Source organism: Malaya genurostris, chromosome 1 (genome assembly GCF_030247185.1).
Source record: "Malaya genurostris strain Urasoe2022 chromosome 1, Malgen_1.1, whole genome shotgun sequence".
NCBI classification, from domain to species: domain Eukaryota; kingdom Metazoa; phylum Arthropoda; class Insecta; order Diptera; family Culicidae; genus Malaya; species Malaya genurostris.
In genome coordinates this window covers 115,758,188-115,823,537 of record NC_080570.1, presented here as the reverse complement: position 1 = coordinate 115,823,537, position 65,350 = coordinate 115,758,188, and the positions used below count along the sequence as shown (strand labels likewise).

General features: G+C 44.3%; 6 protein-coding genes across 6 annotated transcripts; 3 read left to right on the top strand and 3 right to left on the bottom strand.

Annotated features, from left to right (window-relative positions):
- The first annotated feature begins 13,638 nt into the window (after positions 1–13,638).
- Positions 13,639–14,313, top strand: LOC131427774 (histone H1B-like). The gene has a single exon (XM_058591272.1). It carries the CDS (start codon positions 13,639–13,641, stop codon positions 14,311–14,313), a length of 675 nt encoding a protein of 224 aa, XP_058447255.1.
- A 7,099-nt stretch (positions 14,314–21,412) lies between these two features.
- Positions 21,413–21,724, bottom strand: LOC131427773 (histone H4). Its single transcript, XM_058591256.1, has one exon. The coding sequence runs from the start codon at positions 21,722–21,724 to the stop codon at positions 21,413–21,415; it is 312 nt and encodes a 103-aa protein (XP_058447239.1).
- Positions 21,725–34,888: 13,164 nt separating this feature from the next.
- Positions 34,889–35,563, top strand: LOC131427769 (histone H1B-like). Its single transcript, XM_058591241.1, has one exon. It carries the CDS (start codon positions 34,889–34,891, stop codon positions 35,561–35,563), a length of 675 nt encoding a protein of 224 aa, XP_058447224.1.
- Positions 35,564–42,470: 6,907 nt separating this feature from the next.
- LOC131427761 (histone H4) lies at positions 42,471–42,782 on the bottom strand. The gene has a single exon (XM_058591227.1). The coding sequence runs from the start codon at positions 42,780–42,782 to the stop codon at positions 42,471–42,473; it is 312 nt and encodes a 103-aa protein (XP_058447210.1).
- A 13,156-nt stretch (positions 42,783–55,938) lies between these two features.
- On the top strand, positions 55,939–56,613 carry LOC131427752 (histone H1B-like). The gene has a single exon (XM_058591217.1). The coding sequence runs from the start codon at positions 55,939–55,941 to the stop codon at positions 56,611–56,613; it is 675 nt and encodes a 224-aa protein (XP_058447200.1).
- Positions 56,614–63,522: 6,909 nt separating this feature from the next.
- On the bottom strand, positions 63,523–63,834 carry LOC131427745 (histone H4). Its single transcript, XM_058591205.1, has one exon. It carries the CDS (start codon positions 63,832–63,834, stop codon positions 63,523–63,525), a length of 312 nt encoding a protein of 103 aa, XP_058447188.1.
- Between the last annotated feature and the right edge of the window lie 1,516 nt (positions 63,835–65,350).

Below are 65,350 nucleotides of genomic sequence, written 5' to 3'. Positions count from 1 at the left end.
AGTTCATTACAAAAAATAGTAACCAAAATGCTTTCAGAACAACCGACACGCCCGGGCGTTGGCGACGTTGGCCAGCATTATTCGTTGGCAGTGCCATCGTGTTCCAGATTTCGGAAGGCATGTTCGGAAATATTATGCTCACGTAACATATCTGTTAGTCAAATTGTTTAAAAATTGTATTTTCCAAATGCAGAACACGGAAAAATTGAAAAGCTTAGTCACCGGTTCGTACTGCGTTTTGGTCGTTTGATCGATTTGCGCCAGACAGCAGGTTCAAGTTTGACCGATTCAATCTCGTGCGCGTCGCAACCGTCATCGAACGGGTTGTGTTAGTTGTCAAGAGAAAATATTTCTCTTCCCAATGAACCATGTTTCGTTGGAGTCCGCATTGTTTAAATGGTACTGTTTTACTATTTTTGACAATTCGAAATAAGCATGTACCGTTTGTCCGATATTGAATGCATATTTCGCTATCATCACTGCCCGTCCGGCTGTTCGCGAATGGTGGAGCAGAAAGTTCAAACATCGTAGCAAACATAAAACCACTCTTTGGCGATACTTCCGCTGCTGTCGATTCATTGTTTACAATTTAAAAAACAATAGTCCAGAAAAATTACCTACACCTACCTAGCACCGAATGGTAACCGTCATGTGCGTATTCCCTAACAGGGCCGACGGATTCGGTGCCCGAACGTATCGCACGATTCTACTGCATTCACACACTCGTTTGTATTCGCTTAGTCGTTCGCTCGTTCTACCTGCTTTAGAAAAGTGCACATTAGAAAAAATGGCTGAAACCGCTGTTGACGTATCGGCCGCAGCTCCGGTTGCTGCTTCACCGGCCAAGGCACCGAAGAAAGCCAAAGCCGCCAAGGGAGAAGCCAAAAAACCGAAGAAGCCATCGACACATCCACCAGTCAATGACATGGTAGTGGCTGCCATCAAGACGCTGAAGGAACGCAACGGATCTTCGCTGCAGGCCATCAAGAAGTACATCGCCGCCAACTACAAGTGCGACGTCGCCAAGCTGGCCCCGTTCATCAAGAAGGCCCTGAAATCTGGCGTCGAGAAGGGAAAGCTCACCCAGACCAAGGGTTCCGGTGCATCCGGCTCGTTCAAAATCAAAGCCGGTGCCAAGCAACCGGCTGGCGAGAAGAAGCCGAAGAAGGCTGCTGCCAAAAAACCGAAGAAGGCTGCCGGAGAGAAGAAAAAGGTTGCCAAGAAACCCGCTGGCGAGAAGAAACCGAAGGCCAAAAAGCCTGCAGGTGAGAAAAAGCCGAAAGCCGCCGCTGCAAAGAAGGCTAAGGCAGCACCAGCCAAGGCCGCCAAGAAGGCTGCTGCACCGAAGCAGAAGGCCACCAAGCCATCGAAAGCCGCTGCCAACAAGCCCAAGACCCCGAAGCCAAAGAAGGCCGCGCCAGCCAAAAAAGCTGCCCCGAAGAAGGTGGCTGCCAAGAAGTAAATTGACCCATCGTCAGTCAGTCATCATCATCATGTCGAATTCTACCGTTCTTATTTCGACGGTGTTCAACAAAACAGTCCTTTTCAGGACTACCAAAAAATCCATGCAAAGAATTAATCGATATTTCCTACTTCGCTCGCTTTTGGGTAGTCCGCTTCAACAAAACTGCACAGTAAGAAAAAAAAAAAAAGTATGCTTTTATCCATCACAGCAGCACTACTTTCTGAGCGTGTGCTTCACCGACACGCTATAGTGGATAAATTGGTGCGCAGCCATAGAGCCGACCCCGCTGCTACGCGCATGCTTCTCTTGTAGTACAATCAAATATGTTCGTTCGCTCAGTCGGTAAGCAGCGACGAAAGGATCGGTAGGTGATCAAATGAAAATGCGGACGGATTATGCACGATGATTGATGAAGTCCGTTCGTAAAAATCTAGCTTGCGAAAATTCATCAATAAAAATGGTTGATGTTTTTGTTCCCAATTATATTTGTATTTTAAAACTATCCCAGTTTTCCTTTTCTTGGAAAATGAATGCCGTTATAGTTTCCATTTAGTGTAGAGCCAGTTCGGACACGGTATCGCTCTGTACGCGGTTTTTCGTATAATCATATTTAATTTAGTAGCTTGACTCTCCAGACGATTGTCGTTTTCATTCAACCAACCTTGCTTGATCGGTAAAAAAAAAATAAATCTATTCTCCAGCGCAATCGACCACCGACCATCGACTTTTCACTTGTAATGTGGGAAATTATCCTAGAAGCTATGGAAAAAAAAACAAGTCTTATGGCGCTTGCATGAGTAAATATGATTGATCGATAGTAAAATAGTAAATTTCTATAAGTTCTTTATCAGAAAATTGTGGTCGTCCTGAAAAGGACGTTTTTTCGATTGGTTTCAGTGCGAATCAAGTGCAATTTAGGCCTTCTTTTCGGTTTTCTTCGGGAGCAACACTGCCTGGATGTTTGGCAGTACACCGCCCTGTGCGATGGTAACTCCGGAGAGCAGTTTGTTCAACTCCTCGTCGTTACGGATGGCCAGCTGCAGATGACGAGGGATGATTCTCGTTTTCTTGTTGTCACGGGCAGCGTTACCGGCCAATTCCAGCACTTCGGCGGCCAGGTATTCCATCACTGCCGCCAGATAGACCGGTGCACCGGCACCGACACGTTCGGCGTAGTTTCCTTTCCGAAGCAGACGGTGGATTCTGCCTACTGGGAACTGCAGACCAGCACGGTTCGAGCGGGACTTTGCCTTTCCCTTAACTTTTCCTCCTTTGCCACGGCCAGACATTTTCTTTTATGTGTTTTGTTTTCGTAAAAAATCCACGAAACGATGCTAACAGCTAGGATGCTAACTCGGTAATACTGGCTGCCGCAGTACTAACCCTCTGTTTTATACCATCTCGCTGTTTCTCGTTCTGCGAATAGGCAGAGCATAAAGCGCAAAAGAGGATCAAATTTTGACAAAGGGGCTGTCCCTACTGCGTTGCCTGTAGCAGGTATAAAACGGGGTTTCTTGGGCGAGCTAGCGTCATTTACGTGAAAACAGCTACTCTGAACGCACGTCAACGTTAGAACGATGGCACCGAAAACTAGTGGAAAGGCGGCCAAAAAATCCGGCAAGGCCCAGAAGAACATCGCCAAGGGTGATAAGAAGAAGAAGAAGATCCGCAGGAAGGAAAGCTACGCTATCTACATCTACAAAGTGTTGAAGCAGGTCCACCCTGATACCGGAGTATCCTCGAAGGCGATGAGCATCATGAACAGTTTCGTCAATGACATCTTCGAACGCATTGCATCCGAGGCATCGCGTTTGGCTCATTACAACAAACGTTCGACGATTACCTCTCGCGAAATCCAGACTGCCGTTCGTCTGCTTTTGCCAGGAGAGTTGGCCAAGCACGCCGTTTCTGAGGGAACCAAAGCCGTCACCAAGTACACCAGCTCCAAGTAAACTGAGAACAACACCGACCCCGTGTATGCGAGAACTAACAAACGGCCCTTTTAAGGGCCACAAACAAATCTACACAAAGTGTTAAATTCGAATTCTCGTGTGTTGTTTTGCTTGCTTCTTCTTTACTCGTTTCGATTGTGATGGTGGTGGCCGTTTGTGAAAGAAAGTGCAATAGAGGGAAGGTGCTGGGCAATTGGTTTGAGTGAGTTTAGTTGTTTTGAACAATCTCATCCAATTTGTGCATTACATTATGCTGGAACTGAATTCCTTGAAACCAGCCACACACCGTTGCGGAAGCGAGAGAGAGCGAATTGTTTTAGGCACTACTTTTGTACAGGGATGACCAAAGATTTCCCGCCTTTTCCGAAGAACGGCGAAAGAAGACATTGATAAAACAAAAAACTTATCACATTCTCAGAGGGTAAATTTTGAAAAGGCGTCCCATAGTAAAGTATTCTTCTATGATGCTTTGATGGTAAGACTTCATCACGAAGACGACAAGCAAATGTAAATTTCTTTCGAACATGCACTTTTTCATTTGATTGCGCGCGTGCGTGTGTGTTTGTTTTCGTGAAAATCGCAGGTTTTCGAGAAGAATAAATCTCCTGTGCCAAAATAACGAAAATGTCTCAAAATCGGACATTATCTCTAGCAACCGAAGTTTACTGTTTGCTTGTTAGGAACAATTAGATTTGTACCTGCAGGACAGAAAACATTAGTTTGTTCGATTTTGCGAGTGGTGATTTATATTTTAATAGCGATTTGAGTTAGCATTCATCATTTATCACTCATCCATCGATTATCAATGAAAGGAGATGAATTCGGAGACAAAGAACGAAAAAGAAGATTTTCCGCTTTCCAAAAACATACACCAATACATATGTATATCAACGTCATACTGGTTTACTTCAATGTATGGGTATTGGTTTTTCCCTCAGTCATAATAAAGTTCATTCTTATGTTCTCTAACTTGCTTTTCTCTCTCTCTCGCTCTCCCAACGCACCTCTGTTTGCGATAAGTTGGAACATGTTGTTCATGGCAGTCTACACACACACACACACACACACACACAATTTGCGCAATAGTGCAACTGAGGTATGCGATTCACAAAATTGCTTGCTACTGAAAATTGCGGAAAAGAAAACACAAGACAAATTTTTTCAATTTTGTAGGCACAAGCGTTTTGAAACACGTACAATAACGGGAAGGTATCATATAAAGATTGGTTTTTACTTTTGTCGTTAAGTTTTTTTTTTCATGTACGTATTGTTTACCTCTCGGATGGTGGTAGGTAGAAACGAACAACCGTTTATACGACGCAAAGTCAAACCGATTTCCCATATCCCATCCATGAGCATGAGCAGAGGGAGAAAAAATACCGGTTAACCTGGACTACTTTTCACTTGAGAGTTTGAGAGATTTTTCACCATTTCAACCATTTTTCGTTCAGTTGCCATTTGTCATTGTTGCTAAGCTAACCTAACCATCCGAACAGCGAGAGTTCCGTTCACTGCGTTAGGATTGAGTAAGCCGCGTTCATCGTTTGATCATGTCAACGAAACTCAACAATCGATGCTAAATAAGCAACTTGCTATTGAGTAATCTTTCAGTAATTTCTTACATGGACCGTCGGAAAACAATTCGGAGTTCCTGTTTTCCAAGTAGATAGTCTTTCCAATAGGATATTCTAATGAGCAGCAGTTTTTATTTTTCCTGCTAGAATCGCACACCAATACACACTTACCAACCACTAAACTGCGGTTCGGTCTAGACAATTGGTGTACACTGTTGCCATAGTTGTTCGTCGGTTATTTTCATTCTCTCTTTCACGCCTCTCGCATTCTCGTAGTAGCCAATATTACTCTCCTTATTGTTTACGTTCGTGTCGCTATCGTATTTGTGGCATTCGTATTCGTTCGAAAATATATGTTAGTCGAATGGTCGAAACATCATCGGATTGATGAAAATATGTTCAAACAATCAAAATTATTCGCCAATCCAACAAAACTTTCATTGGCGAGAGTGTACTGTTTAATGAACTCTTCTCTCAATGTTTCAATATTCAGTTGCAATACTTAAAGCTCTAAACGTTTTCTCGAAAAATACCGACACAAGTTACCAAGCTAATTGGATTGGTGGTACTGACGATGCTTTTGGTTGTCAATAATAAACAATGCCACGTGTAGGGGCCGCTAATGTAATGTAAATGAATATACAGACACACACACACACACACACACACGCACGCGCGCGTTTATGCGACCTTGCCCTCCGGTTCTGAGACCGATGGCTGAACTTAGGTACAGCTTGATTTTCGTTTCCTCATATACACATTACATTACCATTTGTTTTTGGCCTGTGTGTGTGGCAGTGTTTATTCACCATCATGGTGGTAGCTACGATATCTTCTTCTTCTTCTTCTTTTTTTCTAGTCGGTCGTCACCATTCATGAGATGATGCCGACCAATGACACAGATACATGCGCTATATTGGATCGGTGTGTCGTCACGGATACGAACGAAAATTATTCTCTTATTTCTCGTGCGACACTTTCTCTAAGATTATATGATCAAGTTTGGATGTTTTAATGGCTGCATTTTCCGGTAAATCGATGGGAAAGATTTTCGCCATTGAACTCACATCGATCATTCTAAAATTCCGATTCGTCTGGTATGACCGATTTTGTCTTCTGTTTTCCAAACACTGAAAAAGCGGACATCATTTTCGCATCAGGTAGATACACCGATTCAGGGTAAAATTCCGAAAACGAAAATGAACAAAGGTCGCTATACTTGATTTGCGCATTATACTTTCCAGGCGTATCACAACTTTAGCAATCTTTAATTCAAAGCAATCTTAAATATTTCTTTATCACAGTGAGGTGGTCGTCCTGAAAAGGACGGGTTCTGTAAGGGGGGTAACACCAATATGTTCCGGAAATCGCAATTTAGGCCTTTTTCTCGGTTTTCTTCGGGAGCAGCACTGCCTGGATGTTTGGCAGTACACCGCCCTGTGCGATGGTAACTCCGGAGAGCAGTTTGTTCAACTCCTCGTCGTTACGGATGGCCAGCTGCAGATGGCGAGGGATGATTCTCGTTTTCTTGTTGTCACGGGCAGCGTTACCGGCCAATTCCAGCACTTCGGCGGCCAGGTATTCCATCACTGCCGCCAGATAGACCGGTGCACCGGCACCGACACGTTCGGCGTAGTTTCCCTTCCGGAGCAGACGGTGGATTCTGCCTACTGGGAACTGCAGACCAGCACGGTTTGAGCGGGACTTTGCCTTTCCCTTAACTTTTCCTCCTTTACCACGGCCAGACATTTTGTGTGTGCGTGTTTCTGCGTAAAAAATCCACGAGATGCTGTTAACGACTAGACAGCCAATTCAGTAATACTGGCTGCCGCCGTACTAACCCTCTGTTTTATATCGTCTCACTGTTTCCCGTTCTGCGAACAGGAAAAGGAATTCTAACAAAGGGGCAGTCCATGCGCCGCTCTCAATAGCAGGTATAAAACGAGCTGTCATATGGCAAATAGCGTCATTTAAGTTAAAGCAGTTACTCTGAACGTACGAGAACCGTCAAGCACGATGGCACCGAAAACCAGTGGAAAGGCAGCCAAAAAATCCGGCAAGGCCCAGAAAAACATCGCCAAGGGAGATAAGAAAAAGAAGAAGATCCGCAGGAAGGAAAGCTACGCTATCTACATCTACAAAGTGTTGAAACAGGTCCACCCTGATACCGGAGTATCCTCGAAGGCGATGAGCATCATGAACAGTTTCGTCAATGACATCTTCGAACGCATTGCATCCGAGGCATCGCGTTTGGCCCATTACAACAAACGTTCGACGATTACCTCTCGCGAAATCCAGACCGCCGTTCGTCTGCTTTTGCCAGGAGAGTTGGCCAAGCACGCCGTTTCGGAAGGAACCAAAGCCGTCACCAAGTACACTAGCTCCAAGTAAACTGAGTGAGAACAACCAAACCCCCCCGATCGTGTGTGTGCATACGAATCGCCAAGCATAATCGGCCCTTTTAAGGGCCACAAACAAATCTACACAAAGTGTTAAGTTCGCATATTTCCCTCATTCAATCACCAAACACATTTTGTTCGTTGATGATTTTACTTTCATCAGCCAACAAACACCTAACGAGAAAAACAGAACAAATTATGAACAACACAGGTACAATTGTTCTCGCGTTTCGGAGTATTCATCCATGCCATATGGACAATATATTGTTCGGAGCAAAAATATGTTGGTTTCGAAATAAAGAAAAGTATCGATTACTTTTCGGACCAATCGACAGACTTGGTCGACCAACCAAATAATAAATTGCTACACATACACATGCATGCTACTGTAAACCAACCAATGACATATCAACAGCAATCGTTTTTCTATCCTAGGCGGCTTTGAGCAAATGCTGCATGTTGTATAGTCGAAATTCGAAGCCAACAGCATTGACAGTTGACCAGAACAGTTGAATGGGAATGAATGATTTCGAAAAGATAGTTCATGTTAAACAACATAACTAATTTCATTTCTCAAATGTTACGTTTTTCAGCGGCGCGTTAAGTAGTACTCAAGTGTCAACAGCAGTTTGAAACTCACAACCGACCAGAAATAATAATGTCGTGTTTGCTTGATGCGAAACCGAAAACCAGTTTCCACCCTAACGACTGCTGGTTAAATTGTTTAGCGGCCCTTACACGAGCATTAAAAATGTCATTACTGAATTATTAATGAACGTGTAATGGTGCAGTAATGACGAGATTTCAAACAAATTTGAAATACATCATTACTTAGTTACATTAAAACTGACATTTTTAATGCTCGTGTAAGGGCCGCTTTTGTTTGAAAACCTAGTTGTTGGACTGAAAAATCTAGTCAGTTTCGAACCCGGTTGAATTCACACTACTCACTACTCTATTGCACACTTCTTACTATTCTCATATCATCACCACCACCACCATCATCATCATCATCATCATCATCATGATTATAGATTATAATGAATACCAGCAAATGCTAACTAATTCTTTGCGAAACATATTGGTGGCCCTGAAAAGGGCCTTTTATCCTTCCGTATTATGTTATGTGTGTTCTCGTTACGACGTTTAACCTCCGAAACCATACAGAGTGCGACCCTGTCGCTTCAGAGCATACACGACATCCATGGCGGTGACGGTCTTGCGCTTGGCGTGTTCAGTGTAGGTTACTGCATCTCGGATCACATTTTCCAGGAACACCTTCAGCACTCCACGAGTTTCCTCATAGATCAGACCGGAGATACGCTTGACACCACCACGACGAGCCAGACGACGGATAGCGGGCTTGGTAATTCCCTGGATGTTATCACGAAGCACTTTACGATGACGCTTGGCGCCTCCTTTTCCGAGTCCCTTTCCTCCTTTGCCGCGACCAGTCATTTTTCTCTGCTAGCTGCTTGTTCTTGCAAGTAAGACAGTACAAGTGAAACTAATGCCACTTCGCATTTATTTTTTTTTTTTTACATTAAATATTTATTGTTTCTCTTTGGTTACATTTCTGTATGATATTACATGTCAAGTGATGTAGTAATGTTACTTTTCATCTTTTGATTTACGGTAATTTACTAGTTAATAATTTTGATTCAATTTCTTTTTAACAGTTTAACTGATAGACAGTTTGATTTATAAAACTAAACTACAACTAAAACTACAACAAAACTAAAATAGTGAACTAATAAGAGGGTATTCAGAAATTGCACATTTTTCTTGGAATTTTCCATTGGCTGCAATTAGTTTCTCGTTGACGGTAGTGACGTCTGCTAGTTGATGAACTGTTGAAGTCCTGGTGAACCACGGAAGATCCAGAATCATTTTCAGGGCTCTGTTCTGCAGCACTTGGATTTTGTTCCGATGTGTAACGGCACACCTCCCCCACACAGGCAACGCGTACTGAAACACTGGAGCGATGATCTGGGTGTAAACGGCTAACTTATTCTTGCGAATAAGAGATGACCTTCTCTTGATTAATGGGTAGAGACATTTGATGAGCAAAGAGCATTTAGATTTTATCTTGTCGACATGCGAGCGGAAAAGTAGTTTACGATCAAAAGTGAGCCCCAGATAGACCACCTCATTGGACCAGTCGATTTGAAGCCCATCAACCACGATCTTGCAATCAGCTGGAGGAGTGAGTCGCTGAGATAGGCTGTATGGAAACAGGATCGCCTGAGTTTTGGAAGCGTTAATTTTTATCTTCCAGGTGTTCATGTAGCTGACAACGGAATCAAGGCAGTTTTGCAGCTTTTTGGTGAGATGTTTTGTGACCCTTCCTTTGCAAAGGATAGCTGTATCATCCGCGAAGAAGCAGAATTGGCAACCATCAGGAAGTCGAGGGAAATCCGAGGTGTAGACGTTGTACAGTACTGGTCCGAGAATACTACCCTGAGGTACTCCGGCGGGTACAACAAACCCGTTCGATAGGGTTCCGTTCACGCTGACTTTGAAGCTTCTGCCACTGAGATAGTTTTGTACTATCTTGATGAGGTACACTGGGAAGTTGTAGCGATACATCTTGTAGATGAGACCTTCGTGCCAGACGTTGTCGAATGCCTTCTCGACGTCCAGCAGAGCCATGGCTGTAGACTTTGCGACGTGCTTGTTACGGTCGATGATGTTCACTACTCTTTGCAACTGATGAGTTGTGGAATGACCCTTTCTGAATCCGAACTGTTCGGGCAGGAAAATGTTGTTGTTTTCGATGTGCAATAGAACACGATCCAAGATGAGTCTTTCGAAGAGCTTGCTTAGCGACGACAGAAGGCTAATGGGACGATAGCTAGAGGGATTCGTTGGATCTTTAGATGGTTTAAGTAACGGTACAACCTTGGCGATTTTCCACTCCGAGGGGAAGTAGTTCAAATCGAGACATCTGTTGAAAACACTGGCAATAAAGGTGTAGGTCTGATGGCTGAGTTTCTTCAGTGTAAGGTTAAAAATCGAGTCAAAGCCCGGCGCCTTCATGTTTTTGGATGCTTTTACTGTTGCGGCAACTTGTTCGGGTTTAACCTTAACATTTTCCGGAACGTAGCAGCGGGTGTTACGCAAAGTGGACATCGTTTCTCGAACTGCGTCTTCCATGGGACTGACAACGGAATTACCCAGGTTGTGAGAGCGCAAAATGTGTTCGCCGATTGCGGTCGCTTTTTCAAACGGGGTTACCAGAATGTCGTTGTTCTGAGTTAACGGAGGGATTTGTTTCGGTTTTGACTTTAATACCTTTGACACCTTCCAGAAAGGCCGCGAGAACGGGTCTAGCCTTTGGATCATTGACGAGAAGTTTTCGTTTTTCAAGTCATCAACTCGAGAACTGATCAGCTCTGACAATTTCGATGCAACGTATTTTTTCGATAAATCGCCTGACCGTTGAAATTGGCGCCGTACTTTGTTACGTTGACGGATAATTGCTTTGGTCATCGTGTCGATTTTAAGCAATACTCCGTGGATCGGAACCTGTCTAACGCAGTGGTTCTCAGCTACAGAGATAGCGGCCTTCAGCTCGGATAAAGCCTCATCTATATCGTCAGTGGAATTCAACGCTTTAGTAGCATCGATATGCCGATCAACAATCCGGACGAATTCCACCCAGTAATGCCACTTCGCAGACCGGTGCTTTTTTTTATACCTACCGAGAGGGTCCGTTTCGTGCTTTGCTTTGTGCTGATTGGCTGCTTCAGAGCGGTCGGGCAGGTATAAAACAGCCAGCCAGGTCCGTTTTGAGCTCATTCTGTGTTTTGTTTTCAACGCGTACAGTACGGTGTAGAGAGAAAGGATAAGCAAAAGAAAGAAATAATGGCTCGTACCAAGCAGACCGCTCGTAAATCGACCGGAGGAAAGGCTCCTCGTAAGCAACTGGCGACAAAGGCTGCTCGCAAAAGTGCTCCTGCTACTGGCGGAGTGAAGAAACCCCATCGTTATCGGCCAGGAACAGTAGCCCTTCGGGAGATCCGTCGTTACCAGAAATCGACTGAGCTGTTGATTCGCAAGCTGCCGTTCCAGCGTTTAGTGCGTGAAATTGCCCAAGATTTCAAGACCGACCTTCGCTTCCAGAGTTCCGCCGTCATGGCACTGCAGGAGGCCAGCGAAGCCTATCTAGTCGGTTTGTTCGAGGACACCAATCTATGCGCGATCCACGCCAAGCGTGTTACCATCATGCCAAAGGACATCCAGCTGGCTCGTCGGATCCGTGGCGAACGTGCTTAAACAGGCTATCGGCTTTCGTTTGATCTCACAACATATACCCCAAAGGCCCTTTTCAGGGCCACCCAATCAATTACCAACGAGTTTACGAATTCGAATATTTTCCCTTAAACAATCACATACTCAGACACACACACACACAAGTTGCGCGCGCACAGAAAATGACATCCGATCCGTTGCACAATTCATGCCCCATATGGAAAGTCAGTAATCTATAGGTGTTTGAAATGTTTTCCTTATTTTTTGGTCTTTCATTTTTGTTTCTGCTAAAGTAGCAGTTGAGAGGAGAATAGACGACCTGCTGACAGACAAGCAGCACAGACAATACACATTGCTTCCCTGTTACATAGTTCAGCAATGTGTATTGTCCTGTTACCCAGCTTGCAACACATCGTGCACTCGCCGTGTCATGCCATGTGACTGACTGCCTGACAATTCTGACGGGATTCGGCCACCAGTTACTAGTATTACTCTGCTACTGCTACTCTCAATACACTATACTATACAATATTGGTTCAAAATCATGAAAATACCAATTTGTTTCGTTCCAAGACTACCCCGACAGACGCTTGCTTGCCGTTGACATAGTCAACGTCCCATCCCCAGACGACTGGTGGGGATGTTTCTGGCGAAAGAAATACACAGCAATTGCCAATCTTTGAATAGTAGGCTAATGTTCGGTTGGGTTCGGTGCTTTCTTCCGGTACGTGACAATTTTCGGCCAATATCTATCAAATATAAGCAACACTCAAATTCGGTATCAAATCAAATCACTGCTCGAGTTCTTTGTTGCCAATCGATTGAGACTGAGAGACTGACTATGTCTGGCACGCACGCTAGACAGATGGAGGTGTCGAAGGATTATTATTATTATTTAATGGTAATACTTGCACCGTATATTTTGCATGTAAAATCCTAAATGCGCTCCACAATTCCGGTATTCTGATTTGGGAAAGATTGTTTTTTGGTTTTTGCTTCTGATGACAAATATTCTCAGCCCAGCCAGCCGTTTGTGGTACGTGAACAACACACCACACATTTGACTCGTTGTGTTAGAAAGGACTTCGGTTTGTTTGATTCTAATTTTTCACTGTCGAAATTTTTAAACATCCTCTCTCTTGGAATTGACCTGTCCTGATGTTCAGGTTTAATATTTGCAAGATGAACCAAATTCAAATGGCAAAACAAGTTCATTACAAAAAATAGTAACCAAAATGCTTTCAGAACAACCGACACGCCCGGGCGTTGGCGACGTTGGCCAGCATTATTCGTTGGCAGTGCCATCGTGTTCCAGATTTCGGAAGGCATGTTCGGAAATATTATGCTCACGTAACATATCTGTTAGTCAAATTGTTTAAAAATTGTATTTTCCAAATGCAGAACACGGAAAAATTGAAAAGCTTAGTCACCGGTTCGTACTGCGTTTTGGTCGTTTGATCGATTTGCGCCAGACAGCAGGTTCAAGTTTGACCGATTCAATCTCGTGCGCGTCGCAACCGTCATCGAACGGGTTGTGTTAGTTGTCAAGAGAAAATATTTCTCTTCCCAATGAACCATGTTTCGTTGGAGTCCGCATTGTTTAAATGGTACTGTTTTACTATTTTTGACAATTCGAAATAAGCATGTACCGTTTGTCCGATATTGAATGCATATTTCGCTATCATCACTGCCCGTCCGGCTGTTCGCGAATGGTGGAGCAGAAAGTTCAAACATCGTAGCAAACATAAAACCACTCTTTGGCGATACTTCCGCTGCTGTCGATTCATTGTTTACAATTTAAAAACAATAGTCCAGAAAAATTACCTACACCTACCTAGCACCGAATGGTAACCGTCATGTGCGTATTCCCTAACAGGGCCGACGGATTCGGTGCCCGAACGTATCGCACGATTCTACTGCATTCACACACTCGTTTGTATTCGCTTAGTCGTTCGCTCGTTCTACCTGCTTTAGAAAAGTGCACATTAGAAAAAATGGCTGAAACCGCTGTTGACGTATCGGCCGCAGCTCCGGTTGCTGCTTCACCGGCCAAGGCACCGAAGAAAGCCAAAGCCGCCAAGGGAGAAGCCAAAAAACCGAAGAAGCCATCGACACATCCACCAGTCAATGACATGGTAGTGGCTGCCATCAAGACGCTGAAGGAACGCAACGGATCTTCGCTGCAGGCCATCAAGAAGTACATCGCCGCCAACTACAAGTGCGACGTCGCCAAGCTGGCCCCGTTCATCAAGAAGGCCCTGAAATCTGGCGTCGAGAAGGGAAAGCTCACCCAGACCAAGGGTTCCGGTGCATCCGGCTCGTTCAAAATCAAAGCCGGTGCCAAGCAACCGGCTGGCGAGAAGAAGCCGAAGAAGGCTGCTGCCAAAAAACCGAAGAAGGCTGCCGGAGAGAAGAAAAAGGTTGCCAAGAAACCCGCTGGCGAGAAGAAACCGAAGGCCAAAAAGCCTGCAGGTGAGAAAAAGCCGAAAGCCGCCGCTGCAAAGAAGGCTAAGGCAGCACCAGCCAAGGCCGCCAAGAAGGCTGCTGCACCGAAGCAGAAGGCCACCAAGCCATCGAAAGCCGCTGCCAACAAGCCCAAGACCCCGAAGCCAAAGAAGGCCGCGCCAGCCAAAAAAGCTGCCCCGAAGAAGGTGGCTGCCAAGAAGTAAATTGACCCATCGTCAGTCAGTCATCATCATCATGTCGAATTCTACCGTTCTTATTTCGACGGTGTTCAACAAAACAGTCCTTTTCAGGACTACCAAAAAATCCATGCAAAGAATTAATCGATATTTCCTACTTCGCTCGCTTTTGGGTAGTCCGCTTCAACAAAACTGCACAGTAAGAAAAAAAAAAAAAGTATGCTTTTATCCATCACAGCAGCACTACTTTCTGAGCGTGTGCTTCACCGACACGCTATAGTGGATAAATTGGTGCGCAGCCATAGAGCCGACCCCGCTGCTACGCGCATGCTTCTCTTGTAGTACAATCAAATATGTTCGTTCGCTCAGTCGGTAAGCAGCGACGAAAGGATCGGTAGGTGATCAAATGAAAATGCGGACGGATTATGCACGATGATTGATGAAGTCCGTTCGTAAAAATCTAGCTTGCGAAAATTCATCAATAAAAATGGTTGATGTTTTTGTTCCCAATTATATTTGTATTTTAAAACTATCCCAGTTTTCCTTTTCTTGGAAAATGAATGCCGTTATAGTTTCCATTTAGTGTAGAGCCAGTTCGGACACGGTATCGCTCTGTACGCGGTTTTTCGTATAATCATATTTAATTTAGTAGCTTGACTCTCCAGACGATTGTCGTTTTCATTCAACCAACCTTGCTTGATCGGTAAAAAAAAAATAAATCTATTCTCCAGCGCAATCGACCACCGACCATCGACTTTTCACTTGTAATGTGGGAAATTATCCTAGAAGCTATGGAAAAAAAAACAAGTCTTATGGCGCTTGCATGAGTAAATATGATTGATCGATAGTAAAATAGTAAATTTCTATAAGTTCTTTATCAGAAAATTGTGGTCGTCCTGAAAAGGACGTTTTTTCGATTGGTTTCAGTGCGAATCAAGTGCAATTTAGGCCTTCTTTTCGGTTTTCTTCGGGAGCAACACTGCCTGGATGTTTGGCAGTACACCGCCCTGTGCGATGGTAACTCCGGAGAGCAGTTTGTTCAACTCCTCGTCGTTACGGATGGCCAGCTGCAGATGACGAGGGATGATTCTCGTTTTCTTGTTGTCACGGGCAGCGTTACCGGCCAATTCCAGCACTTCGGCGGCCAGGTATTCCATCACTGCCGCCAGATAGACCGGTGCACCGGCACCGACACGTTCGGCGTAGTTTCCTTTCCGAAGCAGACGGTGGATTCTGCCTACTGGGAACTGCAGACCAGCACGGTTCGAGCGGGACTTTGCCTTTCCCTTAACTTTTCCTCCTTTGCCACGGCCAGACATTTTCTTTTATGTGTTTTGTTTTCGTAAAAAATCCACGAAACGATGCTAACAGCTAGGATGCTAACTCGGTAATACTGGCTGCCGCAGTACTAACCCTCTGTTTTATACCATCTCGCTGTTTCTCGTTCTGCGAATAGGCAGAGCATAAAGCGCAAAAGAGGATCAAATTTTGACCAAGGGGCTGTCCCTACTGCGTTGCCTGTAGCAGGTATAAAACGGGGTTTCTTGGGCGAGCTAGCGTCATTTACGTGAAAACAGCTACTCTGAACGCACGTCAACGTTAGAACGATGGCACCGAAAACTAGTGGAAAGGCGGCCAAAAAATCCGGCAAGGCCCAGAAGAACATCGCCAAGGGTGATAAGAAGAAGAAGAAGATCCGCAGGAAGGAAAGCTACGCTATCTACATCTACAAAGTGTTGAAGCAGGTCCACCCTGATACCGGAGTATCCTCGAAGGCGATGAGCATCATGAACAGTTTCGTCAATGACATCTTCGAACGCATTGCATCCGAGGCATCGCGTTTGGCTCATTACAACAAACGTTCGACGATTACCTCTCGCGAAATCCAGACTGCCGTTCGTCTGCTTTTGCCAGGAGAGTTGGCCAAGCACGCCGTTTCTGAGGGAACCAAAGCCGTCACCAAGTACACCAGCTCCAAGTAAACTGAGAACAACACCGACCCCGTGTATGCGAGAACTAACAAACGGCCCTTTTAAGGGCCACAAACAAATCTACACAAAGTGTTAAATTCGAATTCTCGTGTGTTGTTTTGCTTGCTTCTTCTTTACTCGTTTCGATTGTGATGGTGGTGGCCGTTTGTGAAAGAAAGTGCAATAGAGGGAAGGTGCTGGGCAATTGGTTTGAGTGAGTTTAGTTGTTTTGAACAATCTCATCCAATTTGTGCATTACATTATGCTGGAACTGAATTCCTTGAAACCAGCCACACACCGTTGCGGAAGCGAGAGAGAGCGAATTGTTTTAGGCACTACTTTTGTACAGGGATGACCAAAGATTTCCCGCCTTTTCCGAAGAACGGCGAAAGAAGACATTGATAAAACAAAAAACTTATCACATTCTCAGAGGGTAAATTTTGAAAAGGCGTCCCATAGTAAAGTATTCTTCTATGATGCTTTGATGGTAAGACTTCATCACGAAGACGACAAGCAAATGTAAATTTCTTTCGAACATGCACTTTTTCATTTGATTGCGCGCGTGCGTGTGTGTTTGTTTTCGTGAAAATCGCAGGTTTTCGAGAAGAATAAATCTCCTGTGCCAAAATAACGAAAATGTCTCAAAATCGGACATCATCTCTAGCAACCGAAGTTTACTGTTTGCTTGTTAGGAACAATTAGATTTGTACCTGCAGGACAGAAAACATTAGTTTGTTCGATTTTGCGAGTGGTGATTTATATTTTAATAGCGATTTGAGTTAGCATTCATCATTTATCACTCATCCATCGATTATCAATGAAAGGAGATGAATTCGGAGACAAAGAACGAAAAAGAAGATTTTCCGCTTTCCAAAAACATACACCAATACATATGTATATCAACGTCATACTGGTTTACTTCAATGTATGGGTATTGGTTTTTCCCTCAGTCATAATAAAGTTCATTCTTATGTTCTCTAACTTGCTTTTCTCTCTCTCTCGCTCTCCCAACGCACCTCTGTTTGCGATAAGTTGGAACATGTTGTTCATGGCAGTCTACACACACACACACACACACACACACACACACACACACACACACAATTTGCGCAATAGTGCAACTGAGGTATGCGATTCACAAAATTGCTTGCTACTGAAAATTGCGGAAAAGAAAACACAAGACAAATTTTTTCAATTTTGTAGGCACAAGCGTTTTGAAACACGTACAATAACGGGAAGGTATCATATAAAGATTGGTTTTTACTTTTGTCGTTAAGTTTTTTTTTTTCATGTACGTATTGTTTACCTCTCGGATGGTGGTAGGTAGAAACGAACAACCGTTTATACGACGCAAAGTCAAACCGATTTCCCATATCCCATCCATGAGCATGAGCAGAGGGAGAAAAAATACCGGTTAACCTGGACTACTTTTCACTTGAGAGTTTGAGAGATTTTTCACCATTTCAACCATTTTTCGTTCAGTTGCCATTTGTCATTGTTGCTAAGCTAACCTAACCATCCGAACAGCGAGAGTTCCGTTCACTGCGTTAGGATTGAGTAAGCCGCGTTCATCGTTTGATCATGTCAACGAAACTCAACAATCGATGCTAAATAAGCAACTTGCTATTGAGTAATCTTTCAGTAATTTCTTACATGGACCGTCGGAAAACAATTCGGAGTTCCTGTTTTCCAAGTAGATAGTCTTTCCAATAGGATATTCTAATGAGCAGCAGTTTTTATTTTTCCTGCTAGAATCGCACACCAATACACACTTACCAACCACTAAACTGCGGTTCGGTCTAGACAATTGGTGTACACTGTTGCCATAGTTGTTCGTCGGTTATTTTCATTCTCTCTTTCACGCCTCTCGCATTCTCGTAGTAGCCAATATTACTCTCCTTATTGTTTACGTTCGTGTCGCTATCGTATTTGTGGCATTCGTATTCGTTCGAAAATATATGTTAGTCGAATGGTCGAAACATCATCGGATTGATGAAAATATGTTCAAACAATCAAAATTATTCGCCAATCCAACAAAACTTTCATTGGCGAGAGTGTACTGTTTAATGAACTCTTCTCTCAATGTTTCAATATTCAGTTGCAATACTTAAAGCTCTAAACGTTTTCTCGAAAAATACCGACACAAGTTACCAAGCTAATTGGATTGGTGGTACTGACGATGCTTTTGGTTGTCAATAATAAACAATGCCACGTGTAGGGGCCGCTAATGTAATGTAAATGAATATACAGACACACACACACACACACACACACACGCACGCGCGCGTTTATGCGACCTTGCCCTCCGGTTCTGAGACCGATGGCTGAACTTAGGTACAGCTTGATTTTCGTTTCCTCATATACACATTACATTACCATTTGTTTTTGGCCTGTGTGTGTGGCAGTGTTTATTCACCATCATGGTGGTAGCTACGATATCTTCTTCTTCTTCTTCTTTTTTTTTTTCTAGTCGGTCGTCACCATTCATGAGATGATGCCGACCGATGACACAGATACATGCGCTATATTGGATCGGTGTGTCGTCACGGATACGAACGAAAATTATTCTCTTATTTCTCGTGCGACACTTTCTCTAAGATTATATGATCAAGTTTGGATGTTTTAATGGCTGCATTTTCCGGTAAATCGATGGGAAAGATTTTCGCCATTGAACTCACATCGATCATTCTAAAATTCCGATTCGTCTGGTATGACCGATTTTGTCTTCTGTTTTCCAAACACTGAAAAAGCGGACATCATTTTCGCATCAGGTAGATACACCGATTCAGGGTAAAATTCCGAAAACGAAAATGAACAAAGGTCGCTATACTTGATTTGCGCATTATACTTTCCAGGCGTATCACAACTTTAGCAATCTTTAATTCAAAGCAATCTTAAATATTTCTTTATCACAGTGAGGTGGTCGTCCTGAAAAGGACGGGTTCTGTAAGGGGGGTAACACCAATATGTTCCGGAAATCGCAATTTAGGCCTTTTTCTCGGTTTTCTTCGGGAGCAGCACTGCCTGGATGTTTGGCAGTACACCGCCCTGTGCGATGGTAACTCCGGAGAGCAGTTTGTTCAACTCCTCGTCGTTACGGATGGCCAGCTGCAGATGGCGAGGGATGATTCTCGTTTTCTTGTTGTCACGGGCAGCGTTACCGGCCAATTCCAGCACTTCGGCGGCCAGGTATTCCATCACTGCCGCCAGATAGACCGGTGCACCGGCACCGACACGTTCGGCGTAGTTTCCCTTCCGGAGCAGACGGTGGATTCTGCCTACTGGGAACTGCAGACCAGCACGGTTTGAGCGGGACTTTGCCTTTCCCTTAACTTTTCCTCCTTTACCACGGCCAGACATTTTGTGTGTGCGTGTTTCTGCGTAAAAAATCCACGAGATGCTGTTAACGACTAGACAGCCAATTCAGTAATACTGGCTGCCGCCGTACTAACCCTCTGTTTTATATCGTCTCACTGTTTCCCGTTCTGCGAACAGGAAAAGGAATTCTAACAAAGGGGCAGTCCATGCGCCGCTCTCAATAGCAGGTATAAAACGAGCTGTCATATGGCAAATAGCGTCATTTAAGTTAAAGCAGTTACTCTGAACGTACGAGAACCGTCAAGCACGATGGCACCGAAAACCAGTGGAAAGGCAGCCAAAAAATCCGGCAAGGCCCAGAAAAACATCGCCAAGGGAGATAAGAAAAAGAAGAAGATCCGCAGGAAGGAAAGCTACGCTATCTACATCTACAAAGTGTTGAAACAGGTCCACCCTGATACCGGAGTATCCTCGAAGGCGATGAGCATCATGAACAGTTTCGTCAATGACATCTTCGAACGCATTGCATCCGAGGCATCGCGTTTGGCCCATTACAACAAACGTTCGACGATTACCTCTCGCGAAATCCAGACCGCCGTTCGTCTGCTTTTGCCAGGAGAGTTGGCCAAGCACGCCGTTTCGGAAGGAACCAAAGCCGTCACCAAGTACACTAGCTCCAAGTAAACTGAGTGAGAACAACCAAACCCCCCCGATCGTGTGTGTGCATACGAATCGCCAAGCATAATCGGCCCTTTTAAGGGCCACAAACAAATCTACACAAAGTGTTAAGTTCGCATATTTCCCTCATTCAATCACCAAACACATTTTGTTCGTTGATGATTTTACTTTCATCAGCCAACAAACACCTAACGAGAAAAACAGAACAAATTATGAACAACACAGGTACAATTGTTCTCGCGTTTCGGAGTATTCATCCATGCCATATGGACAATATATTGTTCGGAGCAAAAATATGTTGGTTTCGAAATAAAGAAAAGTATCGATTACTTTTCGGACCAATCGACAGACTTGGTCGACCAACCAAATAATAAATTGCTACACATACACATGCATGCTACTGTAAACCAACCAATGACATATCAACAGCAATCGTTTTTCTATCCTAGGCGGCTTTGAGCAAATGCTGCATGTTGTATAGTCGAAATTCGAAGCCAACAGCATTGACAGTTGACCAGAACAGTTGAATGGGAATGAATGATTTCGAAAAGATAGTTCATGTTAAACAACATAACTAATTTCATTTCTCAAATGTTACGTTTTTCAGCGGCGCGTTAAGTAGTACTCAAGTGTCAACAGCAGTTTGAAACTCACAACCGACCAGAAATAATAATGTCGTGTTTGCTTGATGCGAAACCGAAAACCAGTTTCCACCCTAACGACTGCTGGTTAAATTGTTTAGCGGCCCTTACACGAGCATTAAAAATGTCATTACTGAATTATTAATGAACGTGTAATGGTGCAGTAATGACGAGATTTCAAACAAATTTGAAATACATCATTACTTAGTTACATTAAAACTGACATTTTTAATGCTCGTGTAAGGGCCGCTTTTGTTTGAAAACCTAGTTGTTGGACTGAAAAATCTAGTCAGTTTCGAACCCGGTTGAATTCACACTACTCACTACTCTATTGCACACTTCTTACTATTCTCATATCATCACCACCACCACCATCATCATCATCATCATCATCATCATGATTATAGATTATAATGAATACCAGCAAATGCTAACTAATTCTTTGCGAAACATATTGGTGGCCCTGAAAAGGGCCTTTTATCCTTCCGTATTATGTTATGTGTGTTCTCGTTACGACGTTTAACCTCCGAAACCATACAGAGTGCGACCCTGTCGCTTCAGAGCATACACGACATCCATGGCGGTGACGGTCTTGCGCTTGGCGTGTTCAGTGTAGGTTACTGCATCTCGGATCACATTTTCCAGGAACACCTTCAGCACTCCACGAGTTTCCTCATAGATCAGACCGGAGATACGCTTGACACCACCACGACGAGCCAGACGACGGATAGCGGGCTTGGTAATTCCCTGGATGTTATCACGAAGCACTTTACGATGACGCTTGGCGCCTCCTTTTCCGAGTCCCTTTCCTCCTTTGCCGCGACCAGTCATTTTTCTCTGCTAGCTGCTTGTTCTTGCAAGTAAGACAGTACAAGTGAAACTAATGCCACTTCGCAGACCGGTGCTTTTTTTTATACCTACCGAGAGGGTCCGTTTCGTGCTTTGCTTTGTGCTGATTGGCTGCTTCAGAGCGGTCGGGCAGGTATAAAACAGCCAGCCAGGTCCGTTTTGAGCTCATTCTGTGTTTTGTTTTCAACGCGTACAGTACGGTGTAGAGAGAAAGGATAAGCAAAAGAAAGAAATAATGGCTCGTACCAAGCAGACCGCTCGTAAATCGACCGGAGGAAAGGCTCCTCGTAAGCAACTGGCGACAAAGGCTGCTCGCAAAAGTGCTCCTGCTACTGGCGGAGTGAAGAAACCCCATCGTTATCGGCCAGGAACAGTAGCCCTTCGGGAGATCCGTCGTTACCAGAAATCGACTGAGCTGTTGATTCGCAAGCTGCCGTTCCAGCGTTTAGTGCGTGAAATTGCCCAAGATTTCAAGACCGACCTTCGCTTCCAGAGTTCCGCCGTCATGGCACTGCAGGAGGCCAGCGAAGCCTATCTAGTCGGTTTGTTCGAGGACACCAATCTATGCGCGATCCACGCCAAGCGTGTTACCATCATGCCAAAGGACATCCAGCTGGCTCGTCGGATCCGTGGCGAACGTGCTTAAACAGGCTATCGGCTTTCGTTTGATCTCACAACATATACCCCAAAGGCCCTTTTCAGGGCCACCCAATCAATTACCAACGAGTTTACGAATTCGAATATTTTCCCTTAAACAATCACATACTCAGACACACACACACACAAGTTGCGCGCGCACAGAAAATGACATCCGATCCGTTGCACAATTCATGCCCCATATGGAAAGTCAGTAATCTATAGGTGTTTGAAATGTTTTCCTTATTTTTTGGTCTTTCATTTTTGTTTCTGCTAAAGTAGCAGTTGAGAGGAGAATAGACGACCTGCTGACAGACAAGCAGCACAGACAATACACATTGCTTCCCTGTTACATAGTTCAGCAATGTGTATTGTCCTGTTACCCAGCTTGCAACACATCGTGCACTCGCCGTGTCATGCCATGTGACTGACTGCCTGACAATTCTGACGGGATTCGGCCACCAGTTACTAGTATTACTCTGCTACTGCTACTCTCAATACACTATACTATACAATATTGGTTCAAAATCATGAAAATACCAATTTGTTTCGTTCCAAGACTACCCCGACAGACGCTTGCTTGCCGTTGACATAGTCAACGTCCCATCCCCAGACGACTGGTGGGGATGTTTCTGGCGAAAGAAATACACAGCAATTGCCAATCTTTGAATAGTAGGCTAATGTTCGGTTGGGTTCGGTGCTTTCTTCCGGTACGTGACAATTTTCGGCCAATATCTATCAAATATAAGCAACACTCAAATTCGGTATCAAATCAAATCACTGCTCGAGTTCTTTGTTGCCAATCGATTGAGACTGAGAGACTGACTATGTCTGGCACGCACGCTAGACAGATGGAGGTGTCGAAGGATTATTATTATTATTTAATGGTAATACTTGCACCGTATATTTTGCATGTAAAATCCTAAATGCGCTCCACAATTCCGGTATTCTGATTTGGGAAAGATTGTTTTTTGGTTATTGCTTCTGATGACAAATATTCTCAGCCCAGCCAGCCGTTTGTGGTACGTGAACAACACACCACACATTTGACTCGTTGTGTTAGAAAGGACTTCGGTTTGTTTGATTCTAATTTTTCACTGTCGAAATTTTTAAACATCCTCTCTCTTGGAATTGACCTGTCCTGATGTTCAGGTTTAATATTTGCAAGATGAACCAAATTCAAATGGCAAAACAAGTTCATTACAAAAAATAGTAACCAAAATGCTTTCAGAACAACCGACACGCCCGGGCGTTGGCGACGTTGGCCAGCATTATTCGTTGGCAGTGCCATCGTGTTCCAGATTTCGGAAGGCATGTTCGGAAATATTATGCTCACGTAACATATCTGTTAGTCAAATTGTTTAAAAATTGTATTTTCCAAATGCAGAACACGGAAAAATTGAAAAGCTTAGTCACCGGTTCGTACTGCGTTTTGGTCGTTTGATCGATTTGCGCCAGACAGCAGGTTCAAGTTTGACCGATTCAATCTCGTGCGCGTCGCAACCGTCATCGAACGGGTTGTGTTAGTTGTCAAGAGAAAATATTTCTCTTCCCAATGAACCATGTTTCGTTGGAGTCCGCATTGTTTAAATGGTACTGTTTTACTATTTTTGACAATTCGAAATAAGCATGTACCGTTTGTCCGATATTGAATGCATATTTCGCTATCATCACTGCCCGTCCGGCTGTTCGCGAATGGTGGAGCAGAAAGTTCAAACATCGTAGCAAACATAAAACCACTCTTTGGCGATACTTCCGCTGCTGTCGATTCATTGTTTACAATTTAAAAAACAATAGTCCAGAAAAATTACCTACACCTACCTAGCACCGAATGGTAACCGTCATGTGCGTATTCCCTAACAGGGCCGACGGATTCGGTGCCCGAACGTATCGCACGATTCTACTGCATTCACACACTCGTTTGTATTCGCTTAGTCGTTCGCTCGTTCTACCTGCTTTAGAAAAGTGCACATTAGAAAAAATGGCTGAAACCGCTGTTGACGTATCGGCCGCAGCTCCGGTTGCTGCTTCACCGGCCAAGGCACCGAAGAAAGCCAAAGCCGCCAAGGGAGAAGCCAAAAAACCGAAGAAGCCATCGACACATCCACCAGTCAATGACATGGTAGTGGCTGCCATCAAGACGCTGAAGGAACGCAACGGATCTTCGCTGCAGGCCATCAAGAAGTACATCGCCGCCAACTACAAGTGCGACGTCGCCAAGCTGGCCCCGTTCATCAAGAAGGCCCTGAAATCTGGCGTCGAGAAGGGAAAGCTCACCCAGACCAAGGGTTCCGGTGCATCCGGCTCGTTCAAAATCAAAGCCGGTGCCAAGCAACCGGCTGGCGAGAAGAAGCCGAAGAAGGCTGCTGCCAAAAAACCGAAGAAGGCTGCCGGAGAGAAGAAAAAGGTTGCCAAGAAACCCGCTGGCGAGAAGAAACCGAAGGCCAAAAAGCCTGCAGGTGAGAAAAAGCCGAAAGCCGCCGCTGCAAAGAAGGCTAAGGCAGCACCAGCCAAGGCCGCCAAGAAGGCTGCTGCACCGAAGCAGAAGGCCACCAAGCCATCGAAAGCCGCTGCCAACAAGCCCAAGACCCCGAAGCCAAAGAAGGCCGCGCCAGCCAAAAAAGCTGCCCCGAAGAAGGTGGCTGCCAAGAAGTAAATTGACCCATCGTCAGTCAGTCATCATCATCATGTCGAATTCTACCGTTCTTATTTCGACGGTGTTCAACAAAACAGTCCTTTTCAGGACTACCAAAAAATCCATGCAAAGAATTAATCGATATTTCCTACTTCGCTCGCTTTTGGGTAGTCCGCTTCAACAAAACTGCACAGTAAGAAAAAAAAAAAAAGTATGCTTTTATCCATCACAGCAGCACTACTTTCTGAGCGTGTGCTTCACCGACACGCTATAGTGGATAAATTGGTGCGCAGCCATAGAGCCGACCCCGCTGCTACGCGCATGCTTCTCTTGTAGTACAATCAAATATGTTCGTTCGCTCAGTCGGTAAGCAGCGACGAAAGGATCGGTAGGTGATCAAATGAAAATGCGGACGGATTATGCACGATGATTGATGAAGTCCGTTCGTAAAAATCTAGCTTGCGAAAATTCATCAATAAAAATGGTTGATGTTTTTGTTCCCAATTATATTTGTATTTTAAAACTATCCCAGTTTTCCTTTTCTTGGAAAATGAATGCCGTTATAGTTTCCATTTAGTGTAGAGCCAGTTCGGACACGGTATCGCTCTGTACGCGGTTTTTCGTATAATCATATTTAATTTAGTAGCTTGACTCTCCAGACGATTGTCGTTTTCATTCAACCAACCTTGCTTGATCGGTAAAAAAAAAATAAATCTATTCTCCAGCGCAATCGACCACCGACCATCGACTTTTCACTTGTAATGTGGGAAATTATCCTAGAAGCTATGGAAAAAAAAACAAGTCTTATGGCGCTTGCATGAGTAAATATGATTGATCGATAGTAAAATAGTAAATTTCTATAAGTTCTTTATCAGAAAATTGTGGTCGTCCTGAAAAGGACGTTTTTTCGATTGGTTTCAGTGCGAATCAAGTGCAATTTAGGCCTTCTTTTCGGTTTTCTTCGGGAGCAACACTGCCTGGATGTTTGGCAGTACACCGCCCTGTGCGATGGTAACTCCGGAGAGCAGTTTGTTCAACTCCTCGTCGTTACGGATGGCCAGCTGCAGATGACGAGGGATGATTCTCGTTTTCTTGTTGTCACGGGCAGCGTTACCGGCCAATTCCAGCACTTCGGCGGCCAGGTATTCCATCACTGCCGCCAGATAGACCGGTGCACCGGCACCGACACGTTCGGCGTAGTTTCCTTTCCGAAGCAGACGGTGGATTCTGCCTACTGGGAACTGCAGACCAGCACGGTTCGAGCGGGACTTTGCCTTTCCCTTAACTTTTCCTCCTTTGCCACGGCCAGACATTTTCTTTTATGTGTTTTGTTTTCGTAAAAAATCCACGAAACGATGCTAACAGCTAGGATGCTAACTCGGTAATACTGGCTGCCGCAGTACTAACCCTCTGTTTTATACCATCTCGCTGTTTCTCGTTCTGCGAATAGGCAGAGCATAAAGCGCAAAAGAGGATCAAATTTTGACAAAGGGGCTGTCCCTACTGCGTTGCCTGTAGCAGGTATAAAACGGGGTTTCTTGGGCGAGCTAGCGTCATTTACGTGAAAACAGCTACTCTGAACGCACGTCAACGTTAGAACGATGGCACCGAAAACTAGTGGAAAGGCGGCCAAAAAATCCGGCAAGGCCCAGAAGAACATCGCCAAGGGTGATAAGAAGAAGAAGAAGATCCGCAGGAAGGAAAGCTACGCTATCTACATCTACAAAGTGTTGAAGCAGGTCCACCCTGATACCGGAGTATCCTCGAAGGCGATGAGCATCATGAACAGTTTCGTCAATGACATCTTCGAACGCATTGCATCCGAGGCATCGCGTTTGGCTCATTACAACAAACGTTCGACGATTACCTCTCGCGAAATCCAGACTGCCGTTCGTCTGCTTTTGCCAGGAGAGTTGGCCAAGCACGCCGTTTCTGAGGGAACCAAAGCCGTCACCAAGTACACCAGCTCCAAGTAAACTGAGAACAACACCGACCCCGTGTATGCGAGAACTAACAAACGGCCCTTTTAAGGGCCACAAACAAATCTACACAAAGTGTTAAATTCGAATTCTCGTGTGTTGTTTTGCTTGCTTCTTCTTTACTCGTTTCGATTGTGATGGTGGTGGCCGTTTGTGAAAGAAAGTGCAATAGAGGGAAGGTGCTGGGCAATTGGTTTGAGTGAGTTTAGTTGTTTTGAACAATCTCATCCAATTTGTGCATTACATTATGCTGGAACTGAATTCCTTGAAACCAGCCACACACCGTTGCGGAAGCGAGAGAGAGCGAATTGTTTTAGGCACTACTTTTGTACAGGGATGACCAAAGATTTCCCGCCTTTTCCGAAGAACGGCGAAAGAAGACATTGATAAAACAAAAAACTTATCACATTCTCAGAGGGTAAATTTTGAAAAGGCGTCCCATAGTAAAGTATTCTTCTATGATGCTTTGATGGTAAGACTTCATCACGAAGACGACAAGCAAATGTAAATTTCTTTCGAACATGCACTTTTTCATTTGATTGCGCGCGTGCGTGTGTGTTTGTTTTCGTGAAAATCGCAGGTTTTCGAGAAGAATAAATCTCCTGTGCCAAAATAACGAAAATGTCATTATCTCTAGCAACCGAAGTTTACTGTTTGCTTGTTAGGAACAATTAGATTTGTACCTGCAGGACAGAAAACATTAGTTTGTTCGATTTTGCGAGTGGTGATTTATATTTTAATAGCGATTTGAGTTAGCATTCATCATTTATCACTCATCCATCGATTATCAATGAAAGGAGATGAATTCGGAGACAAAGAACGAAAAAGAAGATTTTCCGCTTTCCAAAAACATACACCAATACATATGTATATCAACGTCATACTGGTTTACTTCAATGTATGGGTATTGGTTTTTCCCTCAGTCATAATAAAGTTCATTCTTATGTTCTCTAACTTGCTTTTCTCTCTCTCTCGCTCTCCCAACGCACCTCTGTTTGCGATAAGTTGGAACATGTTGTTCATGGCAGTCTACACACACACACACACACACACACACAATTTGCGCAATAGTGCAACTGAGGTATGCGATTCACAAAATTGCTTGCTACTGAAAATTGCGGAAAAGAAAACACAAGACAAATTTTTTCAATTTTGTAGGCACAAGCGTTTTGAAACACGTACAATAACGGGAAGGTATCATATAAAGATTGGTTTTTACTTTTGTCGTTAAGTTTTTTTTTTCATGTACGTATTGTTTACCTCTCGGATGGTGGTAGGTAGAAACGAACAACCGTTTATACGACGCAAAGTCAAACCGATTTCCCATATCCCATCCATGAGCATGAGCAGAGGGAGAAAAAATACCGGTTAACCTGGACTACTTTTCACTTGAGAGTTTGAGAGATTTTTCACCATTTCAACCATTTTTCGTTCAGTTGCCATTTGTCATTGTTGCTAAGCTAACCTAACCATCCGAACAGCGAGAGTTCCGTTCACTGCGTTAGGATTGAGTAAGCCGCGTTCATCGTTTGATCATGTCAACGAAACTCAACAATCGATGCTAAATAAGCAACTTGCTATTGAGTAATCTTTCAGTAATTTCTTACATGGACCGTCGGAAAACAATTCGGAGTTCCTGTTTTCCAAGTAGATAGTCTTTCCAATAGGATATTCTAATGAGCAGCAGTTTTTATTTTTCCTGCTAGAATCGCACACCAATACACACTTACCAACCACTAAACTGCGGTTCGGTCTAGACAATTGGTGTACACTGTTGCCATAGTTGTTCGTCGGTTATTTTCATTCTCTCTTTCACGCCTCTCGCATTCTCGTAGTAGCCAATATTACTCTCCTTATTGTTTACGTTCGTGTCGCTATCGTATTTGTGGCATTCGTATTCGTTCGAAAATATATGTTAGTCGAATGGTCGAAACATCATCGGATTGATGAAAATATGTTCAAACAATCAAAATTATTCGCCAATCCAACAAAACTTTCATTGGCGAGAGTGTACTGTTTAATGAACTCTTCTCTCAATGTTTCAATATTCAGTTGCAATACTTAAAGCTCTAAACGTTTTCTCGAAAAATACCGACACAAGTTACCAAGCTAATTGGATTGGTGGTACTGACGATGCTTTTGGTTGTCAATAATAAACAATGCCACGTGTAGGGGCCGCTAATGTAATGTAAATGAATATACAGACACACACACACACACACACACACGCACGCGCGCGTTTATGCGACCTTGCCCTCCGGTTCTGAGACCGATGGCTGAACTTAGGTACAGCTTGATTTTCGTTTCCTCATATACACATTACATTACCATTTGTTTTTGGCCTGTGTGTGTGGCAGTGTTTATTCACCATCATGGTGGTAGCTACGATATCTTCTTCTTCTTCTTCTTTTTTTCTAGTCGGTCGTCACCATTCATGAGATGATGCCGACCAATGACACAGATACATGCGCTATATTGGATCGGTGTGTCGTCACGGATACGAACGAAAATTATTCTCTTATTTCTCGTGCGACACTTTCTCTAAGATTATATGATCAAGTTTGGATGTTTTAATGGCTGCATTTTCCGGTAAATCGATGGGAAAGATTTTCGCCATTGAACTCACATCGATCATTCTAAAATTCCGATTCGTCTGGTATGACCGATTTTGTCTTCTGTTTTCCAAACACTGAAAAAGCGGACATCATTTTCGCATCAGGTAGATACACCGATTCAGGGTAAAATTCCGAAAACGAAAATGAACAAAGGTCGCTATACTTGATTTGCGCATTATACTTTCCAGGCGTATCACAACTTTAGCAATCTTTAATTCAAAGCAATCTTAAATATTTCTTTATCACAGTGAGGTGGTCGTCCTGAAAAGGACGGGTTCTGTAAGGGGGGTAACACCAATATGTTCCGGAAATCGCAATTTAGGCCTTTTTCTCGGTTTTCTTCGGGAGCAGCACTGCCTGGATGTTTGGCAGTACACCGCCCTGTGCGATGGTAACTCCGGAGAGCAGTTTGTTCAACTCCTCGTCGTTACGGATGGCCAGCTGCAGATGGCGAGGGATGATTCTCGTTTTCTTGTTGTCACGGGCAGCGTTACCGGCCAATTCCAGCACTTCGGCGGCCAGGTATTCCATCACTGCCGCCAGATAGACCGGTGCACCGGCACCGACACGTTCGGCGTAGTTTCCCTTCCGGAGCAGACGGTGGATTCTGCCTACTGGGAACTGCAGACCAGCACGGTTTGAGCGGGACTTTGCCTTTCCCTTAACTTTTCCTCCTTTACCACGGCCAGACATTTTGTGTGTGCGTGTTTCTGCGTAAAAAATCCACGAGATGCTGTTAACGACTAGACAGCCAATTCAGTAATACTGGCTGCCGCCGTACTAACCCTCTGTTTTATATCGTCTCACTGTTTCCCGTTCTGCGAACAGGAAAAGGAATTCTAACAAAGGGGCAGTCCATGCGCCGCTCTCAATAGCAGGTATAAAACGAGCTGTCATATGGCAAATAGCGTCATTTAAGTTAAAGCAGTTACTCTGAACGTACGAGAACCGTCAAGCACGATGGCACCGAAAACCAGTGGAAAGGCAGCCAAAAAATCCGGCAAGGCCCAGAAAAACATCGCCAAGGGAGATAAGAAAAAGAAGAAGATCCGCAGGAAGGAAAGCTACGCTATCTACATCTACAAAGTGTTGAAGCAGGTCCACCCTGATACCGGAGTATCCTCGAAGGCGATGAGCATCATGAACAGTTTCGTCAATGACATCTTCGAACGCATTGCATCCGAGGCATCGCGTTTGGCCCATTACAACAAACGTTCGACGATTACCTCTCGCGAAATCCAGACCGCCGTTCGTCTGCTTTTGCCAGGAGAGTTGGCCAAGCACGCCGTTTCGGAAGGAACCAAAGCCGTCACCAAGTACACTAGCTCCAAGTAAACTGAGTGAGAACAACCAAACCCCCCCGATCGTGTGTGTGCATACGAATCGCCAAGCATAATCGGCCCTTTTAAGGGCCACAAACAAATCTACACAAAGTGTTAAGTTCGCATATTTCCCTCATTCAATCACCAAACACATTTTGTTCGTTGATGATTTTACTTTCATCAGCCAACAAACACCTAACGAGAAAAACAGAACAAATTATGAACAACACAGGTACAATTGTTCTCGCGTTTCGGAGTATTCATCCATGCCATATGGACAATATATTGTTCGGAGCAAAAATATGTTGGTTTCGAAATAAAGAAAAGTATCGATTACTTTTCGGACCAATCGACAGACTTGGTCGACCAACCAAATAATAAATTGCTACACATACACATGCATGCTACTGTAAACCAACCAATGACATATCAACAGCAATCGTTTTTCTATCCTAGGCGGCTTTGAGCAAATGCTGCATGTTGTATAGTCGAAATTCGAAGCCAACAGCATTGACAGTTGACCAGAACAGTTGAATGGGAATGAATGATTTCGAAAAGATAGTTCATGTTAAACAACATAACTAATTTCTTTTCTCAAATGTTACGTTTTTCAGCGGCGCGTTGAGTAGTACTCAAGTGTCAACAGCAGTTTGAAACTCACAACCGACCAGAAATAATAATGTCGTGTTTGCTTGATGCGAAACCGAAAACCAGTTTCCACCCTAACGACTGCTGGTTAAATTGTTTGTTTGAAAACCTAGTTGTTGGACTGAAAAATCTAGTCAGTTTCGAACCCGGTTGAATTCACACTACTCACTACTCTATTGCACACTTCTTACTATTCTCATATCATCACCACCACCACCACCATCATCATCATCATCATCATCATGATTATAGATTATAATGAATACCAGCAAATGCTAACTAATTCTTTGCGAAACATATTGGTGGCCCTGAAAAGGGCCTTTTATCCTTCCGTATTATGTTATGTGTGTTCTCGTTACGACGTTTAACCTCCGAAACCATACAGAGTGCGACCCTGTCGCTTCAGAGCATACACGACATCCATGGCGGTGACGGTCTTGCGCTTGGCGTGTTCAGTGTAGGTTACTGCATCTCGGATCACATTTTCCAGGAACACCTTCAGCACTCCACGAGTTTCCTCATAGATCAGACCGGAGATACGCTTGACACCACCACGACGAGCCAGACGACGGATAGCGGGCTTGGTAATTCCCTGGATGTTATCACGAAGCACTTTACGATGACGCTTGGCGCCTCCTTTTCCGAGTCCCTTTCCTCCTTTGCCGCGACCAGTCATTTTTCTCTGCTAGCTGCTTGTTCTTGCAAGTAAGACAGTACAAGTGAAACTAATGCCACTTCGCAGACCGGTGCTTTTTTTTATACCTACCGAGAGGGTCCGTTTCGTGCTTTGCTTTGTGCTGATTGGCTGCTTCAGAGCGGTCGGGCAGGTATAAAACAGCCAGCCAGGTCCGTTTTGAGCTCATTCTGTGTTTTGTTTTCAACGCGTACAGTACGGTGTAGAGAGAAAGGATAAGCAAAAGAAAGAAATAATGGCTCGTACCAAGCAGACCGCTCGTAAATCGACCGGAGGAAAGGCTCCTCGTAAGCAACTGGCGACAAAGGCTGCTCGCAAAAGTGCTCCTGCTACTGGCGGAGTGAAGAAACCCCATCGTTATCGGCCAGGAACAGTAGCCCTTCGGGAGATCCGTCGTTACCAGAAATCGACTGAGCTGTTGATTCGCAAGCTGCCGTTCCAGCGTTTAGTGCGTGAAATTGCCCAAGATTTCAAGACCGACCTTCGCTTCCAGAGTTCCGCCGTCATGGCACTGCAGGAGGCCAGCGAAGCCTATCTAGTCGGTTTGTTCGAGGACACCAATCTATGCGCGATCCACGCCAAGCGTGTTACCATCATGCCAAAGGACATCCAGCTGGCTCGTCGGATCCGTGGCGAACGTGCTTAAACAGGCTATCGGCTTTCGTTTGATCTCACAACATATACCCCAAAGGCCCTTTTCAGGGCCACCCAATCAATTACCAACGAGTTTACGAATTCGAATATTTTCCCTTAAACAATCACATACTCAGACACACACACACACAAGTTGCGCGCGCACAGAAAATGACATCCGATCCGTTGCACAATTCATGCCCCATATGGAAAGTCAGTAATCTATAGGTGTTTGAAATGTTTTCCTTATTTTTTGGTCTTTCATTTTTGTTTCTGCTAAAGTAGCAGTTGAGAGGAGAATAGACGACCTGCTGACAGACAAGCAGCACAGACAATACACATTGCTTCCCTGTTACATAGTTCAGCAATGTGTATTGTCCTGTTACCCAGCTTGCAACACATCGTGCACTCGCCGTGTCATGCCATGTGACTGACTGCCTGACAATTCTGACGGGATTCGGCCACCAGTTACTAGTATTACTCTGCTACTGCTACTCTCAATACACTATACTATACAATATTGGTTCAAAATCATGAAAATACCAATTTGTTTCGTTCCAAGACTACCCCGACAGACGCTTGCTTGCCGTTGACATAGTCAACGTCCCATCCCCAGACGACTGGTGGGGATGTTTCTGGCGAAAGAAATACACAGCAATTGCCAATCTTTGAATAGTAGGCTAATGTTCGGTTGGGTTCGGTGCTTTCTTCCGGTACGTGACAATTTTCGGCCAATATCTATCAAATATAAGCAACACTCAAATTCGGTATCAAATCAAATCACTGCTCGAGTTCTTTGTTGCCAATCGATTGAGACTGAGAGACTGACTATGTCTGGCACGCACGCTAGACAGATGGAGGTGTCGAAGGATTATTATTATTATTTAATGGTAATACTTGCACCGTATATTTTGCATGTAAAATCCTAAATGCGCTCCACAATTCCGGTATTCTGATTTGGGAAAGATTGTTTTTTGGTTATTGCTTCTGATGACAAATATTCTCAGCCCAGCCAGCCGTTTGTGGTACGTGAACAACACACCACACATTTGACTCGTTGTGTTAGAAAGGACTTCGGTTTGTTTGATTCTAATTTTTCACTGTCGAAATTTTTAAACATCCTCTCTCTTGGAATTGACCTGTCCTGATGTTCAGGTTTAATATTTGCAAGATGAACCAAATTCAAATGGCAAAACAAGTTCATTACAAAAAATAGTAACCAAAATGCTTTCAGAACAACCGACACGCCCGGGCGTTGGCGACGTTGGCCAGCATTATTCGTTGGCAGTGCCATCGTGTTCCAGATTTCGGAAGGCATGTTCGGAAATATTATGCTCACGTAACATATCTGTTAGTCAAATTGTTTAAAAATTGTATTTTCCAAATGCAGAACACGGAAAAATTGAAAAGCTTAGTCACCGGTTCGTACTGCGTTTTGGTCGTTTGATCGATTTGCGCCAGACAGCAGGTTCAAGTTTGACCGATTCAATCTCGTGCGCGTCGCAACCGTCATCGAACGGGTTGTGTTAGTTGTCAAGAGAAAATATTTCTCTTCCCAATGAACCATGTTTCGTTGGAGTCCGCATTGTTTAAATGGTACTGTTTTACTATTTTTGACAATTCGAAATAAGCATGTACCGTTTGTCCGATATTGAATGCATATTTCGCTATCATCACTGCCCGTCCGGCTGTTCGCGAATGGTGGAGCAGAAAGTTCAAACATCGTAGCAAACATAAAACCACTCTTTGGCGATACTTCCGCTGCTGTCGATTCATTGTTTACAATTTAAAAAACAATAGTCCAGAAAAATTACCTACACCTACCTAGCACCGAATGGTAACCGTCATGTGCGTATTCCCTAACAGGGCCGACGGATTCGGTGCCCGAACGTATCGCACGATTCTACTGCATTCACACACTCGTTTGTATTCGCTTAGTCGTTCGCTCGTTCTACCTGCTTTAGAAAAGTGCACATTAGAAAAAATGGCTGAAACCGCTGTTGACGTATCGGCCGCAGCTCCGGTTGCTGCTTCACCGGCCAAGGCACCGAAGAAAGCCAAAGCCGCCAAGGGAGAAGCCAAAAAACCGAAGAAGCCATCGACACATCCACCAGTCAATGACATGGTAGTGGCTGCCATCAAGACGCTGAAGGAACGCAACGGATCTTCGCTGCAGGCCATCAAGAAGTACATCGCCGCCAACTACAAGTGCGACGTCGCCAAGCTGGCCCCGTTCATCAAGAAGGCCCTGAAATCTGGCGTCGAGAAGGGAAAGCTCACCCAGACCAAGGGTTCCGGTGCATCCGGCTCGTTCAAAATCAAAGCCGGTGCCAAGCAACCGGCTGGCGAGAAGAAGCCGAAGAAGGCTGCTGCCAAAAAACCGAAGAAGGCTGCCGGAGAGAAGAAAAAGGTTGCCAAGAAACCCGCTGGCGAGAAGAAACCGAAGGCCAAAAAGCCTGCAGGTGAGAAAAAGCCGAAAGCCGCCGCTGCAAAGAAGGCTAAGGCAGCACCAGCCAAGGCCGCCAAGAAGGCTGCTGCACCGAAGCAGAAGGCCACCAAGCCATCGAAAGCCGCTGCCAACAAGCCCAAGACCCCGAAGCCAAAGAAGGCCGCGCCAGCCAAAAAAGCTGCCCCGAAGAAGGTGGCTGCCAAGAAGTAAATTGACCCATCGTCAGTCAGTCATCATCATCATGTCGAATTCTACCGTTCTTATTTCGACGGTGTTCAACAAAACAGTCCTTTTCAGGACTACCAAAAAATCCATGCAAAGAATTAATCGATATTTCCTACTTCGCTCGCTTTTGGGTAGTCCGCTTCAACAAAACTGCACAGTAAGAAAAAAAAAAAAAGTATGCTTTTATCCATCACAGCAGCACTACTTTCTGAGCGTGTGCTTCACCGACACGCTATAGTGGATAAATTGGTGCGCAGCCATAGAGCCGACCCCGCTGCTACGCGCATGCTTCTCTTGTAGTACAATCAAATATGTTCGTTCGCTCAGTCGGTAAGCAGCGACGAAAGGATCGGTAGGTGATCAAATGAAAATGCGGACGGATTATGCACGATGATTGATGAAGTCCGTTCGTAAAAATCTAGCTTGCGAAAATTCATCAATAAAAATGGTTGATGTTTTTGTTCCCAATTATATTTGTATTTTAAAACTATCCCAGTTTTCCTTTTCTTGGAAAATGAATGCCGTTATAGTTTCCATTTAGTGTAGAGCCAGTTCGGACACGGTATCGCTCTGTACGCGGTTTTTCGTATAATCATATTTAATTTAGTAGCTTGACTCTCCAGACGATTGTCGTTTTCATTCAACCAACCTTGCTTGATCGGTAAAAAAAAAATAAATCTATTCTCCAGCGCAATCGACCACCGACCATCGACTTTTCACTTGTAATGTGGGAAATTATCCTAGAAGCTATGGAAAAAAAAACAAGTCTTATGGCGCTTGCATGAGTAAATATGATTGATCGATAGTAAAATAGTAAATTTCTATAAGTTCTTTATCAGAAAATTGTGGTCGTCCTGAAAAGGACGTTTTTTCGATTGGTTTCAGTGCGAATCAAGTGCAATTTAGGCCTTCTTTTCGGTTTTCTTCGGGAGCAACACTGCCTGGATGTTTGGCAGTACACCGCCCTGTGCGATGGTAACTCCGGAGAGCAGTTTGTTCAACTCCTCGTCGTTACGGATGGCCAGCTGCAGATGACGAGGGATGATTCTCGTTTTCTTGTTGTCACGGGCAGCGTTACCGGCCAATTCCAGCACTTCGGCGGCCAGGTATTCCATCACTGCCGCCAGATAGACCGGTGCACCGGCACCGACACGTTCGGCGTAGTTTCCTTTCCGAAGCAGACGGTGGATTCTGCCTACTGGGAACTGCAGACCAGCACGGTTCGAGCGGGACTTTGCCTTTCCCTTAACTTTTCCTCCTTTGCCACGGCCAGACATTTTCTTTTATGTGTTTTGTTTTCGTAAAAAATCCACGAAACGATGCTAACAGCTAGGATGCTAACTCGGTAATACTGGCTGCCGCAGTACTAACCCTCTGTTTTATACCATCTCGCTGTTTCTCGTTCTGCGAATAGGCAGAGCATAAAGCGCAAAAGAGGATCAAATTTTGACAAAGGGGCTGTCCCTACTGCGTTGCCTGTAGCAGGTATAAAACGGGGTTTCTTGGGCGAGCTAGCGTCATTTACGTGAAAACAGCTACTCTGAACGCACGTCAACGTTAGAACGATGGCACCGAAAACTAGTGGAAAGGCGGCCAAAAAATCCGGCAAGGCCCAGAAGAACATCGCCAAGGGTGATAAGAAGAAGAAGAAGATCCGCAGGAAGGAAAGCTACGCTATCTACATCTACAAAGTGTTGAAGCAGGTCCACCCTGATACCGGAGTATCCTCGAAGGCGATGAGCATCATGAACAGTTTCGTCAATGACATCTTCGAACGCATTGCATCCGAGGCATCGCGTTTGGCTCATTACAACAAACGTTCGACGATTACCTCTCGCGAAATCCAGACTGCCGTTCGTCTGCTTTTGCCAGGAGAGTTGGCCAAGCACGCCGTTTCTGAGGGAACCAAAGCCGTCACCAAGTACACCAGCTCCAAGTAAACTGAGAACAACACCGACCCCGTGTATGCGAGAACTAACAAACGGCCCTTTTAAGGGCCACAAACAAATCTACACAAAGTGTTAAATTCGAATTCTCGTGTGTTGTTTTGCTTGCTTCTTCTTTACTCGTTTCGATTGTGATGGTGGTGGCCGTTTGTGAAAGAAAGTGCAATAGAGGGAAGGTGCTGGGCAATTGGTTTGAGTGAGTTTAGTTGTTTTGAACAATCTCATCCAATTTGTGCATTACATTATGCTGGAACTGAATTCCTTGAAACCAGCCACACACCGTTGCGGAAGCGAGAGAGAGCGAATTGTTTTAGGCACTACTTTTGTACAGGGATGACCAAAGATTTCCCGCCTTTTCCGAAGAACGGCGAAAGAAGACATTGATAAAACAAAAAACTTATCACATTCTCAGAGGGTAAATTTTGAAAAGGCGTCCCATAGTAAAGTATTCTTCTATGATGCTTTGATGGTAAGACTTCATCACGAAGACGACAAGCAAATGTAAATTTCTTTCGAACATGCACTTTTTCATTTGATTGCGCGCGTGCGTGTGTGTTTGTTTTCGTGAAAATCGCAGGTTTTCGAGAAGAATAAATCTCCTGTGCCAAAATAACGAAAATGTCATTATCTCTAGCAACCGAAGTTTACTGTTTGCTTGTTAGGAACAATTAGATTTGTACCTGCAGGACAGAAAACATTAGTTTGTTCGATTTTGCGAGTGGTGATTTATATTTTAATAGCGATTTGAGTTAGCATTCATCATTTATCACTCATCCATCGATTATCAATGAAAGGAGATGAATTCGGAGACAAAGAACGAAAAAGAAGATTTTCCGCTTTCCAAAAACATACACCAATACATATGTATATCAACGTCATACTGGTTTACTTCAATGTATGGGTATTGGTTTTTCCCTCAGTCATAATAAAGTTCATTCTTATGTTCTCTAACTTGCTTTTCTCTCTCTCTCGCTCTCCCAACGCACCTCTGTTTGCGATAAGTTGGAACATGTTGTTCATGGCAGTCTACACACACACACACACACACACACACAATTTGCGCAATAGTGCAACTGAGGTATGCGATTCACAAAATTGCTTGCTACTGAAAATTGCGGAAAAGAAAACACAAGACAAATTTTTTCAATTTTGTAGGCACAAGCGTTTTGAAACACGTACAATAACGGGAAGGTATCATATAAAGATTGGTTTTTACTTTTGTCGTTAAGTTTTTTTTTTCATGTACGTATTGTTTACCTCTCGGATGGTGGTAGGTAGAAACGAACAACCGTTTATACGACGCAAAGTCAAACCGATTTCCCATATCCCATCCATGAGCATGAGCAGAGGGAGAAAAAATACCGGTTAACCTGGACTACTTTTCACTTGAGAGTTTGAGAGATTTTTCACCATTTCAACCATTTTTCGTTCAGTTGCCATTTGTCATTGTTGCTAAGCTAACCTAACCATCCGAACAGCGAGAGTTCCGTTCACTGCGTTAGGATTGAGTAAGCCGCGTTCATCGTTTGATCATGTCAACGAAACTCAACAATCGATGCTAAATAAGCAACTTGCTATTGAGTAATCTTTCAGTAATTTCTTACATGGACCGTCGGAAAACAATTCGGAGTTCCTGTTTTCCAAGTAGATAGTCTTTCCAATAGGATATTCTAATGAGCAGCAGTTTTTATTTTTCCTGCTAGAATCGCACACCAATACACACTTACCAACCACTAAACTGCGGTTCGGTCTAGACAATTGGTGTACACTGTTGCCATAGTTGTTCGTCGGTTATTTTCATTCTCTCTTTCACGCCTCTCGCATTCTCGTAGTAGCCAATATTACTCTCCTTATTGTTTACGTTCGTGTCGCTATCGTATTTGTGGCATTCGTATTCGTTCGAAAATATATGTTAGTCGAATGGTCGAAACATCATCGGATTGATGAAAATATGTTCAAACAATCAAAATTATTCGCCAATCCAACAAAACTTTCATTGGCGAGAGTGTACTGTTTAATGAACTCTTCTCTCAATGTTTCAATATTCAGTTGCAATACTTAAAGCTCTAAACGTTTTCTCGAAAAATACCGACACAAGTTACCAAGCTAATTGGATTGGTGGTACTGACGATGCTTTTGGTTGTCAATAATAAACAATGCCACGTGTAGGGGCCGCTAATGTAATGTAAATGAATATACAGACACACACACACACACACACACACGCACGCGCGCGTTTATGCGACCTTGCCCTCCGGTTCTGAGACCGATGGCTGAACTTAGGTACAGCTTGATTTTCGTTTCCTCATATACACATTACATTACCATTTGTTTTTGGCCTGTGTGTGTGGCAGTGTTTATTCACCATCATGGTGGTAGCTACGATATCTTCTTCTTCTTCTTCTTTTTTTCTAGTCGGTCGTCACCATTCATGAGATGATGCCGACCAATGACACAGATACATGCGCTATATTGGATCGGTGTGTCGTCACGGATACGAACGAAAATTATTCTCTTATTTCTCGTGCGACACTTTCTCTAAGATTATATGATCAAGTTTGGATGTTTTAATGGCTGCATTTTCCGGTAAATCGATGGGAAAGATTTTCGCCATTGAACTCACATCGATCATTCTAAAATTCCGATTCGTCTGGTATGACCGATTTTGTCTTCTGTTTTCCAAACACTGAAAAAGCGGACATCATTTTCGCATCAGGTAGATACACCGATTCAGGGTAAAATTCCGAAAACGAAAATGAACAAAGGTCGCTATACTTGATTTGCGCATTATACTTTCCAGGCGTATCACAACTTTAGCAATCTTTAATTCAAAGCAATCTTAAATATTTCTTTATCACAGTGAGGTGGTCGTCCTGAAAAGGACGGGTTCTGTAAGGGGGGTAACACCAATATGTTCCGGAAATCGCAATTTAGGCCTTTTTCTCGGTTTTCTTCGGGAGCAGCACTGCCTGGATGTTTGGCAGTACACCGCCCTGTGCGATGGTAACTCCGGAGAGCAGTTTGTTCAACTCCTCGTCGTTACGGATGGCCAGCTGCAGATGGCGAGGGATGATTCTCGTTTTCTTGTTGTCACGGGCAGCGTTACCGGCCAATTCCAGCACTTCGGCGGCCAGGTATTCCATCACTGCCGCCAGATAGACCGGTGCACCGGCACCGACACGTTCGGCGTAGTTTCCCTTCCGGAGCAGACGGTGGATTCTGCCTACTGGGAACTGCAGACCAGCACGGTTTGAGCGGGACTTTGCCTTTCCCTTAACTTTTCCTCCTTTACCACGGCCAGACATTTTGTGTGTGCGTGTTTCTGCGTAAAAAATCCACGAGATGCTGTTAACGACTAGACAGCCAATTCAGTAATACTGGCTGCCGCCGTACTAACCCTCTGTTTTATATCGTCTCACTGTTTCCCGTTCTGCGAACAGGAAAAGGAATTCTAACAAAGGGGCAGTCCATGCGCCGCTCTCAATAGCAGGTATAAAACGAGCTGTCATATGGCAAATAGCGTCATTTAAGTTAAAGCAGTTACTCTGAACGTACGAGAACCGTCAAGCACGATGGCACCGAAAACCAGTGGAAAGGCAGCCAAAAAATCCGGCAAGGCCCAGAAAAACATCGCCAAGGGAGATAAGAAAAAGAAGAAGATCCGCAGGAAGGAAAGCTACGCTATCTACATCTACAAAGTGTTGAAGCAGGTCCACCCTGATACCGGAGTATCCTCGAAGGCGATGAGCATCATGAACAGTTTCGTCAATGACATCTTCGAACGCATTGCATCCGAGGCATCGCGTTTGGCCCATTACAACAAACGTTCGACGATTACCTCTCGCGAAATCCAGACCGCCGTTCGTCTGCTTTTGCCAGGAGAGTTGGCCAAGCACGCCGTTTCGGAAGGAACCAAAGCCGTCACCAAGTACACTAGCTCCAAGTAAACTGAGTGAGAACAACCAAACCCCCCCGATCGTGTGTGTGCATACGAATCGCCAAGCATAATCGGCCCTTTTAAGGGCCACAAACAAATCTACACAAAGTGTTAAGTTCGCATATTTCCCTCATTCAATCACCAAACACATTTTGTTCGTTGATGATTTTACTTTCATCAGCCAACAAACACCTAACGAGAAAAACAGAACAAATTATGAACAACACAGGTACAATTGTTCTCGCGTTTCGGAGTATTCATCCATGCCATATGGACAATATATTGTTCGGAGCAAAAATATGTTGGTTTCGAAATAAAGAAAAGTATCGATTACTTTTCGGACCAATCGACAGACTTGGTCGACCAACCAAATAATAAATTGCTACACATACACATGCATGCTACTGTAAACCAACCAATGACATATCAACAGCAATCGTTTTTCTATCCTAGGCGGCTTTGAGCAAATGCTGCATGTTGTATAGTCGAAATTCGAAGCCAACAGCATTGACAGTTGACCAGAACAGTTGAATGGGAATGAATGATTTCGAAAAGATAGTTCATGTTAAACAACATAACTAATTTCTTTTCTCAAATGTTACGTTTTTCAGCGGCGCGTTGAGTAGTACTCAAGTGTCAACAGCAGTTTGAAACTCACAACCGACCAGAAATAATAATGTCGTGTTTGCTTGATGCGAAACCGAAAACCAGTTTCCACCCTAACGACTGCTGGTTAAATTGTTTGTTTGAAAACCTAGTTGTTGGACTGAAAAATCTAGTCAGTTTCGAACCCGGTTGAATTCACACTACTCACTACTCTATTGCACACTTCTTACTATTCTCATATCATCACCACCACCACCACCATCATCATCATCATCATCATCATGATTATAGATTATAATGAATACCAGCAAATGCTAACTAATTCTTTGCGAAACATATTGGTGGCCCTGAAAAGGGCCTTTTATCCTTCCGTATTATGTTATGTGTGTTCTCGTTACGACGTTTAACCTCCGAAACCATACAGAGTGCGACCCTGTCGCTTCAGAGCATACACGACATCCATGGCGGTGACGGTCTTGCGCTTGGCGTGTTCAGTGTAGGTTACTGCATCTCGGATCACATTTTCCAGGAACACCTTCAGCACTCCACGAGTTTCCTCATAGATCAGACCGGAGATACGCTTGACACCACCACGACGAGCCAGACGACGGATAGCGGGCTTGGTAATTCCCTGGATGTTATCACGAAGCACTTTACGATGACGCTTGGCGCCTCCTTTTCCGAGTCCCTTTCCTCCTTTGCCGCGACCAGTCATTTTTCTCTGCTAGCTGCTTGTTCTTGCAAGTAAGACAGTACAAGTGAAACTAATGCCACTTCGCAGACCGGTGCTTTTTTTTATACCTACCGAGAGGGTCCGTTTCGTGCTTTGCTTTGTGCTGATTGGCTGCTTCAGAGCGGTCGGGCAGGTATAAAACAGCCAGCCAGGTCCGTTTTGAGCTCATTCTGTGTTTTGTTTTCAACGCGTACAGTACGGTGTAGAGAGAAAGGATAAGCAAAAGAAAGAAATAATGGCTCGTACCAAGCAGACCGCTCGTAAATCGACCGGAGGAAAGGCTCCTCGTAAGCAACTGGCGACAAAGGCTGCTCGCAAAAGTGCTCCTGCTACTGGCGGAGTGAAGAAACCCCATCGTTATCGGCCAGGAACAGTAGCCCTTCGGGAGATCCGTCGTTACCAGAAATCGACTGAGCTGTTGATTCGCAAGCTGCCGTTCCAGCGTTTAGTGCGTGAAATTGCCCAAGATTTCAAGACCGACCTTCGCTTCCAGAGTTCCGCCGTCATGGCACTGCAGGAGGCCAGCGAAGCCTATCTAGTCGGTTTGTTCGAGGACACCAATCTATGCGCGATCCACGCCAAGCGTGTTACCATCATGCCAAAGGACATCCAGCTGGCTCGTCGGATCCGTGGCGAACGTGCTTAAACAGGCTATCGGCTTTCGTTTGATCTCACAACATATACCCCAAAGGCCCTTTTCAGGGCCACCCAATCAATTACCAACGAGTTTACGAATTCGAATATTTTCCCTTAAACAATCACATACTCAGACACACACACACACAAGTTGCGCGCGCACAGAAAATGACATCCGATCCGTTGCACAATTCATGCCCCATATGGAAAGTCAGTAATCTATAGGTGTTTGAAATGTTTTCCTTATTTTTTGGTCTTTCATTTTTGTTTCTGCTAAAGTAGCAGTTGAGAGGAGAATAGACGACCTGCTGACAGACAAGCAGCACAGACAATACACATTGCTTCCCTGTTACATAGTTCAGCAATGTGTATTGTCCTGTTACCCAGCTTGCAACACATCGTGCACTCGCCGTGTCATGCCATGTGACTGACTGCCTGACAATTCTGACGGGATTCGGCCACCAGTTACTAGTATTACTCTGCTACTGCTACTCTCAATACACTATACTATACAATATTGGTTCAAAATCATGAAAATACCAATTTGTTTCGTTCCAAGACTACCCCGACAGACGCTTGCTTGCCGTTGACATAGTCAACGTCCCATCCCCAGACGACTGGTGGGGATGTTTCTGGCGAAAGAAATACACAGCAATTGCCAATCTTTGAATAGTAGGCTAATGTTCGGTTGGGTTCGGTGCTTTCTTCCGGTACGTGACAATTTTCGGCCAATATCTATCAAATATAAGCAACACTCAAATTCGGTATCAAATCAAATCACTGCTCGAGTTCTTTGTTGCCAATCGATTGAGACTGAGAGACTGACTATGTCTGGCACGCACGCTAGACAGATGGAGGTGTCGAAGGATTATTATTATTATTTAATGGTAATACTTGCACCGTATATTTTGCATGTAAAATCCTAAATGCGCTCCACAATTCCGGTATTCTGATTTGGGAAAGATTGTTTTTTGGTTATTGCTTCTGATGACAAATATTCTCAGCCCAGCCAGCCGTTTGTGGTACGTGAACAACACACCACACATTTGACTCGTTGTGTTAGAAAGGACTTCGGTTTGTTTGATTCTAATTTTTCACTGTCGAAATTTTTAAACATCCTCTCTCTTGGAATTGACCTGTCCTGATGTTCAGGTTTAATATTTGCAAGATGAACCAAATTCAAATGGCAAAACAAGTTCATTACAAAAAATAGTAACCAAAATGCTTTCAGAACAACCGACACGCCCGGGCGTTGGCGACGTTGGCCAGCATTATTCGTTGGCAGTGCCATCGTGTTCCAGATTTCGGAAGGCATGTTCGGAAATATTATGCTCACGTAACATATCTGTTAGTCAAATTGTTTAAAAATTGTATTTTCCAAATGCAGAACACGGAAAAATTGAAAAGCTTAGTCACCGGTTCGTACTGCGTTTTGGTCGTTTGATCGATTTGCGCCAGACAGCAGGTTCAAGTTTGACCGATTCAATCTCGTGCGCGTCGCAACCGTCATCGAACGGGTTGTGTTAGTTGTCAAGAGAAAATATTTCTCTTCCCAATGAACCATGTTTCGTTGGAGTCCGCATTGTTTAAATGGTACTGTTTTACTATTTTTGACAATTCGAAATAAGCATGTACCGTTTGTCCGATATTGAATGCATATTTCGCTATCATCACTGCCCGTCCGGCTGTTCGCGAATGGTGGAGCAGAAAGTTCAAACATCGTAGCAAACATAAAACCACTCTTTGGCGATACTTCCGCTGCTGTCGATTCATTGTTTACAATTTAAAAAACAATAGTCCAGAAAAATTACCTACACCTACCTAGCACCGAATGGTAACCGTCATGTGCGTATTCCCTAACAGGGCCGACGGATTCGGTGCCCGAACGTATCGCACGATTCTACTGCATTCACACACTCGTTTGTATTCGCTTAGTCGTTCGCTCGTTCTACCTGCTTTAGAAAAGTGCACATTAGAAAAAATGGCTGAAACCGCTGTTGACGTATCGGCCGCAGCTCCGGTTGCTGCTTCACCGGCCAAGGCACCGAAGAAAGCCAAAGCCGCCAAGGGAGAAGCCAAAAAACCGAAGAAGCCATCGACACATCCACCAGTCAATGACATGGTAGTGGCTGCCATCAAGACGCTGAAGGAACGCAACGGATCTTCGCTGCAGGCCATCAAGAAGTACATCGCCGCCAACTACAAGTGCGACGTCGCCAAGCTGGCCCCGTTCATCAAGAAGGCCCTGAAATCTGGCGTCGAGAAGGGAAAGCTCACCCAGACCAAGGGTTCCGGTGCATCCGGCTCGTTCAAAATCAAAGCCGGTGCCAAGCAACCGGCTGGCGAGAAGAAGCCGAAGAAGGCTGCTGCCAAAAAACCGAAGAAGGCTGCCGGAGAGAAGAAAAAGGTTGCCAAGAAACCCGCTGGCGAGAAGAAACCGAAGGCCAAAAAGCCTGCAGGTGAGAAAAAGCCGAAAGCCGCCGCTGCAAAGAAGGCTAAGGCAGCACCAGCCAAGGCCGCCAAGAAGGCTGCTGCACCGAAGCAGAAGGCCACCAAGCCATCGAAAGCCGCTGCCAACAAGCCCAAGACCCCGAAGCCAAAGAAGGCCGCGCCAGCCAAAAAAGCTGCCCCGAAGAAGGTGGCTGCCAAGAAGTAAATTGACCCATCGTCAGTCAGTCATCATCATCATGTCGAATTCTACCGTTCTTATTTCGACGGTGTTCAACAAAACAGTCCTTTTCAGGACTACCAAAAAATCCATGCAAAGAATTAATCGATATTTCCTACTTCGCTCGCTTTTGGGTAGTCCGCTTCAACAAAACTGCACAGTAAGAAAAAAAAAAAAAGTATGCTTTTATCCATCACAGCAGCACTACTTTCTGAGCGTGTGCTTCACCGACACGCTATAGTGGATAAATTGGTGCGCAGCCATAGAGCCGACCCCGCTGCTACGCGCATGCTTCTCTTGTAGTACAATCAAATATGTTCGTTCGCTCAGTCGGTAAGCAGCGACGAAAGGATCGGTAGGTGATCAAATGAAAATGCGGACGGATTATGCACGATGATTGATGAAGTCCGTTCGTAAAAATCTAGCTTGCGAAAATTCATCAATAAAAATGGTTGATGTTTTTGTTCCCAATTATATTTGTATTTTAAAACTATCCCAGTTTTCCTTTTCTTGGAAAATGAATGCCGTTATAGTTTCCATTTAGTGTAGAGCCAGTTCGGACACGGTATCGCTCTGTACGCGGTTTTTCGTATAATCATATTTAATTTAGTAGCTTGACTCTCCAGACGATTGTCGTTTTCATTCAACCAACCTTGCTTGATCGGTAAAAAAAAAATAAATCTATTCTCCAGCGCAATCGACCACCGACCATCGACTTTTCACTTGTAATGTGGGAAATTATCCTAGAAGCTATGGAAAAAAAAACAAGTCTTATGGCGCTTGCATGAGTAAATATGATTGATCGATAGTAAAATAGTAAATTTCTATAAGTTCTTTATCAGAAAATTGTGGTCGTCCTGAAAAGGACGTTTTTTCGATTGGTTTCAGTGCGAATCAAGTGCAATTTAGGCCTTCTTTTCGGTTTTCTTCGGGAGCAACACTGCCTGGATGTTTGGCAGTACACCGCCCTGTGCGATGGTAACTCCGGAGAGCAGTTTGTTCAACTCCTCGTCGTTACGGATGGCCAGCTGCAGATGACGAGGGATGATTCTCGTTTTCTTGTTGTCACGGGCAGCGTTACCGGCCAATTCCAGCACTTCGGCGGCCAGGTATTCCATCACTGCCGCCAGATAGACCGGTGCACCGGCACCGACACGTTCGGCGTAGTTTCCTTTCCGAAGCAGACGGTGGATTCTGCCTACTGGGAACTGCAGACCAGCACGGTTCGAGCGGGACTTTGCCTTTCCCTTAACTTTTCCTCCTTTGCCACGGCCAGACATTTTCTTTTATGTGTTTTGTTTTCGTAAAAAATCCACGAAACGATGCTAACAGCTAGGATGCTAACTCGGTAATACTGGCTGCCGCAGTACTAACCCTCTGTTTTATACCATCTCGCTGTTTCTCGTTCTGCGAATAGGCAGAGCATAAAGCGCAAAAGAGGATCAAATTTTGACAAAGGGGCTGTCCCTACTGCGTTGCCTGTAGCAGGTATAAAACGGGGTTTCTTGGGCGAGCTAGCGTCATTTACGTGAAAACAGCTACTCTGAACGCACGTCAACGTTAGAACGATGGCACCGAAAACTAGTGGAAAGGCGGCCAAAAAATCCGGCAAGGCCCAGAAGAACATCGCCAAGGGTGATAAGAAGAAGAAGAAGATCCGCAGGAAGGAAAGCTACGCTATCTACATCTACAAAGTGTTGAAGCAGGTCCACCCTGATACCGGAGTATCCTCGAAGGCGATGAGCATCATGAACAGTTTCGTCAATGACATCTTCGAACGCATTGCATCCGAGGCATCGCGTTTGGCTCATTACAACAAACGTTCGACGATTACCTCTCGCGAAATCCAGACTGCCGTTCGTCTGCTTTTGCCAGGAGAGTTGGCCAAGCACGCCGTTTCTGAGGGAACCAAAGCCGTCACCAAGTACACCAGCTCCAAGTAAACTGAGAACAACACCGACCCCGTGTATGCGAGAACTAACAAACGGCCCTTTTAAGGGCCACAAACAAATCTACACAAAGTGTTAAATTCGAATTCTCGTGTGTTGTTTTGCTTGCTTCTTCTTTACTCGTTTCGATTGTGATGGTGGTGGCCGTTTGTGAAAGAAAGTGCAATAGAGGGAAGGTGCTGGGCAATTGGTTTGAGTGAGTTTAGTTGTTTTGAACAATCTCATCCAATTTGTGCATTACATTATGCTGGAACTGAATTCCTTGAAACCAGCCACACACCGTTGCGGAAGCGAGAGAGAGCGAATTGTTTTAGGCACTACTTTTGTACAGGGATGACCAAAGATTTCCCGCCTTTTCCGAAGAACGGCGAAAGAAGACATTGATAAAACAAAAAACTTATCACATTCTCAGAGGGTAAATTTTGAAAAGGCGTCCCATAGTAAAGTATTCTTCTATGATGCTTTGATGGTAAGACTTCATCACGAAGACGACAAGCAAATGTAAATTTCTTTCGAACATGCACTTTTTCATTTGATTGCGCGCGTGCGTGTGTGTTTGTTTTCGTGAAAATCGCAGGTTTTCGAGAAGAATAAATCTCCTGTGCCAAAATAACGAAAATGTCATTATCTCTAGCAACCGAAGTTTACTGTTTGCTTGTTAGGAACAATTAGATTTGTACCTGCAGGACAGAAAACATTAGTTTGTTCGATTTTGCGAGTGGTGATTTATATTTTAATAGCGATTTGAGTTAGCATTCATCATTTATCACTCATCCATCGATTATCAATGAAAGGAGATGAATTCGGAGACAAAGAACGAAAAAGAAGATTTTCCGCTTTCCAAAAACATACACCAATACATATGTATATCAACGTCATACTGGTTTACTTCAATGTATGGGTATTGGTTTTTCCCTCAGTCATAATAAAGTTCATTCTTATGTTCTCTAACTTGCTTTTCTCTCTCTCTCGCTCTCCCAACGCACCTCTGTTTGCGATAAGTTGGAACATGTTGTTCATGGCAGTCTACACACACACACACACACACACACACAATTTGCGCAATAGTGCAACTGAGGTATGCGATTCACAAAATTGCTTGCTACTGAAAATTGCGGAAAAGAAAACACAAGACAAATTTTTTCAATTTTGTAGGCACAAGCGTTTTGAAACACGTACAATAACGGGAAGGTATCATATAAAGATTGGTTTTTACTTTTGTCGTTAAGTTTTTTTTTTCATGTACGTATTGTTTACCTCTCGGATGGTGGTAGGTAGAAACGAACAACCGTTTATACGACGCAAAGTCAAACCGATTTCCCATATCCCATCCATGAGCATGAGCAGAGGGAGAAAAAATACCGGTTAACCTGGACTACTTTTCACTTGAGAGTTTGAGAGATTTTTCACCATTTCAACCATTTTTCGTTCAGTTGCCATTTGTCATTGTTGCTAAGCTAACCTAACCATCCGAACAGCGAGAGTTCCGTTCACTGCGTTAGGATTGAGTAAGCCGCGTTCATCGTTTGATCATGTCAACGAAACTCAACAATCGATGCTAAATAAGCAACTTGCTATTGAGTAATCTTTCAGTAATTTCTTACATGGACCGTCGGAAAACAATTCGGAGTTCCTGTTTTCCAAGTAGATAGTCTTTCCAATAGGATATTCTAATGAGCAGCAGTTTTTATTTTTCCTGCTAGAATCGCACACCAATACACACTTACCAACCACTAAACTGCGGTTCGGTCTAGACAATTGGTGTACACTGTTGCCATAGTTGTTCGTCGGTTATTTTCATTCTCTCTTTCACGCCTCTCGCATTCTCGTAGTAGCCAATATTACTCTCCTTATTGTTTACGTTCGTGTCGCTATCGTATTTGTGGCATTCGTATTCGTTCGAAAATATATGTTAGTCGAATGGTCGAAACATCATCGGATTGATGAAAATATGTTCAAACAATCAAAATTATTCGCCAATCCAACAAAACTTTCATTGGCGAGAGTGTACTGTTTAATGAACTCTTCTCTCAATGTTTCAATATTCAGTTGCAATACTTAAAGCTCTAAACGTTTTCTCGAAAAATACCGACACAAGTTACCAAGCTAATTGGATTGGTGGTACTGACGATGCTTTTGGTTGTCAATAATAAACAATGCCACGTGTAGGGGCCGCTAATGTAATGTAAATGAATATACAGACACACACACACACACACACACACGCACGCGCGCGTTTATGCGACCTTGCCCTCCGGTTCTGAGACCGATGGCTGAACTTAGGTACAGCTTGATTTTCGTTTCCTCATATACACATTACATTACCATTTGTTTTTGGCCTGTGTGTGTGGCAGTGTTTATTCACCATCATGGTGGTAGCTACGATATCTTCTTCTTCTTCTTCTTTTTTTCTAGTCGGTCGTCACCATTCATGAGATGATGCCGACCAATGACACAGATACATGCGCTATATTGGATCGGTGTGTCGTCACGGATACGAACGAAAATTATTCTCTTATTTCTCGTGCGACACTTTCTCTAAGATTATATGATCAAGTTTGGATGTTTTAATGGCTGCATTTTCCGGTAAATCGATGGGAAAGATTTTCGCCATTGAACTCACATCGATCATTCTAAAATTCCGATTCGTCTGGTATGACCGATTTTGTCTTCTGTTTTCCAAACACTGAAAAAGCGGACATCATTTTCGCATCAGGTAGATACACCGATTCAGGGTAAAATTCCGAAAACGAAAATGAACAAAGGTCGCTATACTTGATTTGCGCATTATACTTTCCAGGCGTATCACAACTTTAGCAATCTTTAATTCAAAGCAATCTTAAATATTTCTTTATCACAGTGAGGTGGTCGTCCTGAAAAGGACGGGTTCTGTAAGGGGGGTAACACCAATATGTTCCGGAAATCGCAATTTAGGCCTTTTTCTCGGTTTTCTTCGGGAGCAGCACTGCCTGGATGTTTGGCAGTACACCGCCCTGTGCGATGGTAACTCCGGAGAGCAGTTTGTTCAACTCCTCGTCGTTACGGATGGCCAGCTGCAGATGGCGAGGGATGATTCTCGTTTTCTTGTTGTCACGGGCAGCGTTACCGGCCAATTCCAGCACTTCGGCGGCCAGGTATTCCATCACTGCCGCCAGATAGACCGGTGCACCGGCACCGACACGTTCGGCGTAGTTTCCCTTCCGGAGCAGACGGTGGATTCTGCCTACTGGGAACTGCAGACCAGCACGGTTTGAGCGGGACTTTGCCTTTCCCTTAACTTTTCCTCCTTTACCACGGCCAGACATTTTGTGTGTGCGTGTTTCTGCGTAAAAAATCCACGAGATGCTGTTAACGACTAGACAGCCAATTCAGTAATACTGGCTGCCGCCGTACTAACCCTCTGTTTTATATCGTCTCACTGTTTCCCGTTCTGCGAACAGGAAAAGGAATTCTAACAAAGGGGCAGTCCATGCGCCGCTCTCAATAGCAGGTATAAAACGAGCTGTCATATGGCAAATAGCGTCATTTAAGTTAAAGCAGTTACTCTGAACGTACGAGAACCGTCAAGCACGATGGCACCGAAAACCAGTGGAAAGGCAGCCAAAAAATCCGGCAAGGCCCAGAAAAACATCGCCAAGGGAGATAAGAAAAAGAAGAAGATCCGCAGGAAGGAAAGCTACGCTATCTACATCTACAAAGTGTTGAAGCAGGTCCACCCTGATACCGGAGTATCCTCGAAGGCGATGAGCATCATGAACAGTTTCGTCAATGACATCTTCGAACGCATTGCATCCGAGGCATCGCGTTTGGCCCATTACAACAAACGTTCGACGATTACCTCTCGCGAAATCCAGACCGCCGTTCGTCTGCTTTTGCCAGGAGAGTTGGCCAAGCACGCCGTTTCGGAAGGAACCAAAGCCGTCACCAAGTACACTAGCTCCAAGTAAACTGAGTGAGAACAACCAAACCCCCCCGATCGTGTGTGTGCATACGAATCGCCAAGCATAATCGGCCCTTTTAAGGGCCACAAACAAATCTACACAAAGTGTTAAGTTCGCATATTTCCCTCATTCAATCACCAAACACATTTTGTTCGTTGATGATTTTACTTTCATCAGCCAACAAACACCTAACGAGAAAAACAGAACAAATTATGAACAACACAGGTACAATTGTTCTCGCGTTTCGGAGTATTCATCCATGCCATATGGACAATATATTGTTCGGAGCAAAAATATGTTGGTTTCGAAATAAAGAAAAGTATCGATTACTTTTCGGACCAATCGACAGACTTGGTCGACCAACCAAATAATAAATTGCTACACATACACATGCATGCTACTGTAAACCAACCAATGACATATCAACAGCAATCGTTTTTCTATCCTAGGCGGCTTTGAGCAAATGCTGCATGTTGTATAGTCGAAATTCGAAGCCAACAGCATTGACAGTTGACCAGAACAGTTGAATGGGAATGAATGATTTCGAAAAGATAGTTCATGTTAAACAACATAACTAATTTCTTTTCTCAAATGTTACGTTTTTCAGCGGCGCGTTGAGTAGTACTCAAGTGTCAACAGCAGTTTGAAACTCACAACCGACCAGAAATAATAATGTCGTGTTTGCTTGATGCGAAACCGAAAACCAGTTTCCACCCTAACGACTGCTGGTTAAATTGTTTGTTTGAAAACCTAGTTGTTGGACTGAAAAATCTAGTCAGTTTCGAACCCGGTTGAATTCACACTACTCACTACTCTATTGCACACTTCTTACTATTCTCATATCATCACCACCACCACCACCATCATCATCATCATCATCATCATGATTATAGATTATAATGAATACCAGCAAATGCTAACTAATTCTTTGCGAAACATATTGGTGGCCCTGAAAAGGGCCTTTTATCCTTCCGTATTATGTTATGTGTGTTCTCGTTACGACGTTTAACCTCCGAAACCATACAGAGTGCGACCCTGTCGCTTCAGAGCATACACGACATCCATGGCGGTGACGGTCTTGCGCTTGGCGTGTTCAGTGTAGGTTACTGCATCTCGGATCACATTTTCCAGGAACACCTTCAGCACTCCACGAGTTTCCTCATAGATCAGACCGGAGATACGCTTGACACCACCACGACGAGCCAGACGACGGATAGCGGGCTTGGTAATTCCCTGGATGTTATCACGAAGCACTTTACGATGACGCTTGGCGCCTCCTTTTCCGAGTCCCTTTCCTCCTTTGCCGCGACCAGTCATTTTTCTCTGCTAGCTGCTTGTTCTTGCAAGTAAGACAGTACAAGTGAAACTAATGCCACTTCGCAGACCGGTGCTTTTTTTTATACCTACCGAGAGGGTCCGTTTCGTGCTTTGCTTTGTGCTGATTGGCTGCTTCAGAGCGGTCGGGCAGGTATAAAACAGCCAGCCAGGTCCGTTTTGAGCTCATTCTGTGTTTTGTTTTCAACGCGTACAGTACGGTGTAGAGAGAAAGGATAAGCAAAAGAAAGAAATAATGGCTCGTACCAAGCAGACCGCTCGTAAATCGACCGGAGGAAAGGCTCCTCGTAAGCAACTGGCGACAAAGGCTGCTCGCAAAAGTGCTCCTGCTACTGGCGGAGTGAAGAAACCCCATCGTTATCGGCCAGGAACAGTAGCCCTTCGGGAGATCCGTCGTTACCAGAAATCGACTGAGCTGTTGATTCGCAAGCTGCCGTTCCAGCGTTTAGTGCGTGAAATTGCCCAAGATTTCAAGACCGACCTTCGCTTCCAGAGTTCCGCCGTCATGGCACTGCAGGAAGCCAGCGAAGCCTATCTCGTCGGTTTGTTCGAGGACACCAATCTATGCGCGATCCACGCCAAGCGTGTTACCATCATGCCAAAGGACATCCAGCTGGCTCGTCGGATCCGTGGCGAACGTGCTTAAACAGGCTATCGGCTTTCGTTTGATCTCACAACATATACCCCAAAGGCCCTTTTCAGGGCCACCCAATCAATTACCAACGAGTTTACGAATTCGAATATTTTCCCTTAAACAATCACATACTCAGACACACACACACAAGTTGCGCGCGCACAGAAAATGACATCCGATCCGTTGCACAATTCATGCCCCCCATATGGAAAGTCAGTAATCTATAGGTGTTTGAAATGTTTTCCTTATTTTTTGGTCTTTCATTTTTGTTTCTGCTAAAGTAGCAGTTGAGAGGAGAATAGACGACCTGCTGACAGACAAGCAGCACAGACAATACACATTGCTTCCCTGTTACATAGTTCAGCAAAATTTGTAACCCAGCTTGCAACACATCGTGCACTCGCCGTGTCATGCCATGTGACTGACTGCCTGACAATTCTGACGGGATTCGGCCACCAGTTACTAGTATTACTCTGCTACTGCTACTCTCAATACACTATACTATACAATATTGGTTCAAAATCATGAAAATACCAATTTGTTTCGTTCCAAGACTACCCCGACAGACGCTTGCTTGCCGTTGACATAGTCAACGTCCCATCCCCAGACGACTGGTGGGGATGTTTCTGGCGAAAGAAATACACAGCAATTGCCAATCTTTGAATAGTAGGCTAATGTTCGGTTGGGTTCGGTGCTTTCTTCCGGTACGTGACAATTTTCGGCCAATATCTATCAAATATAAGCAACACTCAAATTCGGTATCAAATCAAATCACTGCTCGAGTTCTTTGTTGCCAATCGATTGAGACTGAGAGACTGACTATGTCTGGCACGCACGCTAGACAGATGGAGGTGTCGAAGGATTATTATTATTATTTAATGGTAATACTTGCACCGTATATTTTGCATGTAAAATCCTAAATGCGCTCCACAATTCCGGTATTCTGATTTGGGAAAGATTGTTTTTTGGTTATTGCTTCTGATGACAAATATTCTCAGCCCAGCCAGCCGTTTGTGGTACGTGAACAACACACCACACATTTGACTCGTTGTGTTAGAAAGGACTTCGGTTTGTTTGATTCTAATTTTTCACTGTCGAAATTTTTAAACATCCTCTCTCTTGGAATTGACCTGTCCTGATGTTCAGGTTTAATATTTGCAAGATGAACCAAATTCAAATGGCAAAACAAGTTCATTACAAAAAATAGTAACCAAAATGCTTTCAGAACAACCGACACGCCCGGGCGTTGGCGACGTTGGCCAGCATTATTCGTTGGCAGTGCCATCGTGTTCCAGATTTCGGAAGGCATGTTCGGAAATATTATGCTCACGTAACATATCTGTTAGTCAAATTGTTTAAAAATTGTATTTTCCAAATGCAGAACACGGAAAAATTGAAAAGCTTAGTCACCGGTTCGTACTGCGTTTTGGTCGTTTGATCGATTTGCGCCAGACAGCAGGTTCAAGTTTGACCGATTCAATCTCGTGCGCGTCGCAACCGTCATCGAACGGGTTGTGTTAGTTGTCAAGAGAAAATATTTCTCTTCCCAATGAACCATGTTTCGTTGGAGTCCGCATTGTTTAAATGGTACTGTTTTACTATTTTTGACAATTCGAAATAAGCATGTACCGTTTGTCCGATATTGAATGCATATTTCGCTATCATCACTGCCCGTCCGGCTGTTCGCGAATGGTGGAGCAGAAAGTTCAAACATCGTAGCAAACATAAAACCACTCTTTGGCGATACTTCCGCTGCTGTCGATTCATTGTTTACAATTTAAAAAACAATAGTCCAGAAAAATTACCTACACCTACCTAGCACCGAATGGTAACCGTCATGTGCGTATTCCCTAACAGGGCCGACGGATTCGGTGCCCGAACGTATCGCACGATTCTACTGCATTCACACACTCGTTTGTATTCGCTTAGTCGTTCGCTCGTTCTACCTGCTTTAGAAAAGTGCACATTAGAAAAAATGGCTGAAACCGCTGTTGACGTATCGGCCGCAGCTCCGGTTGCTGCTTCACCGGCCAAGGCACCGAAGAAAGCCAAAGCCGCCAAGGGAGAAGCCAAAAAACCGAAGAAGCCATCGACACATCCACCAGTCAATGACATGGTAGTGGCTGCCATCAAGACGCTGAAGGAACGCAACGGATCTTCGCTGCAGGCCATCAAGAAGTACATCGCCGCCAACTACAAGTGCGACGTCGCCAAGCTGGCCCCGTTCATCAAGAAGGCCCTGAAATCTGGCGTCGAGAAGGGAAAGCTCACCCAGACCAAGGGTTCCGGTGCATCCGGCTCGTTCAAAATCAAAGCCGGTGCCAAGCAACCGGCTGGCGAGAAGAAGCCGAAGAAGGCTGCTGCCAAAAAACCGAAGAAGGCTGCCGGAGAGAAGAAAAAGGTTGCCAAGAAACCCGCTGGCGAGAAGAAACCGAAGGCCAAAAAGCCTGCAGGTGAGAAAAAGCCGAAAGCCGCCGCTGCAAAGAAGGCTAAGGCAGCACCAGCCAAGGCCGCCAAGAAGGCTGCTGCACCGAAGCAGAAGGCCACCAAGCCATCGAAAGCCGCTGCCAACAAGCCCAAGACCCCGAAGCCAAAGAAGGCCGCGCCAGCCAAAAAAGCTGCCCCGAAGAAGGTGGCTGCCAAGAAGTAAATTGACCCATCGTCAGTCAGTCATCATCATCATGTCGAATTCTACCGTTCTTATTTCGACGGTGTTCAACAAAACAGTCCTTTTCAGGACTACCAAAAAATCCATGCAAAGAATTAATCGATATTTCCTACTTCGCTCGCTTTTGGGTAGTCCGCTTCAACAAAACTGCACAGTAAGAAAAAAAAAAAAAGTATGCTTTTATCCATCACAGCAGCACTACTTTCTGAGCGTGTGCTTCACCGACACGCTATAGTGGATAAATTGGTGCGCAGCCATAGAGCCGACCCCGCTGCTACGCGCATGCTTCTCTTGTAGTACAATCAAATATGTTCGTTCGCTCAGTCGGTAAGCAGCGACGAAAGGATCGGTAGGTGATCAAATGAAAATGCGGACGGATTATGCACGATGATTGATGAAGTCCGTTCGTAAAAATCTAGCTTGCGAAAATTCATCAATAAAAATGGTTGATGTTTTTGTTCCCAATTATATTTGTATTTTAAAACTATCCCAGTTTTCCTTTTCTTGGAAAATGAATGCCGTTATAGTTTCCATTTAGTGTAGAGCCAGTTCGGACACGGTATCGCTCTGTACGCGGTTTTTCGTATAATCATATTTAATTTAGTAGCTTGACTCTCCAGACGATTGTCGTTTTCATTCAACCAACCTTGCTTGATCGGTAAAAAAAAAATAAATCTATTCTCCAGCGCAATCGACCACCGACCATCGACTTTTCACTTGTAATGTGGGAAATTATCCTAGAAGCTATGGAAAAAAAAACAAGTCTTATGGCGCTTGCATGAGTAAATATGATTGATCGATAGTAAAATAGTAAATTTCTATAAGTTCTTTATCAGAAAATTGTGGTCGTCCTGAAAAGGACGTTTTTTCGATTGGTTTCAGTGCGAATCAAGTGCAATTTAGGCCTTCTTTTCGGTTTTCTTCGGGAGCAACACTGCCTGGATGTTTGGCAGTACACCGCCCTGTGCGATGGTAACTCCGGAGAGCAGTTTGTTCAACTCCTCGTCGTTACGGATGGCCAGCTGCAGATGACGAGGGATGATTCTCGTTTTCTTGTTGTCACGGGCAGCGTTACCGGCCAATTCCAGCACTTCGGCGGCCAGGTATTCCATCACTGCCGCCAGATAGACCGGTGCACCGGCACCGACACGTTCGGCGTAGTTTCCTTTCCGAAGCAGACGGTGGATTCTGCCTACTGGGAACTGCAGACCAGCACGGTTCGAGCGGGACTTTGCCTTTCCCTTAACTTTTCCTCCTTTGCCACGGCCAGACATTTTCTTTTATGTGTTTTGTTTTCGTAAAAAATCCACGAAACGATGCTAACAGCTAGGATGCTAACTCGGTAATACTGGCTGCCGCAGTACTAACCCTCTGTTTTATACCATCTCGCTGTTTCTCGTTCTGCGAATAGGCAGAGCATAAAGCGCAAAAGAGGATCAAATTTTGACAAAGGGGCTGTCCCTACTGCGTTGCCTGTAGCAGGTATAAAACGGGGTTTCTTGGGCGAGCTAGCGTCATTTACGTGAAAACAGCTACTCTGAACGCACGTCAACGTTAGAACGATGGCACCGAAAACTAGTGGAAAGGCGGCCAAAAAATCCGGCAAGGCCCAGAAGAACATCGCCAAGGGTGATAAGAAGAAGAAGAAGATCCGCAGGAAGGAAAGCTACGCTATCTACATCTACAAAGTGTTGAAGCAGGTCCACCCTGATACCGGAGTATCCTCGAAGGCGATGAGCATCATGAACAGTTTCGTCAATGACATCTTCGAACGCATTGCATCCGAGGCATCGCGTTTGGCTCATTACAACAAACGTTCGACGATTACCTCTCGCGAAATCCAGACTGCCGTTCGTCTGCTTTTGCCAGGAGAGTTGGCCAAGCACGCCGTTTCTGAGGGAACCAAAGCCGTCACCAAGTACACCAGCTCCAAGTAAACTGAGAACAACACCGACCCCGTGTATGCGAGAACTAACAAACGGCCCTTTTAAGGGCCACAAACAAATCTACACAAAGTGTTAAATTCGAATTCTCGTGTGTTGTTTTGCTTGCTTCTTCTTTACTCGTTTCGATTGTGATGGTGGTGGCCGTTTGTGAAAGAAAGTGCAATAGAGGGAAGGTGCTGGGCAATTGGTTTGAGTGAGTTTAGTTGTTTTGAACAATCTCATCCAATTTGTGCATTACATTATGCTGGAACTGAATTCCTTGAAACCAGCCACACACCGTTGCGGAAGCGAGAGAGAGCGAATTGTTTTAGGCACTACTTTTGTACAGGGATGACCAAAGATTTCCCGCCTTTTCCGAAGAACGGCGAAAGAAGACATTGATAAAACAAAAAACTTATCACATTCTCAGAGGGTAAATTTTGAAAAGGCGTCCCATAGTAAAGTATTCTTCTATGATGCTTTGATGGTAAGACTTCATCACGAAGACGACAAGCAAATGTAAATTTCTTTCGAACATGCACTTTTTCATTTGATTGCGCGCGTGCGTGTGTGTTTGTTTTCGTGAAAATCGCAGGTTTTCGAGAAGAATAAATCTCCTGTGCCAAAATAACGAAAATGTCATTATCTCTAGCAACCGAAGTTTACTGTTTGCTTGTTAGGAACAATTAGATTTGTACCTGCAGGACAGAAAACATTAGTTTGTTCGATTTTGCGAGTGGTGATTTATATTTTAATAGCGATTTGAGTTAGCATTCATCATTTATCACTCATCCATCGATTATCAATGAAAGGAGATGAATTCGGAGACAAAGAACGAAAAAGAAGATTTTCCGCTTTCCAAAAACATACACCAATACATATGTATATCAACGTCATACTGGTTTACTTCAATGTATGGGTATTGGTTTTTCCCTCAGTCATAATAAAGTTCATTCTTATGTTCTCTAACTTGCTTTTCTCTCTCTCTCGCTCTCCCAACGCACCTCTGTTTGCGATAAGTTGGAACATGTTGTTCATGGCAGTCTACACACACACACACACACACACACACACAATTTGCGCAATAGTGCAACTGAGGTATGCGATTCACAAAATTGCTTGCTACTGAAAATTGCGGAAAAGAAAACACAAGACAAATTTTTTCAATTTTGTAGGCACAAGCGTTTTGAAACACGTACAATAACGGGAAGGTATCATATAAAGATTGGTTTTTACTTTTGTCGTTAAGTTTTTTTTTTCATGTACGTATTGTTTACCTCTCGGATGGTGGTAGGTAGAAACGAACAACCGTTTATACGACGCAAAGTCAAACCGATTTCCCATATCCCATCCATGAGCATGAGCAGAGGGAGAAAAAATACCGGTTAACCTGGACTACTTTTCACTTGAGAGTTTGAGAGATTTTTCACCATTTCAACCATTTTTCGTTCAGTTGCCATTTGTCATTGTTGCTAAGCTAACCTAACCATCCGAACAGCGAGAGTTCCGTTCACTGCGTTAGGATTGAGTAAGCCGCGTTCATCGTTTGATCATGTCAACGAAACTCAACAATCGATGCTAAATAAGCAACTTGCTATTGAGTAATCTTTCAGTAATTTCTTACATGGACCGTCGGAAAACAATTCGGAGTTCCTGTTTTCCAAGTAGATAGTCTTTCCAATAGGATATTCTAATGAGCAGCAGTTTTTATTTTTCCTGCTAGAATCGCACACCAATACACACTTACCAACCACTAAACTGCGGTTCGGTCTAGACAATTGGTGTACACTGTTGCCATAGTTGTTCGTCGGTTATTTTCATTCTCTCTTTCACGCCTCTCGCATTCTCGTAGTAGCCAATATTACTCTCCTTATTGTTTACGTTCGTGTCGCTATCGTATTTGTGGCATTCGTATTCGTTCGAAAATATATGTTAGTCGAATGGTCGAAACATCATCGGATTGATGAAAATATGTTCAAACAATCAAAATTATTCGCCAATCCAACAAAACTTTCATTGGCGAGAGTGTACTGTTTAATGAACTCTTCTCTCAATGTTTCAATATTCAGTTGCAATACTTAAAGCTCTAAACGTTTTCTCGAAAAATACCGACACAAGTTACCAAGCTAATTGGATTGGTGGTACTGACGATGCTTTTGGTTGTCAATAATAAACAATGCCACGTGTAGGGGCCGCTAATGTAATGTAAATGAATATACAGACACACACACACACACACACACACGCACGCGCGCGTTTATGCGACCTTGCCCTCCGGTTCTGAGACCGATGGCTGAACTTAGGTACAGCTTGATTTTCGTTTCCTCATATACACATTACATTACCATTTGTTTTTGGCCTGTGTGTGTGGCAGTGTTTATTCACCATCATGGTGGTAGCTACGATATCTTCTTCTTCTTCTTCTTTTTTTCTAGTCGGTCGTCACCATTCATGAGATGATGCCGACCAATGACACAGATACATGCGCTATATTGGATCGGTGTGTCGTCACGGATACGAACGAAAATTATTCTCTTATTTCTCGTGCGACACTTTCTCTAAGATTATATGATCAAGTTTGGATGTTTTAATGGCTGCATTTTCCGGTAAATCGATGGGAAAGATTTTCGCCATTGAACTCACATCGATCATTCTAAAATTCCGATTCGTCTGGTATGACCGATTTTGTCTTCTGTTTTCCAAACACTGAAAAAGCGGACATCATTTTCGCATCAGGTAGATACACCGATTCAGGGTAAAATTCCGAAAACGAAAATGAACAAAGGTCGCTATACTTGATTTGCGCATTATACTTTCCAGGCGTATCACAACTTTAGCAATCTTTAATTCAAAGCAATCTTAAATATTTCTTTATCACAGTGAGGTGGTCGTCCTGAAAAGGACGGGTTCTGTAAGGGGGGTAACACCAATATGTTCCGGAAATCGCAATTTAGGCCTTTTTCTCGGTTTTCTTCGGGAGCAGCACTGCCTGGATGTTTGGCAGTACACCGCCCTGTGCGATGGTAACTCCGGAGAGCAGTTTGTTCAACTCCTCGTCGTTACGGATGGCCAGCTGCAGATGGCGAGGGATGATTCTCGTTTTCTTGTTGTCACGGGCAGCGTTACCGGCCAATTCCAGCACTTCGGCGGCCAGGTATTCCATCACTGCCGCCAGATAGACCGGTGCACCGGCACCGACACGTTCGGCGTAGTTTCCCTTCCGGAGCAGACGGTGGATTCTGCCTACTGGGAACTGCAGACCAGCACGGTTTGAGCGGGACTTTGCCTTTCCCTTAACTTTTCCTCCTTTACCACGGCCAGACATTTTGTGTGTGCGTGTTTCTGCGTAAAAAATCCACGAGATGCTGTTAACGACTAGACAGCCAATTCAGTAATACTGGCTGCCGCCGTACTAACCCTCTGTTTTATATCGTCTCACTGTTTCCCGTTCTGCGAACAGGAAAAGGAATTCTAACAAAGGGGCAGTCCATGCGCCGCTCTCAATAGCAGGTATAAAACGAGCTGTCATATGGCAAATAGCGTCATTTAAGTTAAAGCAGTTACTCTGAACGTACGAGAACCGTCAAGCACGATGGCACCGAAAACCAGTGGAAAGGCAGCCAAAAAATCCGGCAAGGCCCAGAAAAACATCGCCAAGGGAGATAAGAAAAAGAAGAAGATCCGCAGGAAGGAAAGCTACGCTATCTACATCTACAAAGTGTTGAAGCAGGTCCACCCTGATACCGGAGTATCCTCGAAGGCGATGAGCATCATGAACAGTTTCGTCAATGACATCTTCGAACGCATTGCATCCGAGGCATCGCGTTTGGCCCATTACAACAAACGTTCGACGATTACCTCTCGCGAAATCCAGACCGCCGTTCGTCTGCTTTTGCCAGGAGAGTTGGCCAAGCACGCCGTTTCGGAAGGAACCAAAGCCGTCACCAAGTACACTAGCTCCAAGTAAACTGAGTGAGAACAACCAAACCCCCCCGATCGTGTGTGTGCATACGAATCGCCAAGCATAATCGGCCCTTTTAAGGGCCACAAACAAATCTACACAAAGTGTTAAGTTCGCATATTTCCCTCATTCAATCACCAAACACATTTTGTTCGTTGATGATTTTACTTTCATCAGCCAACAAACACCTAACGAGAAAAACAGAACAAATTATGAACAACACAGGTACAATTGTTCTCGCGTTTCGGAGTATTCATCCATGCCATATGGACAATATATTGTTCGGAGCAAAAATATGTTGGTTTCGAAATAAAGAAAAGTATCGATTACTTTTCGGACCAATCGACAGACTTGGTCGACCAACCAAATAATAAATTGCTACACATACACATGCATGCTACTGTAAACCAACCAATGACATATCAACAGCAATCGTTTTTCTATCCTAGGCGGCTTTGAGCAAATGCTGCATGTTGTATAGTCGAAATTCGAAGCCAACAGCATTGACAGTTGACCAGAACAGTTGAATGGGAATGAATGATTTCGAAAAGATAGTTCATGTTAAACAACATAACTAATTTCTTTTCTCAAATGTTACGTTTTTCAGCGGCGCGTTGAGTAGTACTCAAGTGTCAACAGCAGTTTGAAACTCACAACCGACCAGAAATAATAATGTCGTGTTTGCTTGATGCGAAACCGAAAACCAGTTTCCACCCTAACGACTGCTGGTTAAATTGTTTGTTTGAAAACCTAGTTGTTGGACTGAAAAATCTAGTCAGTTTCGAACCCGGTTGAATTCACACTACTCACTACTCTATTGCACACTTCTTACTATTCTCATATCATCACCACCACCACCACCATCATCATCATCATCATCATCATGATTATAGATTATAATGAATACCAGCAAATGCTAACTAATTCTTTGCGAAACATATTGGTGGCCCTGAAAAGGGCCTTTTATCCTTCCGTATTATGTTATGTGTGTTCTCGTTACGACGTTTAACCTCCGAAACCATACAGAGTGCGACCCTGTCGCTTCAGAGCATACACGACATCCATGGCGGTGACGGTCTTGCGCTTGGCGTGTTCAGTGTAGGTTACTGCATCTCGGATCACATTTTCCAGGAACACCTTCAGCACTCCACGAGTTTCCTCATAGATCAGACCGGAGATACGCTTGACACCACCACGACGAGCCAGACGACGGATAGCGGGCTTGGTAATTCCCTGGATGTTATCACGAAGCACTTTACGATGACGCTTGGCGCCTCCTTTTCCGAGTCCCTTTCCTCCTTTGCCGCGACCAGTCATTTTTCTCTGCTAGCTGCTTGTTCTTGCAAGTAAGACAGTACAAGTGAAACTAATGCCACTTCGCAGACCGGTGCTTTTTTTTATACCTACCGAGAGGGTCCGTTTCGTGCTTTGCTTTGTGCTGATTGGCTGCTTCAGAGCGGTCGGGCAGGTATAAAACAGCCAGCCAGGTCCGTTTTGAGCTCATTCTGTGTTTTGTTTTCAACGCGTACAGTACGGTGTAGAGAGAAAGGATAAGCAAAAGAAAGAAATAATGGCTCGTACCAAGCAGACCGCTCGTAAATCGACCGGAGGAAAGGCTCCTCGTAAGCAACTGGCGACAAAGGCTGCTCGCAAAAGTGCTCCTGCTACTGGCGGAGTGAAGAAACCCCATCGTTATCGGCCAGGAACAGTAGCCCTTCGGGAGATCCGTCGTTACCAGAAATCGACTGAGCTGTTGATTCGCAAGCTGCCGTTCCAGCGTTTAGTGCGTGAAATTGCCCAAGATTTCAAGACCGACCTTCGCTTCCAGAGTTCCGCCGTCATGGCACTGCAGGAGGCCAGCGAAGCCTATCTAGTCGGTTTGTTCGAGGACACCAATCTATGCGCGATCCACGCCAAGCGTGTTACCATCATGCCAAAGGACATCCAGCTGGCTCGTCGGATCCGTGGCGAACGTGCTTAAACAGGCTATCGGCTTTCGTTTGATCTCACAACATATACCCCAAAGGCCCTTTTCAGGGCCACCCAATCAATTACCAACGAGTTTACGAATTCGAATATTTTCCCTTAAACAATCACATACTCAGACACACACACACAAGTTGCGCGCGCACAGAAAATGACATCCGATCCGTTGCACAATTCATGCCCCCCATATGGAAAGTCAGTAATCTATAGGTGTTTGAAATGTTTTCCTTATTTTTTGGTCTTTCATTTTTGTTTCTGCTAAAGTAGCAGTTGAGAGGAGAATAGACGACCTGCTGACAGACAAGCAGCACAGACAATACACATTGCTTCCCTGTTACATAGTTCAGCAAAATTTGTAACCCAGCTTGCAACACATCGTGCACTCGCCGTGTCATGCCATGTGACTGACTGCCTGACAATTCTGACGGGATTCGGCCACCAGTTACTAGTATTACTCTGCTACTGCTACTCTCAATACACTATACTATACAATATTGGTTCAAAATCATGAAAATACCAATTTGTTTCGTTCCAAGACTACCCCGACAGACGCTTGCTTGCCGTTGACATAGTCAACGTCCCATCCCCAGACGACTGGTGGGGATGTTTCTGGCGAAAGAAATACACAGCAATTGCCAATCTTTGAATAGTAGGCTAATGTTCGGTTGGGTTCGGTGCTTTCTTCCGGTACGTGACAATTTTCGGCCAATATCTATCAAATATAAGCAACACTCAAATTCGGTATCAAATCAAATCACTGCTCGAGTTCTTTGTTGCCAATCGATTGAGACTGAGAGACTGACTATGTCTGGCACGCACGCTAGACAGATGGAGGTGTCGAAGGATT

Bases quoted from the DNA above. Each gene is read 5' to 3' on its own strand.
- LOC131427774 (XM_058591272.1), top strand. From the start codon at position 13,639: ATGGCTGAAACCGCTGTTGACGTATCGGCCGCAGCTCCGGTTGCTGCT.
- LOC131427773 (XM_058591256.1), bottom strand. From the start codon at position 21,724: ATGACTGGTCGCGGCAAAGGAGGAAAGGGACTCGGAAAAGGAGGCGCC.
- LOC131427769 (XM_058591241.1), top strand. From the start codon at position 34,889: ATGGCTGAAACCGCTGTTGACGTATCGGCCGCAGCTCCGGTTGCTGCT.
- LOC131427761 (XM_058591227.1), bottom strand. From the start codon at position 42,782: ATGACTGGTCGCGGCAAAGGAGGAAAGGGACTCGGAAAAGGAGGCGCC.
- LOC131427752 (XM_058591217.1), top strand. From the start codon at position 55,939: ATGGCTGAAACCGCTGTTGACGTATCGGCCGCAGCTCCGGTTGCTGCT.
- LOC131427745 (XM_058591205.1), bottom strand. From the start codon at position 63,834: ATGACTGGTCGCGGCAAAGGAGGAAAGGGACTCGGAAAAGGAGGCGCC.